The sequence below is a fragment of the Podarcis filfolensis genome, assembly GCF_964270895.1.
Source record: "Podarcis filfolensis genome assembly, chromosome: 6".
In the NCBI taxonomy this organism is placed as follows: domain Eukaryota; kingdom Metazoa; phylum Chordata; class Lepidosauria; order Squamata; family Lacertidae; genus Podarcis; species Podarcis filfolensis.
In genome coordinates this window covers 74,435,001-74,501,272 of record NC_139609.1, presented here as the reverse complement: position 1 = coordinate 74,501,272, position 66,272 = coordinate 74,435,001, and the positions used below count along the sequence as shown (strand labels likewise).

Here is a 66,272-nt window from a genome sequence, read left to right as displayed (position 1 = left end):
AGTTTTTCCAGGTCATGTGGCCAGTGTGACTAAGCAATGGAACACCGACACCAGAGCAGTGCACGGAAACACCGTTTACCTTCCTGCCAGAGCGTTACCTGTTGATCTACTTGCACTTTTTGGCATGCTTTCGAACTGCTAGGTTGGCAGGAGCTGGGACTGAGCAACGGGAGCTCACCCCGTCGTGGGGATTCGAACTGCCGACCTTTTGATTGGCAAGCCCAAGGCTCAGTGGTTTAGACCACAGCGCCACCTGCTTCCCCGGCAGTGAAAGTACCTGCTCCCATTGTGCTGGAAGGTTCTGTGTGACTGCAGAGGAGGTGCTTTGCATGCAGAAGGTCCCAGGTTCCATCCTCTGCATATCTAGTAGATGCAGCTGGGAAGGACTTCTGCCTGAAGAGCTGCTGGTCATTCAGAGTAAACAATACTGGACTAGATGGACAAATAGTGTGTTTTAGTAGAAGGCAACTTATGCTTATGTTGATGTTGGTTTTATTATTTAGATTTACATGGCACCCATCAATAGCATTTTCTAGTCATGCCAAGGCTTATTTGGGCGTAGAATAGTCAAGGAGGGTGTAGTTTGTCTGCCTAGGATTGTGTTGTTCAGTCTGTTCTGGATGGGACTTGCACACCTCCTAAAGGAGCAGGTTTGCAGTCGGGTTATCCTGTCAGTGGCCTCCCTTTCTCAATTGCCTTATTTTTCGGTGGAAAATTTTCCATTTCATAATTTCCAAATTAGGTTCCCCTGTCCTAGAGAGTAACCCGTTGCCTATGGGCCAGATTTTGTCCCAGCATGGGTTCCAGTTTGGTCTGCAATGCCATTCCCCCCCAAACCACACCCACCTGCCCCTGTACCTGATATCACATACCGTGTGGCATCATAATGGGGCAGGTAGAGACGTAGCTGGATTGAATGCACGGCTGAGTTCTACATCGTCTGTGGCACAGTGCGCCTTAGAGCAGTTTAGACTGATTCATCAGCTACTATCTGTTCTAGACAGATAGCCTAGAGCCTCAGTCGTCCTTGCTCTCGTCACCTCCATTTGACTATGGCAATGTGTTGTATGTGGGGCTGCCTTAGGAAACGGTTCTGTAAATGCAGTTAGTTGTTCAAAACACAACCTTGAAGCTGCTAACTGGGACCAGTTAGTGGATAACATGTCTCGAGTGCTGGCTTTCAGTTTGTTTCTGGGCTCAGTTTAGTTCTGGTGCTTACCTTTCAAAGCCTCTCTGGGCTTGAGACAAATCTGAAGTCCTATCTCCATGTGAACTTGTTGAGACACTGAGGTCCTGTTCAGAGACCCTCACCTGAATGCCTCTACCATTGGAGGTACAGTGAGGGGGCATTTTGGGTAGTGGCACTGTGGTCTAAACCACAGAGCCTAGGGCTTGCCGATCAGAAGGTCGGCGGTTCGAATCCCCGCGATGGGGTGAACTCCCGTTGCTCGGTCCCTGCTCCTGCCAACCTAGCAGTTCGAAAGCATGTCAAAGTGCAAGTAGATAAATAGTAACCACTCCGGCGGGAAGGTAAACGACATTTCTGTGCACTGCTCTGGTTCACCAGAAGCGGCTTAGTCATGCTGGCCACATGACCCAGAAACTGTACGCTGGCTCCCTTGGTCAGTAAAGCGAGATGAGCGCCGCAACCCCAGAGTCGTCCGCGACTGGACCTAATGGTCAGGGGTCCCTTTACATTTTTACCCTGTTTGTGAAACCATCTCTCTCCCAACTGGCATTGACTCTGATGACACTTCAGTGACAGGCAAATGTAGTCCTTATTTTCCCAGGCCTTTTAAGTTAAACTGCTAGTCCTGGCAATTGGATCTGTGATGGTCATAAATGGTTGGTTGTTGTTGTTCTGTAAAAGTTCTTCTGTTTATTCTTTGTTAGTGTAAGCATGTCACTAACTAGCTGTCTAAGCTGCATTGGGTGTCTCGGCATATAGATCTTGCAGTCTCTACAACGCTAAAACTCTCAAATATGGGGCAGAGCTGTGCCATTTCACAAATATGGGGCAGAGCACATAGCAAGCCAGGAAGTGGAATGAAAAGCAGCATAACTGTCATTCACTAGAGCGTGCCAGGCTATAATGTATGTATTTTGTCGTGTGCATACTTTTCATTGTTGTATGTCAACATGAAAGCTTTTATTATGATGCAGGAAGAACGTAATATATGAAATGATCTTCAGTGCTATGCTGATCAAAAGCTACCAGTTTGTAGACTTGAAGACTATTTGTGCAGGGGTCCTCAGCAGTTTAATAAGTGTTCATTTTTAATAGGTAAGAGTAGCTCCCTTCTATAACTTTTGTATTTCTGAAAAATGAAACTTGGGTGGAGACTAAGCAATCCCAAATGATTGGCTGAGGTTCACTGGTATGTTATTGGGATCTATGAGAAAGGAATTTGAATTCTGTGCCATAAAATTCTACAACCCCAGAAGACTGGGTCTGTGAAAAGAGTTAGTTATTGAGGTTTGGTACATTTACAGAAATGTGCAAGACTTGCCTAAACACCACATTGGTTGTATGGATTGCTTTTTGGCAGCTAGTGGGAGAGTCAGGTTGGGCTCAGAATATTAGGAGGAGAAGAGGTGGAAAAAGGAAGGCTCAATGACTAGACCATCTAAATGGGTGCTTAATGCTGCTTCAGAGTATTCCGTTTCCCAACAAATGGAAGACAAACTCCAATTGTTGAGGATTTTGTTTAATCTGCTTACAGTGATTTCCCTATGGTTGTTAGAACTGTGCACCCCTATCAAAAGTGAGATCCTGTAAACTCCATCTCTGATACCAGATCCTGCACTGGAGAATCAAATTGCATGGCCAAAAGTCAAAGCAGCCATATGCATGCACAGGGAGAAAAAACATACCGAGCCTGAGCTTTATTTTGCTGTTTCCTTCATTGTAGTTCCTACTTCCAAAGCTGCCGCTCCAGTTAAAAACCAGCTTGCCCTTTTAAGAGCAAGAACTGCAGCAGCAGAACTGCAGCAGTGCCCATGTGTGTACATAGTGACCTGGTTTGCACATACTGCTACGCCATAGTTTATTAAACTATGATTTCTTACACCATGGTTTGTTTGATCATCTGAATCTTGTTCAGCAGCTCAACTATGATGTGTGTGCTGCAACCAACTATGATCTGAAGCCATGGTTTGTTATTGGCTTACGAACCTTAGTTTTAACTATGGCTTGGTGTTGCGTGTGAACCAGGCCATTGCTTCTTTAGACCATAGGCATTATTTGATACTTCTGAGTTTCAGGATCTCAAAATGGAGTGAAGTTTCTGGAGTTTTTGCCATGATCTTGCCGGTAGGTTCCAAAACCTGACCAGGATTTTTTTTCCTTCTAATAGCAACCTTTTGCATCACAATTGACTGGCCTGTTGCTTTTTGCTATGTATATGTGGTAGGAGCTGCCAATGCAGGGTTAGGCAGATCCAAAAGTGTCCATAGGTTCATTTTGACAGATGGGCAGGTTCCCCTACCTGTAAAATTGCTTGACATTATATGCTGTTGGGGGATTTGTGCCTGCCCAAATGCAAGCACTATTGCACATGAAAAATCAGGAGTCTTCTCTAAGCTGTGTGAAGTGGATTGTTCTTTTGCCACAGGGCTTACACCCAACATTATTTAAACTTGGCGCTGAATGCAAGTCCTGCTGGGATTGGCTCTTCAAAACAAACCTTGATCAATGGCTAAGGAAAGTAGGGGATATTATGGTGATGAAGAATTGCATGTCATTTCTGCCTTTCAGAGGGAAGAATGAAAACAATCCAGATTTTTCAACAAAACTGGTTGTTGTTTTTATTTTGTATTGGAACAACAACTACAGAAGGAATGAAGTGATACATGCGGGCATTCTCACTCTGATATGACAGTATTTGTCATACGATAGGTGCTTGCTGCATGATTGAAATGATATTTTGTAATTATGAAATCAATTTAAGATAAAAGAAATATGAAGAAAAAAGCGTGCATACCTTAAACCATAAAAACAACAACGAAAAGTTTTTTCTGCCTCATAGCTTCCTCTTACTAAGTTCTTCCTCAGGCATTAAAAATGTCTTATGTGGTTTAAGTTTCAATATTGATCAAAGTTACAAGGCACGGGTTCATGTTTGGACAGGCATGCCGTAAGGCTGAAATCAATTAAACAGGAAATATAGATCATAACTCTCCTCCATGTGTTCCAAAGTCCTAGTTTTTATATGAGCTTGTGGGGCTGCTGTATGGTTCCCCAGTATGCCATGGTATTTGTACTCTTTGGGGTGCATGAATTTTTGGATAGTTCTCTCCACTCTCTGAGCCTGGTTATCTATCATGCAAACCCACCTTCCCTTTTTAAAGGAGCGACTCTGGGTGGTTGTTCAGACTGTGGTTCAAAGGCCACATTGGTGTGCTGCCCTACAACCCTGTTCTCTCATGAGTGAAGATAGCTGAGCTATATAATAATCTGGACACCATTTTTCTGTGAGGGCTCGCACTTACAGAGTACATGACCTTGTGTGATGTGAGTTCCCTGATAAGGATCCATGGGAATGACTACTTTTCCCTTCAAGCCTGAGGGACGAATGAGCTTTTTAAAGGATTCCCTCAAGAGGAATTCTGGCATCAGTCGCCTGTTTATTTGGAAAAGGCACAGGATCTTTGTACAGGAGAGATGGTATACAACCCAAAAGGAGACATTGACATAAAGTGTGGAAAATCTCTTATCTCTCCAAGCACTTTTCCCTTCCTTAAGCGTGAAACTGTCACACCTTGATTAAATTGGATAGAGCCACTAGGGAACTTGATAAATTCAAATTCGGTTTGTGGGCTGAGATTCGTCATTCCCCAGTTGGGAATTGGCTTTTAGCTGAGAGCTGTATAGCTGCCTGATGTGTACCAGTGGGCAGCATATATATCTGGCCTTTCCTGTCCCACCTTCATCTCCATCTGCTAGTAACTTGCTTATATTATAAATACAAGTTCTTTGCTTCTAAAGAGCAGTGCGCTTATTCCCCACCTAAAGACCTAATCTTCTGTTTGTCACATAACACGCTGGTGCTTTTAAAGCAGCTTAGGAGTCTCCATATGGAGGCACATTATGCGCTCCGTCATGCTGCTCTGGGCTGTGTGATCTGATTAGGTTTTCTGCACTTAGGAGAGCCAAACCTCTTTTAGCAATTGGATTGAGGAGGCGAAGGACTCAATGGCTATGGTGCTTTTCGCTTGCTGCATGTTTTGCTTAAGCGGTTTTGAAGGAACGTCGCCGCTGGACTCCTTCAAGCAGCACCCAGGGCTAAAGTCACAATAGTGCTTCCAGGCACCGAATCTGTGGTGGTATGGATCACACTCATCCATGTTGTGGTGTTTGACACTGGTAAGTGGAGGGAGATGCATGGCACGATGGGATTGAAGCTGGAAAGTTTTTACCCAACTATCAAAGGCTTGCCACTTTATTTTACTCTTCTACCTTCCCTGGCTGACAATTTTTTTTTTTAAATCCTGCTCCCCAAACTCATTTTTAAGATACCCGTTTGCACAAGGTGTTTTCTGAGGATTCCCTCCCCCTTCCACCACCTCACCCCACCCCTGCTACTCATATTGTAATCTCTTGGAAGTTAAGCCGTATCATTAAAAACCACAAACCACTGCGGTCACCAGATACCATGATGGTACTCCATTCTGTTCTCTCTCACCACTCAGTATAGTGGTACCTTGGTTCTCAAACGCCTTGGTTCTCAACATCCAAAAACCCAGAAGTGTTCTGGTTTGTGAACGTTTTTCGGAAGCTGAACGTTTGATGCAGCTGTCAGCTATTGTTTCCAGGGTGCCTGCACCAATCAGAAGCTGCACCTTTGGTTTTTCAAACATTTCTGAAGTCAAACAGAGTTCCAGAATGGATTAAGTTTGAGAACTAAGGTGCAACTGTATTTGGCTCTTTTGTTTTAGCTATTTATTTTGTGTTTTTGTTTTTGAGGCTTTTCTGGTTAATTTGTTTTTTGTGACTATGTGGAACCCAGTTCAGCTTTTGATTGATTGATTGATTGATTGATTGTGTGACTGTGGAAATGGATAAAAGCCCCCCATCCAAACAATGACTATCATCAGTGCAGGTATGAAAAAATAACCATTTTTATTTTTATCATCTAAAATACTGTCTTTTTTATTTTATAGTACAGAACGTTGATTATTGCTTTCATTTTATGGATCAGTGGTCTCATTGGATAGTAAAATTCATGTTAAATTGCTGTTTTAGGGGTTGTGTTTAAAAGTCTGGAACGGATTAATCCGTTTTGTATTACTTTCTATGGGAAAGCGCACCTTGGTTTTGGACCGCTTTGGTTTTGGAATGGACTTCCAGAACAGATTAAGTTTGAGAACCAAGGTACCACTGTATTCTTTGCCCACTGAGCATGCCCCATCTGGGGTTTGGGTGGCATCTTACCCTTTAGAATGTCCTCTTCCCCCAAAAAAGGTTTTTTTTAAAAAAAAGACTTCAAGCGTTTTATTCCCTTAAGCCTGCTGTTTTGATTACGTACTGTAAGAATGTACCCTCGGAAAGTGAGTTTGCTATTAGTATATGGACATTTGTGAGGAAGTGGTCCTGTGACTGGATTTTCCCAAGAGCACTCTGTCCTCTAAATAATAGTTTACTCAGGGCAGACCGTCCACCTCAAAATAATTGTGCAAATCAGCCCTGTAGTCTGTTGCTCGCGTTTGAACACTTCTTGCTTTGCTTCTTAGTTTGTGTCAGAAATAATAATGAAAAGGTTTCACAAACAACTGTAGTCAACCATGATTAGAAGATAATTAAATGAACAGGGAGCATCATGTACAATATTTGAGAAGTTAAAGTTGCATTGTGGAACATATTCTTCCATCTCAAAATAGTTGTGTGAAATGACTCCAAATTCTTCCTGTTGTTGTTTTTGTTCCTTTTCTAAAGTAACTGTGTAGTTTCATTGACATGATTATTTCCAGGACACCTTGCGTGGTGCGAGTGGCTTGCAAACTGAATTTTTTTATTAGAAAACAAAACATTGAGATGGGAAGGAGTTGTGCAGTGTAATGGAGATGAGTGCTGCAACCCCAGAGTCGGTCACGGAACTTTACCCCTCCGAGAGCTACAATTCCCAGCACAAACTACAGTTCCCAGTTTTTACTTTTGCAGGGTAGAGGGAGAGAAGAGAAATCTCTTTTAAATGTATGGTGTGTACACAGCCAAATTGTGAAGAAGCAGACTTCAGACAAAGGCACCGTGCCGTCTTTTTGAGTAGTGTGTGTGTGTTTATACAACCTTGTCTTTCTGGATCTTCTAGTTGTGGGCATGACTTCTGGAGCCGTACCAGAGCCTTTAAAGTGTAATATTTAAGCTTTTCACTCCCTGCCGTCTGACTACCAAAAGTAACTGTCTGTACCCTGATAGCATTTGTCGGGGCTGACCTGGTATGGACAGGTATTTCCCGTTTTGTTCCCGCCTCGCAGCCGACAAGAGATTGCCCAAAAGCAGTCAAAGTTTGGATTCTGCCGGCTTCGCCTGTCACCGGTAAAGCCTTGCATTTCCAGCTTGTGCCTTCCTTATGAGCCTTCCAAGCACGAGGTGGCTGATGACTGTTCTTGGACCGAAGTCATGGGTATGTTGGCTAGATTTTTATCTCTCCGTTCTCACCCTGCCGTATATGAGGAGAGAAGAAGGAGGAGGATTTGCTGTCTAATTAGCAGCATTCCTGAGACGTGACTGGGTGGTGCTGCAGCCCTGTTGCGTTTGCTGCAGTCAGCTGCTCGACAATCCAAAAGTGTTCCAGGAACTTACTCTGTTCTGGGACTATTTGAAGAGAGACACAGATGGACTGGTGGTTGGTGTTTCTCTCCGCCGAGAAGAGCAATTTGTACTCTGTATAAAGGAATATGGATAAATTTGGAAAGCATGGCAGGTCCGGATTTGTTAGAACTCGCATTCCTAGACCTCAGGTCCTACTGCAGCCAATCCAGCCTTCTGGTCATCCAGGTGCTTGCAGGTAATTCTCACACCTTTTGTTTTGGGATGCCTCCTTTTTGGTGATTTACACTAGCATAGAAGGTGGCATGGAGTTAGGAAGACGGTATTGTACTCTGCTGGTAGTGTAATCAAATGGAAAATCCCAAATTTAAGGGACGAATAAAACTCAGTACGCAAAGATTGTAGCAAATACCGGTAATTGATATTGCTTGTTTGTTTGTTTGTTTTGCAATAGCAGTCTAAATTGGTGCATTTTAAAAGAGCTTCTTAGTAGTCTGTTTCAGGAAATGCAAAAAGTTGTTTCAGTGTTAGAAACTGCTGCATAAACCCTTATTAAAGAAATGATAACTTGTCTTGGAAACTGTTTCTGAGTAAAGGGAAGTAAAAGGGATATCATAACTTCTAATGGACTGAAATTTCCTCAATGATAGTTTAGAGCCAAATGTGGGTGTGCGCCCAGAGTTTTTATATAAGATATACATAGGCTACATTTCTCAGCGCCTTTGTTTGCTTGTTGGTTCCAATGAAAGCAGCTGGACAAACTTCCAAGGAGATATACTTAGGATCACAGTGTCAGTATATTCATTGTGGTATTGTGGATATTTAGTCAACTATCATGCACTCTGACTTGGGAAGTACTTTCCATTTCCCATATTAATATAAGGCAGATTGATACATCAATACAAGTTTGGTAGTTTTGTTTTTGTTTTGACAGGCATTTGTTACCAGGAGTTTTTTCTTTGCTTTATATACTTCTAGTTCCAACAGGCTAGTTTTGGGATTTTTGGTGGGGAAGTCGTGACTGAAGGATGGGCTTCTGGGAAATTGTCAAGAAGCAATGGCAAATAAAATAAGAGGAGGGTCTACTTCATTTTGAAATCTTTAGATGGCGCAGTTTAAGATGACTGTGGGGTTTTTTTATTTAAAAAATCTTGAAAGTGTTTATAAGGGTCTCAATTTCAATATATCTGTTGTTGTTTTTGCCTCAGACTGCATCATGTATGGGATTTTAGTACAGTGGTACTCGGGTTAAGTACTTAATTCGTTCCAGAGGTCCGTTCTTAACCTGAAACTGTGCTTAACCTGAAGCACCACTTTAGCTAATGGGGCCTCCTGCTGCTGCCACGCTGCCGGAGCCCGACTGCTGTTCTTATCCTGAAGCAAAGTTCTTAACCCGAAACACTATTTCTGGGTTAGCGGAGTGTGTAACCTGAAGCGTATGTAACCCGAGGTACCACTGTATTAACCAAAGCCTGATGATGGAAATTCAAATATACTGCTTAAATTGAAATCATGCATGCATGCATGTACGTCACCCAGTGCTTGCATAATGAATACTCTGTTACGTATTTGCAGGCATGATTGATGGTGCCTGTGACTACGTGATGCTTGCAAAATGATATGCCAAAAATCCCAATAGTTTAATTGCTCTTCCGAATGGCCACATGTTCAATTAGTGTCCCAGTAACCACAGCATCCGTACTGGATTGCCATTAAGATGCCTAGCCTTGTTGAACCCCGCAGTTTTCAGTGCTATCCTTTCCAAGAACTGTTACTAAGACTGTGGTTATTGATCCAGATTCCCTTGCATCATCTCCCACTCCTCCTCACCCTTCCAAATTCAGGTTGATGAAGCCTGTATTTCTAGTGTCAGCACGCAGACTGAGTGCCAGCTGTGCTGCATTTTCTCGCAATTCAAAAAAACCTGACTAGGTCACATTCCACAAGGTGACCAAACTTCATGCAGAAACTATTTGGTGCATTTTTGTGGCGGGGTTTACTTGTCTTCGAGATAAGCCTTAAAATAAACACCTATCCCTTTTTCTCTTTGTCTGTGACCCTGAATTTAACCCCATCTGTACATCTTGATTCAAAGAAGATGTACTGCTAAGTGGCAGGTGCAGCGCTGAAGTCTGGATTTGGTTTTGTGAGCCAAACTGACCCCTCTCCATCTGGGGGTGGGGGGAAATGGTGACTGCAAGGAGCTTATGGATCTGTGCTTTTAATTTGCATGGCCCGCAAATCTCTTTAAGCATGCAGCTTAAGTGGATCCTTCTTGGGTTCTGTTTTGGTGGCATTGGAAATAGTTTATTCTTCTGCTGTTTACATCATTCCTTGCTAATCACTGAGCCGGAATAGTTTCTGTTTCCCAATGTTCTTCTTGAACAGCAAATGCTTCCCAAAAACGGGGGGGGGGGGAGAGAGAGAGAGAGAGAGACAGAGAATGCCCCCATTGTTATACGGTAGAAATTTGGTCTCCTCTGAAGGATGGGGTTGCAAAACCGTATTAAATTATATGATAGGTTTTGTACTGATCAAGTTAGTTGCATAACAGTCTAAACCGGCTTTCGCCAGCCAAACACCCTCCAGCTGTTTTAGACTACAAGTCCCATCAGCCCTGCATCAATGCACCAGCTGGGGCTGATGGGAACTGTAGTCCAAAACAGCTGGACGGCAGTGGGCTGGTTTAAATATGGTGGGAAACGCTTTCTGTCTAAGAATGAAAAAGGGGAATTTGTACATTCTACGTGTCATACTGTCTGGTGGAAGTATCAAAATGACTACAAGGCCTGATATTCAAAGCACATGCTGTTTAAAACCCAACTGGAAAACGGTGGTTGCCCTTCCAAACTTGTGAGGTGTGGGAAGTGAGGAAGGCCTCCTTTGGAAAGAAATTCCAGAGGGATTTGGTGGAGGGGGGGAGGAAGGAATCATAAAGGTTCCTCTTTGAAAACCTTTCAGATTCTGACTTTCTTTTCATTTCAGTGGCACCAGTAGTGTCCCATCAGGCCTCTCAGTGAATTTTAGAAACATAGAATTGTGGAGTTGGAAGGGACCACGAGGGTCATCTAGTCCAACCCCCTGCAGTTCAGGAATCTTTTGCCCAGCGTGTGGCTTGAACTCACAACCCTGGAATTAAGAGTCTCAATCTCTACCAACTGAGGAAAGGTATGCAACTTCCTTTCTCACTGGATCACTCCTACGCTTGCCAGGGAAAGTCTGCCACACATCTCAGTGTATGTATTAGTTATGCATTGGCTGACTAGCATGAGTTATAGCACCCTTCAGGGTCAGACAGGAGATTACAAGTATTGAAACAGCGTGCTCAGCTGCTTTGGAACCCTTTGTTTGTTTCATAACATTTATACAGTATGCCGTTTGATTGTAAAAAACACACACAAAGGAATAAGCAAAAAACAACAACACACAATAAAGTGATCAGTCAAGAACAGCTATATAAAACAAAAAATAAATAAATAAAATTAATGATAAGAGAAGCAGAGATTAAAACACATGCCAGAATTCTAGATATCTGAGTAAAAGGTAAAGGGACCCCTGACCATCCATTAGGTCCAGTCGTGACCGACTCTGGGGTTGCAGCACTCATCTCGCTTTATTGGCCGAGGGAGCTGGCGTACAGCTTCCGGGTCATGTGGCCAGCATGACTAACCCGCTTCTGGCGAACCAGAGCAGTGCACGGAAACACCGGTTACCTTCCCGCCAGAGCAGTACCTATTTATCTACTTGCACTTTGGCATGCTTTCGAACTGCTAGGTTGGCAGGAGCAGGGACTGAGCAACTGGAGCTCACCCCGTCACGGGGATTCGAAACGCCAACCTTCTGATATTATTATTATCATTACCTCTACCAAGTTTTAAGTACTGAGATTATTTTATGATAACTATTTCTGTAATGTATTTTTGTTTCTGTCTGTCCTTCGATGCAATGGCCTGTTGGCTATGCTAATAAAGTCTATTCTATTCAGCAAGTCCTAGGTCTGTGGTTTAACCCACAGCGCCACCCGTGTCCGTTAGATATCTGGGTAGGCTTGCCTAAACAAAAATGTTTTTACAAGGTGCCAAAAAGTGGAAGTGCCTGCCTGATGGCAATAGGCAGGGAGTTCCATACTAAAAGTTCAATTTCTTACTAATGCAGAAGGAGTATTGTGTGGCAGCTATGTAACACTGCCGTTTTTGCAGATTGAAGTGGTCAAGTGATCATGTAAGGGGTAAGGTGGTCCTGTAGGTAAACCAGTCCCAAGCTGCGACAGGGTCTCACTCCTGCCAGGATTCGTGCTGCACCATTTTGCACACTAACTGTAGCTTCTTCAGCCTGGATAGCTCATTTGGGGGGAGCATGGTGCTGATAATGCCAAGGTTTCAAGTTTGATCCACAAATGGGACAGCTGCAGATTCTTGCATTGCACAGGGTTGGACTAGAAGATGATCAACTCTGCAATTCCATGATGCTATGATTCTAGATCACGTGCAAGAGAAGCCCCAGATAGAGCATTAGAAGTCGCCGTCTCTCCCCCACCTCCTTTAGATGAGTGAGACAAAGGCCTTTATTATACATCTGTTGATTTACTGAAGTCTAGTCAAGGAATTGGCAGCTGAGCTTAAGAGGGAACCTAGATGTTTGCCTTCTACATCCCATCCAACCGTCTTACAACTTGAGCCACACTGTTTCCAAAACAGTTTTGAAGTACAGTGGCACCTCAGGATGCGAACGGGATCCGTTCCGGAGCCCCGTTCGCATCGCAAACAGAACGTAAGACGCAACAGTGCGTCTGCGCGGGTCGCATTTCGCCGCTTCCGCACATGTGCGTGACGTCATTTTGACCGTCTGCACATGCGCGAGCGGCAAAACCCAGAAGTAACGCGCTCCGTTACTTCTGGGTCGCCATTGAGCGCAACCCGAAAGCGCTCAACCTGAAGCGTATTTATCCCGAGGTATGACTGTAGATGAAAACTGCAAAAACTTCTTTAAATTGATAAAGAAAAGCTGCTGTTTGTTGTCAGGTAAAGCAAGGAAGAGGTTAGGTTAGGCAAAAAACAAACAAACACTGATCTTGGGGGAAATACAAATTGCCCCACATTGTGATTTTGTCTCAGCAGCAGAGAAAGCAGGAGAACATCATATACTTAGTAAAAGCTGTTTCATTTTTACCCCTTCATTATGGATAAATCAGTGTAACGGGAAATGGAGGACACAGCTCATTCAGCATCCAATTCCTTGGCACATCGGGGATGACTTTGCAGAGGGGCTCTCAGCTGCATGGGCCTCCTTTGAGAGAAGTTCTTCTCTGAACTGTGAGAAAGCCTGTGCATTTTGTAATTGGCTAAGTACCATATTTTTTGCTCTATAAGACTCGCTTTTTCCCTCCTAAAAAGTAAGGGGAAATGTGTGTGCTTCTTATGGAGCGAATGCAGGCTGCACAGCTATCATAGAAGCCAGAACAGCAAGAGGGATTGCTGCTTTCACTGCACAGCGATCCCTCTTGCTGTTCTGGCTTCTGAGATTCAGAATATTTTTTTTCTTGTTTTCCTCCTCCAAAAACTAATAATAATAATAATAATAAATTTTATTTATATCCCGCCCTCCCCAGCCGAAGCTGGGCTCAGGGCGGCTAACAACAATAAAACAATACAAAAGTACAACACAAACAACACTCTAAAATCATTCATTATAAAATTAATTAAATTCAAGCCACTGGCCACTATTGGGCCAGAGCTCCGCGAAGATTGCCGAGGGAGGGAGTCAGGCTGTGCCCTGGCCAAAGGCCTGGCGGAACAGCTCTGTCTTGCAGGCCCTGCGGAAAGATGTCAAGTCCTGCAGGGCCCTAGTCTCTTGTGACAGAGTGTTCCACCAGGTCGGAGCCACAGCCGAAAAAGCCCTGGCTCTAGTTGAGGCCAGCCTAACTTCTCTGTGGCCTGGGACCTTCAAGATATTTTTATTTGAAGACCGTAAGTTTCTCTGTGGGGCATACCAGGAGAGGCGGTCCCGTAGGTACGAGGGTCCAAGGCCGTATAGGGCTTTAAAGGTTAAAACCAGCACCTTAAACCTGATCCTGTACTCCACCGGGAGCCAGTGCAGTTGATATAGCACCGGATGAATGTGATCTCGCAGCGAAGACCCCGTAAGGAGTCTCGCTGCAGCATTCTGCACCCGCTGGAGTTTCTGGGTCAGTCTTAAGGGCAGCCCCACGTAGAGCGAGTTACAATAATCCAGTCTGGAGGTGACCGTCGCGTGGATCACAGTGGCTAGGTCAGGGCGAGAGAGGTAAGGAGCCAACTGCTTAGCTTGGCGGAGATGGAAAAATGCCGCCTTTGTTATAGCTGCAATCTGCGCCTCCATGGAAAGGGAGGTGTCGAAGATTACACCCAAACTCTTAACGGACGGTGCTGGCACTAACTGCGCCCCCGCAAGAGATGGGAGTTGCCCCCCCAATCCCATATCGTCCCGTCCCAGCCACAGGACCTCTGTCTTCGAAGGATTTAGCTTCAACCGGCTCCCACGTAACCATCCAGCCGCAGCTTCCAGACATCTGGTCAGTGTGTCTGGGGCCGAGTCAGGATGGCCATCCATCAACAGATAGAGTTGGGTGTCATCGGCATACTGATGGCAACCCAGCCCAAAACTCCGGACAAGCTGGGCGAGGGGGCGCATAAAGATGTTGAAAAGCATTGGGGAGAGTATCGCACCCTGAGGTACTCCACACACCAAGGAGTGGCGCGATGACAATTCCCCCCCAAGCGCCACCCTCTGTCCCCGACCAGAGAGAAACGAGCGCAGCCATTGAAGGACTGTGCCCTGGATCCCCACGTCGGCAAGGCGGTGGTCCAGAAGTTCATGATCGACCATGTCGAAAGCTGCTGACAGATCTAGAAGAATCAGCAGCCCCGACCCGCCTCGATCCAGCTGTCTACGAAGATCATCTGTTAGGGCAACCAGAGCTGTCTCGGTCCCATGACCAGCGCGGAAGCCAGACTGGAATGGATCCAGAGCCGATGTTTCATCCAGAAACCCACCAAGCTGTTCAGCAACCGCTCTCTCAATCACCTTACCCAGGAACGGAAGATTCGAAACCGGGCGGTAATTGGATAGATCTAAAGGATCTAATGATGTTTTCTTTAAGAGCGGGCGCACCACTGCCTCCTTCAGTTCCCCTGGGAATGTCCCCGTGCCAAGGGACAAATTGATGATATCCCCCAGGAGGGCCCGCACCTCGTCTGGACACGCTCTAATCAGCCAAGACGGGCACGGGTCGAGAGGACAGGTGGTGGGCTTTCCAGCTCGGAGGAGTCTGTCTACATCGGCTGGGGATATCTGGTCAAAGTGGTCCAATACTGGACCCGAGGACAGTCGAGGGGCCTCCAGTTCCTTTATTGTATCCAAATTGGCAGGGAGGTCATGGCGGAGCAACAAGACCTTCTCCGCAAAAAAGCTCGCAAATGCCTCACAGCCGTGTGTCAAATTGTTATTTAAATTTGACTGTCCTTCAAGGGACGTTAAAGACTTGATTATACTAAATAATTGCGCCGGGCGAGAGCTAGCGGATGCAATGGAGGCCGAGAAGTAAGACTTCTTAGCAGCCTTCACCGCCATCTCGTAGGTTTTCATAAAAGCCCTATAAGATGTTCTTGAGGCTCCGTCACGGGCACCCCGCCATACTCGCTCTAGCCGTCTGAGGTCCCGCTTCATTTTCCGGAGCTCCTCGGTAAACCAGGGAGCCCGGTTTCTGCGGGGTCGCAGAGGGCGCTTCGGTGCGATCTCATCGATGGCTGCCAGGAGCTGGATATTCCAGCCCTCAACAAGCTCAGTCAATGAGTCGCCAGGGGGAGCAAGGTCCCGCAAGGCTTGGCGGAATCTATCAGGGTCCATCAGCCTCTGCGGGCGAGCCCAAATCGGCTCGGCACCTAAGCAGGGTGGGGGTGGAAAGTCAATCCTGGCTTTCAGAGCGTAGTGATCAGACCATGGCACCTTCATCGAAGGAGACATGATCACATCTATACCTACACCAAAGATCAAATCCAGCGTGTGGCCTGCTTGATGTGTGGGGCCCGAAACAAACTGGGAGAGCCCTAGTGTCGCCATGGAAGACACCAGGTCCAGAGCCTGTGAGGAGGGAGTGGCATCAGCATGGATGTTGAAGTCCCCCAATACCAATAGGTTAGGGAACTCCAAGGCCCAGCCGGCCACCGCCTCCAATAGGCCTGACAGGGTGGCTGCTGGTGCGCTAGGTGGCCGGTACACCAGCCAGACAGCCAAGCTCTCCTCGGAGCCCCACACTAGGCCAACACATTCAATGCCGGGGATCGATGGTGATGGTAGAGCCCTGAAAGAACAATCTTCCCGGATTAATAATGCCACCCCTCCCCCCCGGCCCACAGTCCGTGACTGGTGGAGGACGGAGAAACCCGGGGGCGCCATCTCTCTTAAGGTAACTGTTGCCCCTTCGCGCACCCAGGTCTCCGTCACACAAGCCAGGTCAACCCCCTGCGAGATAAAGAAATCTCGCAGGGTGGCGGTTTTGTTGCCTATAGACCTGGCATTGCACAGCACCAGTGACGGAGGTGAGTAGTCCTTGCTCGCCCTACCCTCGTCCCTCGGGATGAGGCGCAGATTGGAAGGGGTACGAGCATATCCATATCTCGATCCCCTTCGCCTATAACATCTGCCCCCACCGCCATACCTCCCTCGCCCCTCCACGGTAGCAATCCCAAGCCTCATAGTAGCCTCCATTGATGGCAATTAATGTTATTCTTTCGCAGCCTAAAACAATAAAACCTTAAAACAATAAAAACAAAAAACAAAACAACCCAGAAAACAATAAAACAATACAAATAAAAACTGCAAAAATTACAAATTCATCAAAATCTAACGAATTCCCAAGCCCACCCAAACATCCATCCCACCCCCATATATAAAAATCTAAAGGGAAAGGAACATTTTAAAACATGTTAAAAAGAACTCTGCGCCCCTCGGGGTCCTCATGGGCAGTAGCAGCATCAGTGGCAACAACCGTCCCTGTGAGGCCCCACCTGGGCCAGATAGTGGCAGGAGCAGTCCTTGTGAGGCTTTAGGCCCCGCCCCAGGCCAGATGGTAAGTGGCAAGAGCAGGACCCTCAGACATTCACAGGGGAATCCTCCTGGGCAGCAGAGCAGTCCTTTTGAGGCTTCAGGCCCCACCCCAGGCCAGATGGTAAGTGGCAGGAAGGAGCAGGACCCTCAGACACTCACAGGGGAGTCCTCCTGGGCAGCCGAGCAGTCCTTTTGAGGCTTCAGGCCCCACCCCAGGCCAGATGGTAAGTGGCAGGAAGGAGCAGGACCCTCAGACACTCACAGGGGAGTCCTCCTGGGCAGCCGAGCAGTCCTTTTGAGGCTTCAGGCCCCACCCCAGGCCAGATGGTAAGTGGCAGGAAGGAGCAGGACCCTCAGACACTCACAGGGGAGTCCTCCTGGGCAGCCGAGCAGTCCTTTTGAGGCTTCAGGCCCCACCCCAGGCCAGATGGTAAGTGGCAAAAGCAGGGCCCTCAGACACTCACAGGGGGGTCCTCCTGGGCAGCCGAGCAGTCCTTTTGAGGCTTCAGGCCCCACCCCAGGCCAGATGGTAAGTGGCAAAAGCAGGGCCCTCAGACACTCACAGGGGAGTCCTCCTGGGCAGCCGAGCAGTCCTTTTGAGGCTTCAGGCCCCGCCCCAGGCCAGATGGTAAGTGGCAAGAGCAGGGCCCTCAGACACTCACAGGGGAGTCAGACACTCAGACACTAGTTGCGTCTTGTGGTCTGGTGCGTCTTATAGAGCGAAAAATACGGTAGCTTGTCAGGGTTACGATTAGCAGGTGCCAATGCCATTGTACTTGGTTTCTTTGCTTGATACATTGATTTGGAAGTGAAGGTAGTCCTGTCTTACTACCCTTTGATTTTGACTTGGCTCATAAATTTGATAAGCAGGTGCTCTCCTTTTGGTTGACCTAGTTGCCACAGATGTTGAGAAACTGAATGCCATTTGTGCCTGTAGAGGCAACAGCCACCCTAGTTCATATAGGGAAAAACAGAACTGGGAGTGGTGAGAACTGCCCTGTGGCTGTTACACAATTACTTCACCTCCCCGTTCATTGCCTAATCTTTTTATCCTTTTACGCTAACAGTTTCCATCCACGTTAACACTGAATTGGCGTTTGTGGAACACCTCAGAGCCCTGCTTTGAGCATGTCTACTTATTGGAGTTTTATTTATTTTACAAGGAAATTCACCAAGATAAAAAGAAAAATCCAGTCATAATTAATAACGCCAAACAGGGAGAAAGGGAAGAAAGAGCTTCCATTAAGCCACAGGTCATATATGGCTATATTCCTTGGCTCAAAATCAGTGGTCACACATATATTGATTAAACAATTTCATTTTCATTCTCAAAAAATTATGAAGTCATAACTATTATACAAGGATCAGCCTTGCGTTCTACAATGTTGAATAAATTGTCATTTATTTCAGTCAGGAAATGTGTGTGAGAAAGAAATTATGTTCTGTTGCTCTAATGAGATACCTTAGCTTGGCCATCAGGGTATAATCTCAACATCTATTAAAGCACTCTGTGATAGATAGAATGTTCCTTGACATCCATTTGAAAATAGGTATCTACAGTATTGGAATTTTGATCTATGAAATTCTTAACCTGTTGTGTTGCTTTGTTGAACTAGTGGCTGCATGCAAGAGCCACATAGAGTGGAATTAGACCTGAATTCAGATCTGCATTCAGATCTGTTAAAACTATTGGATGGCCATTTGCCCGTATTCTGACTGACCTCCTTTGCAGGGTTTGTGAGAATAACATGAAGGGAGGTAGAAGAGTGGAACAATACGATAATCTTTATTGTCTTTTTTTAAAAATAATATTTATTAAGAGTTTCAAGAATACAGAAAAAAAAGAAAAAAAGGAAGAAAAAATGCATAAAAACCAATACAACAACACAACAACCAAAGGAAAAAAAAAAAGAAAAAATACAAATCCCATATTACATATCTTTATCTTTCATTTGCTTGTTTCCTTGACCTCCTCACACCTCCCTTTTTGTATTCTAGCTTAATTAGTTGTTTCAGCAAATTCTTTCCATCTTTCTCAATTTTTATTGAATAGTTTATCTTAACAGTCTAACCTATTAATTATCTCAGCAGAACCTTTCCATCTTTCACCATATTCTGTTATTCAGTTTGCCTTAATTTATTTAACCTTATCTTATCGTAAAAACCTTAGAACTTAAAACTTAATACTTATTTATACATAACTCATTATATCATTTATACTAAAGCCAGATAGTTTCATTCCAACATCTTCCCTAATATTCATTAATTTTACATTAATTCCCAAAATAAAAATTTTTCTTTATAGACTTTCTTCCAATTTTCATCCAACGTCCCTTCTTCCTGGTCTCGGGTTATGTCAGTCCTTACTGTCCATTCCATCTAGTCCATCAACCTGGTAACCTTATGTCCGAGGCTCTTAAATCTCTTCCATGCCCCTTCTGCAGATCTTCTTCTTCTTGTTTATACTTGCACTTTTCCTTGTCTTTTGTTGGTCTCTTTCTTAATTTCTTTCCTCTCTCATTGAGGAGTAGGTCTCTGGGGGATTCCAGCCCATAATTATCTCCATCTCCCCTCATCAGACCAGCCCCTTCCCCACAGTCCCACTCCCCGCAGTCATCAGTGTAATCCAAAAAATATTTAGCAGCATATTTTGAAGTCCCTCCGAAGTTAAGAGCCTCCTCAGCTCCAGGCTCCCCCTGGCCCACTCCAAATTCAATCTTCAAAAACAGCGGCTTATGCTCCTGCAGGGCCTCGGATCTCTCCATTTGTATTACCTGAGGTGCAACCGCAACCTCCTCCATTACCATCTGCCCTTGCACTTGCCTAGTCGAACCTGTTTCCTGAGTTGGTCCCTGTATGATTTCTGTGTCAGTATTCCCTGTTTGTCCGCATTTACTGACTACAACAGTCATCAAATCCATCTTCTCATTCATCAAATTCACCTTCTCATGCAACTGCTCCAACAAAGCATTTGTCTTGCAAAAAGCAAGCACCAAAACTTCCTCCCAACACATTTTTATTCAAGGTCAAAAGACTGGTCCCACGATCTTAATCTCGCAGCTGTAAAGTCCCCAAGTAGACTGCAGCAACAATTTAGCAAGCTCCCTCTAGAGGAGACAATTTCTATTTGTGTCCATCTTTTTAAAGCATATCCAACAAAGGAAAGTTACTTTCATTTTTCAAATAGTTTGTTTCTTTAGAATGCAAAAGGCAACATTGGAATCAGTTTGTTTCTCCTTTTTAGCTATCTGTCAAAGTGTTCCATTCACAGTCAATGAACGTCTCCGACAATTTCTGTCTCTGACACCCCGTTCCCAGGTTTGAGACGGTGGAAACCTATCTCTCTTTACTCCCTCTCCTGCAGGCTTGAACAGTCAAAATCCCCCCCCCCTTTTCTCCTGCTTCCAAGGGGGTTTTAGTGGTTATAAATGAAGGAAATTTCGACCTTTACGAATGACTTTCCAGGCTATTAGCTTACAAGGTTTTTGCTTCAGTCTATTTACAAAAAGCGGAAGGCGGACTTCCTGTTTTAAACCTTCCCGCTTCGGTGCCAAACTAGGATGTTTCTTGATCCAATTTTCCGTTTCTACTCATGGGTACTTATTTAGAGTCCAATTGTCCACAGGAAAAAATCAGCGCTCTCCGGCGATGGCTGTGCGGCTTCCCTCCATGAAAGTAGCAATCAGTTCGCAGCACCGCGCCGCTCGCCCCACTTCGCTCCGGAGCCCCAAAATGGGGTTTCCCCGCGAGTAGGGGGTTGCTCCTGGTGCCCTGCCGAACCCCACGTTCCCAGGCTTCCTCCACCTGGGATTTCTAGCGGGTCCCCACCTTCGCCGCGGCGGGAAGACCCAGTTTCCACGGAGCCAGTTCCTCCGGTCGGAGGAACTCCGCCATTCGCCGATGGCGCTAACCCGGAAGTCGATAATCTTTATTGTCATTGTCCCATACAGAACAACAAAATTGACAAATCTACACAAAACATTCAAAACCCAACAAGCCTGCTATCCCAGCTATCCCAACCTGGTTAGCCCCCCAAAAACTCTGATACCCCATTTTAAAATACAATATACTCCCATAGAGACTCCTTATACTGTGTTTAAAACCAAAATCGCATTTGGGTAGAAACAGTTTCTCAGGGGGCTAGTCCTAGTCTTTATAACCCTGTACCTTCTTCCAGAAGGCAGAAGCTGAAAGAGATCATTTCCGGGGTGCGCACTATCCTGCACTATCTCTGCAGCTTTCTTATGGCACCTGGAAGCGTAGATTTGATCCAAGGTGGGAAGAGTGCACCCAATTATTCTCTCTGAAGTCTTTACAACCCTGGACAGCATTGTTTTTCCCCTGACTGTTCAGCTCCCAAACCACACACACAGACCATAAGTTAATACACTCTCCACAGTACAATGGTAAAATGCCATCAACAGGTCCTCTGAGCATGCTCCTCTGAGGTCTTCAGAAGGGTAGGATAAAATGCAATTTAAAAAGGAACTAACCTCCACTGGCCTCTTGTAATGTAAAACCATAAAGCAGATAAGCATCATAAAACAGCATTCCAGCAGCAAAGGGAACCATTTCTTTGAATCAGTTACCTCCCAAGACCTGAAGGAAGAGATGCATCTAAATGTGAAATCAGAAAACAAGCAATGTGTGGGGACAACAGTCAAGTCCACAAGCTTGCTTGTGTCTCAACTGGATTCTTAAGCTTTCCCTGAGCTGAGTCACACAATATACCCATATTTTTCACTCTATAAGATGCACCAGACAATAAGACGCACCTAGTTTTTGGAGGAGGAAAACAAGAAAAGAAATATTCTGAATCTCAGAAGCCAGAACAACAAGAAGGATCGCTGCGCAGCGAAAACAGCGATCCCTCTTGCTGTTCTGGCTTCTGGGATAGCTGCACAGCCTGCATTCACTCCATAAGATGCACACACATTTCCCCTTACTTTTTAGGAGGGAAAAACTGAGTCTTATAGAGCAAAAAATACGGTACTAAGCCACACTTTAGCTTGGCAGGACCAGGCAAATGTGCAGACTCCTGGAGAGGAAGTCGCATCCGCTTTGCTACTCCCTAGTGCTCCACACTAAGCAAAGCCATGGTTTGCCTTCACACAACCTTGAGTCTCCGTTCCAGTGGCATGCTAAGCCAAACTGGCAGCAAAAAGGATCTGAGAGGAGCAAATCTGCTCTGGAGCCCAAACAGGAGCCCACAATCTCACAAAACCAAGGTTTAGCTTAGCGTGCTGTGTGAACCAGGCCACTGGTACAGTGAACAAATGTTAAGAGCCCAGAAGTTCGAACCCCGCATGGGACAGGTGCATATGCCTGCATTTCAGGAAGTTGGACTAGATGAGCCATAGAGTCACTTCCAATTCTGCGATTCTGTGTATGCATAGTCCTACTAAGCCAAGATTTGGCATGTTGTGTGTTAACAGTGCCAGAGGCTGCACCAGTAGCCTCTGGGAACTGCAGATGTTTGTGGAGAGGCAACAGTCCTGGTTGCAGATAATGGGCTGTCATCTCCACACTCTGTTCTAATACAGCACCTATACTGAACAGGTCCTTAGCAGTTGCTAGCCTTTTGCATTCTTGATTTTAATACTGTTGCATGCAACTGTATCAGAAATAGAGGGTTTCCATGTAAAAAAAAGCCTGTAAAAGCATAAGAGCCTGCTAGGTCAGGCCAGTTTCCTACCTGTTGTGTGGAGATCTCCGTACCAAAGATTCAAAGCACATGGCAACCTCCCAAAGGATCCTGGGAACTGTAGTTTGTGAAGGGGGCTATAGCAATTGTAGATCTTGTAAAGAGCAAACTACAGCTCCCAGGATTCTTTGGGAGATGCCATGTGCTTTGAATCTTTCATGTGGAGATCTCTATACAACAGCCAAGTTACTGTGGCATCATCTGAAGTAAGCCCTGCTTTTTGCCTGGCTGGAATGTGCCCTGGACATCTCCTTGCTGAATAGAGGGGTGTGTGTGTGTAGAACCCTCTTGTGTTTTGCATGGGCAGGAAGTATCCTACTGTACAAAGATAGGCGTTGGATCCACTGCTGCTTCTCATTTTGGCTACTAGGTCCTGCCCAGATCCCCACAAGGGAATGTTACTCACTCCTGCCCTATCACCATATCTCCCCTTGCCTGTGGCCCTGTTGATCTGCACACCCCAACCTTCCTTCCCTCCCTCCCTCTCTCTCCACTGTCTCCAATTTTTAACTCTCCAAGGCACATATCTGCCTGCTTTCTCACTTGGCTGGTTTCCCCACCTCTTTTATGATTATTGTTGTTATTGCTGCAAAGTTTTTGCACTGCAAGGGAGTCCTTGTATCAGTTGATCAGGCCAATGTAGGCTTAAGTAATTGCTTAGTACAATCCGTTATTGCAACGAGAGTGCTCCAGGCATAAACTTGGAAGCAAATTAAAGAGGGACTTAGTTTCCCACTTCATTAACCCCCTCCCCCTTGCTCTTTTTTTTTTTATCCCTTTCATCCATCCTGTCTCTGCTAACTGATTATTTGACCTTGAGAGACTAGTTGAAGGTTGGCGGAAGAGCTGAATTTCTTGAAGCTGTCTGTCATTTCCTCTGACTTCCTCCAACTCTCGGCGCCCCTCTTTACCAAATCCTTACCTGGTTATATGTGTGGTGTGTGTACTATGTATACACAACTTTGTTGCCTGATCCACTTGAGTGGTCAAGCTTTCACCGGGCTCCTTGCTCAGCTGTGTCTGAATAAATCCTTTCTGCCTAAGCTCTGATAGCATCAGGCTAAAGGACCATTTAGTTCAGCATCCTGTTCCCTGTCAGCATCCTGTTCCTTGACCAGTCAGATGCAACAGCACTCCCCCCCAATAGTGATTCCTGGCAACTGCCATTCAAAGGTAGACTGCCTCTGACAGTGGAGGTACTTTGCTCCTAGAGATTACTCTAGTATTCAGAATTTTCTTCTTCCATTGTCGTTGGCGTGGATGTCTTTGAGATGCTGCCATCACCATTTCCGTTTTTATTGCAATCTAAGTTGGAACCATTGTAAAGTGGATCACATTATTGTTGGCTTCTGCTTGTGGCAAGCAAGTCTACCCTTTAAAGCAGTTGAGAACAATAAGAGGAAATGCTCTTTATTAACACAGCTGCTGAACTGGAAGGCTGTCTAATTCCATCCTCCATGTGGAAAGGGCGTTGAGAAACACAAGGCAGGAATCCAATAGCTTGCGGGGGCGGGGAGCATCTATTTGGGTGGAATGATTCAACCTTGGAACAACCGACTGCATAGCAACCTTGGCTTATGTTTACTGGTCAGTAACCAGTGCAAAGGGCATATTTTGGCCTTGTGTGCATCTTTTCCCCTTTTTTGGGTCTGTTTTTCGGTGATGAATATTGAAAGTTATTTGATGGGCTCTAATGTTGGGTTAACAACTGGGAATGTCCACTAGGGTTAGTGGCTTAAAATGCAGCAAATCTGTTTTCGCCTTCTGCATTTCAAGTCATATTTGCATGGTGCTGTACACATCGTAAGAGGAAGTGGGGATATCATCATCACCCAATGTGCACGGCCTGTTCAGACACTCATGCCCCGAACTCCTGTTCATGAAGCTGTCATTTGCACATGTGCACTTATGAGCATGTGTGTGATTGCTGTCTCAAATGTGCACATATGTCTTAAGTTTGATGTGAATGTGGCTTAAGTTTTCTAGTTGGATTGAAGCGGGTTAGGGGGGGGGACACATCAAAAGCAGTAGATCTCCAGTAAGTGAAGGAATGATATGGTTTGTGGTTACCATCATGTGTATATGACTTCAACTAGCAGAGTGAGTACACTGGATATAGAGTAAGTAGTAAAATGCACACACAGCCCTAGATTGCAATTCTCTGCACCCCTAGCTGGGAGTAATCTTCTTTGAACACTACATCTGACATAACATGTATGGGATTCATCTGCTTGGATGACTTAATTTCTTACAGGCACACCACAAATCAGGTTGAGAAGAAGAAGAAGAAGAAGAAGAAGAAGAAGAAGAAGAAGAAGAAGAAGAAGAAAGCAGTTTGGATAGGAAATTAACAGCTAACCACTTGTGTTCTGGGTCCTTAAGCACATATAATGAGATTCAGGGCAGAGCTATGTCTTCTTTCTTCTCTTTCTTTGGCGATCACTCGTAGCCGAGTAAGATTGTCTTCCATAAACACAGGTTTAACAATGGGTCCGTAAGTGACTGTGGAGGCCAATTCTGGATTCACACGTCCTTCCACAGTGGGGACATTGGTTTACGAGCGGGAGCTGATCACAGTGTGGATTTGCCAAGCGTGCCTTCCTCCTAGCACGTTTCTCCCTTGCGTCCTGAGTTTGAGTGTCTTCAAAGTCCATGACACCTTTGGTAAAGGCTGTTATCATAGCGTTGACAGGCCCAGGTTTTGACTTCCGAAATGTGTGCATTTGCTACAGGAAAAATGCTGCTGTGTAATACATGCTATTCCTAAAGCATCAGTGCATAGAAATGAGGGCAGTGCTATATGCGACTTGGTTGTTGGATTGGGGGCAACGCAACGCCAGCACTTAAGGGTGCAATCCAAACCCATAGTCGACTTCATGTGTGTTGGGTAGGGTGAAGTTATCCCTTCACCCAGCTCAGAACAGCTCCCTGCCTATGGAATGATGATCCCTGCTCTGCCACAGGCAGAGGTACTGCTGGGGTACTCTGTATAAAGCCTGGAAATGGAGCATCTGGAGAGAGGGCAAGGGCTGAGCCAGCCTGGGAACCACTGGTGAGTTCGTGACCTTCCTCTGCTTGACAGGAGTTTGGATTACGCAGTAAGGTTTTTTTTAAAAAATAAAAATATTGAAAATTAAAATATGAGAGTTCAAGTGAACTTGATTTAGTCATCTTCTTCTAACCCTCTTCCCCACTGTGCTATTGTAGCAGCTGCCCCCAATGATTCATTGCCAAAATAATCTACACTTTATCTAAATTGCTCCTCGCCAGAGATCACTCAGTGTTCCTTCCTTGCTGCCTTCAAAGGGAATTCGACTTAACTTCACTGACGCACACGTTGATTCAACGACCTCCATGTTTCCAGATGTTGCATATTTTTCAAAGTATTTCTTGAATCCCATACATTGTGTTTCCATAAAACATAGCAGATTCTAATCTATATCAGAAACAGCAACTTTGAAGTGTGCGTATGTGTGTGTTCAATTTTTTTTGGAAGCATAATTCTCTGAAAATGTAGCACAAAGCAGATTCTTCTGTGACTGCTACTATTAGTGAGCAAAGGCATTGAAATGCAACAAGTTTAAAGTTGCACTCCTTCTCTATGCATGGTTAGTCCTTGTAACTCATTGCCACAGGACATGGGTAGGCAAACAAAGGGCCAGGGGCCGGTTTTGGCCCAATCATCTTCTAAATCCGGCCCACGGATGGTCCAGGAATCAGTGTGTTTTTACATGAGTAGAATGTGTGCTTTTATTTAAAATGCATCTCTGGGTTATTTGTGGGGTATAGGAATTCGTTCATCCCCCCCCCAAAATATAGTCCAGCCCCCCACAAGGTCTGAGGGACAGTGAACCGGCCCCCTGCTGAAAAAGTTTGCTGACCCCTGCCATAGGATGTGGTGGTTTAAAATTTGGGTATCTTTTTAATGAGTGATAATGACCTACATCTTCCTACCAGGAGTACTTTAGTTTACATAAAATTGGAAGTGAATAACTGAGGCACAGTACTTAGCAGAAGTTTTGTCCTGCCTGGTTAGCATCCTTAAAAATCTGGTCCATTGTCCTTTATCCTGTAGCAGCCTATCGAGTACCTAGAGAAAGCCCACAAGCAGGAAATGAAGGCACTAACCCTGCTCTTGCTGCTGTTCCCCAGGAGCATGCTGGATTTTGCATATAGTTGTAGCCATTGATTTCCCTATCCTCCAAGGATTTATCTCATTGACTTTTAAAGCTATCTGTTGGCTGGCTGGTAAGATGCTCTCCCAATAACTAGCAAATAGCTGGAAGGCTCAGCCTGTCTTCCAGGCAGCGATCGCTGCTGGGGAGATAGTCTAGCACAGGTGGGGCAGCTCTGGTTCTAGGTTCAAAGTCATGCCCTGGCTCCAGTGAGCAGAGCTGGGCCAGGCCAGAGTCGAATTCCAGAAAGGCCAGAGAACGCGAGTCTGGTTCCAATATGAAAGTCAGTTGGCAGCAAAGGGTTGGGTTCTAAGATGGCCGCTATGAGTGAGGTTCCAGAAATGTGCCCAGACAAAGTCAAGTTTAGGTCTTTGATAATCAGAAGGAGCAGCATGGAGAGCTTTGAGCGTTACTGAAAGCTGAGCAAATTGAATTTGGACGTTGTTCTGACAACTAGCAGATTCAAGTGGCTGGCTCCATGAATGAGGATTTCACTGTGAATGGGGAACTGCTTACTTTAGGAACCTTTGAGTGTGGAGGTGACGGCAGCCTGCTGGTAGCTATGGTACTGGATTTCAATGATGGGTGCTACCTCCTCAGCACAATGTGTGTGTGGGGGGGGGGGTCTGTTTTGTTGTCCCTTCCCACTCAGGAGCTACCTTTGTGGCTTCTTTCACTTCAATTAAAAGTGGATGATGTGATGTGGTAATTTCTCCCATGGGTCTTTTGTTTGTTTGTTTGTTCAGGAACGGTGTGCAGCCAGAGAAACTGCAGAGCGTCGGATAAATCAAACATTTGCAAATTCTTAAGTGTACTGCAAAAGAGGCAGAAATACAAAAACGCCTTTTGCAGGTGAAGAGAAATTGGAAGACAGTTTTGGCACAGCACAAGATCTATGCAGCACATCTTATTTCAGGTGTGAGAGTGAGGCACTTCCTTGGGCCTCTTTCGCTGAGGAGGTGGGATTAGGGCCCTGGTTCATGACATCCTTCTTAGTAGAGGCATACCTTTCTTGCCCTCCCTACCTCAGCTAAGGACGATGTCATCTGGGTCTGTGCCTGTGAAAAGGATCAAGGGAAGGGAAGCTGGAGTGTTGGTGTGAGACTAAGTCAGAGAACTAGCTGTGAGCTCTGGAGAACACCTTTTAGGGCTATCTCACAGGAGAGCTGATACGGGCACAAGAGACTTCACTCTTTGTAGAAGTAAAGCTTTGTCTCCACATATGCTCAACTTGGTTATGGCTTGCTTATGTGCTATCTTTGCCTCATGGTGGTGTCTCCTGAAATACCAATCTTGACACAGTTACCAATGCCTTGCGATGCCTACATTGGATTATGATTATATTAATGTTATTTATTTATTTGAGATATTTCTACACTGCTTAATTATTCCCCCTTCTTAAAAAAAAAAAACCATCAGAAAAGGGGACAATAAGACAATAAACAATTATTGTGAAATCAAACAGAACCTTGAAATGCCTGTTGTAATGCATTATACACGGGCTGCTTGTGAAGAAAGTTCAGAAACAAAATGGGAGAGGAAGGTTATGAAGTTGGAATATTGTCAGTATTGAAAGACCTTCTTGGCTCCTGAGTGGTTTCCAGGCACAATGCACAGTACCGTTGCTTTGTTTTGTTTGCCTTTCAAACCATAAATAGCCTAGGACCCAGATTATCTGAAGCACCACCTACTCGCAGATGAACCTATCAAAGTGTAGACGTAGTCAGATGAGGTCCTGCTTTTGAGTTCCACCAGCTTCAGAAGTATGGCTTGTCAGTTTTGGTAACTCTTGCAAACACTTCTGCCTGGTGCTCACCCTACTATTCCCAAGGCACCAGGTGAAACCTGCCCTACTTTCCAAAATTTTTGGCAGGATGGAATGATGGCATTGATAGATGACTTTTCCTGTTAATGCTGAGGCTTTTCCTGCCTGATTTTGACGGCTTCATTTTGTGTTTTATTGCTGCATTGCCTTAACTGTGTATGTATGTTGCATTCGAAATTATTGATTTGGTATAAATCATTAAATAATAAAAAGTTTGGATTTGTGGGTGAGTTTAGGCAGGTTTTATGAAAGCTGAATTCAGTGGGAAATGAATTACAAATGCTTTGAAGTAAGTGACCTCAAGACGTATTGTTTCAAATGAATTAAGGAGGCAAATAGCATACAATCATTCTGGATGATTTAATCATTCTTGAGTGAGTTTGACTATATATCATTATCTTGTAGCAATTTTTTGGCCCCCAAAGGGAAGGTGGCTGTGGCAAGTTTTCCTCCTCACGTGACTGTGATTTCCCTCCCCATTGCAGCATGGAGGGGTTCCTCTTTGCCTTTCTGCAATACGAGGGGAATTTAAGATGGGTCACCTGAGCTCTGGGATGGGCTCTGTGACTGCACTGTGCTAAGAATATAAGAGCTTGCTGGATCAGGCCAATGACTCATCTAGTTCAGCCTCCTGTTCTTATAATAACCAACCAGATGTGTGTCGGAAGCAAGATATGAGTGCAACAGCGCTCTGCCCATCTCCATATCTGAGCAACTGGTATTCAGAGGCATACTGCTAATAGCCTTTATGTGTGTGGTATACAGTCATACCTCGTGTTGCGTTAGGTCAGGGGTCTGCAACCTTTAAGACAAAAAGAGCCACTTGGACCTGTTTCCGAAGGAAAAAAACCTGAGAGCCGCAAAACTCATCATTATAAAAATAACTTTTTTGTCACTTTTTTATTATTTCTTTCTTTGACCCCTCAGAATTACTCCTCCTCATAGAAATAAACGTTAAATTAACAAGTTACCTTTTTTGTGTGAGTGTGTTCTTCACTCCCCTTCAAAACAGTGACCAGCGTACATGCCCCCTTTCAATGCAGTGACCAGCGTGTATGCCCCTTACAATGTAGCGGGCGGGCGGGAAGGTGACGTCGGGACGGTGCGTGACTAACGCACGCACCGCCCCCATGCGACGTCACAGCCAGTACAGCGCCCGCCACAGTGGGGAGTGTCAGGGCGCACAATGCGCCTCCTCCCCTCACTAGTATCCGCCCCGGAGCCGCGGCAAAGGTGTAAAAGAGCCACATGCAGCTCCGGAGCCGCGGGTTGCTGACCCCTGCGTTAGGTTCATGTTGCGTCTTTTCAGCTTGCGAAGGCAGCAAACCCAGAGGTGTATATGGATTGTGTCCGCAACTAGAGGTACCACTGTACAGTGGTACCTCTGGTTATGAACTTAATTTGTTCCAGAGGTCCGTTCTTAACCTGAAACCGTTCTTCACCTGAGGTACCACTTTAGCTAACAGGGCCTCCCACTGTTGCCATGCCGTCGCCGCGCGATTTCTGTTCTCATCCTGAGGTAAAGTTCTTAACTCAAGGTACTACTTCCGGGTTAGCGGAGTCTGTAACCCGAAGTGTTTGTAACCTGAGTCTGGGATCTGTTCCGGAGCCTCGGACACTCGATGAAAGGGACGCTCGACAAATCGCCACTCTGCGCACGTGCGCAGAGTGGTTTGCGCTTCTGCACATGCGTGAGCGGGAAATCCAGAAGTAACGTGTTCTGGTACTTCCAGGTTTGCCACTGACGTTCGCTGAAATGGACAGTCTATGGGACGGACGTTTGCGGAGGTATTACTGTATGTGTGTGCATGTGTGAAGTTAAGAAGTAACAATGCCCACTGCATGCCTGCAGCCCTGGGGGTCTTGCAAAAGGGGCAATGTGATCCTTGGGCTGAAAAAGTTTACCCAACCCCTGTGGGTTGAGTATGGCAGGGTGCTTTTAGTGGGTTGTATGTGGCTTAAAGTGAAAGGAGATGAAAACAATAGCCTTTTTCAAGGTCAAAGGCCTACAGCATATATTCAGCTCCCACCTCAGTTTTATGTGGGCCCCATGTGCTACCAATTCTTAGTTCTTTCCCATCACCCTGCACCCAAATTGGCACACACAGAGACCAATGAAGTGAGGCCCTCTGTGCTCATGCCATATTTAAAAGGCTTCCAGGTCAGACTCTCATTTTCCTGGGATTGCAATGATTTTCCTCTTCAAGTTTTGGAAGCTTTGACTCTCACAGGCTTAAATCAGCTCTGAATCTTTTCCAAGAACCAGAAGCTCTGGTGCTTCCTTTGCATTCTCCGCAGAGTGTTCCCTTCTAGGTCATGTACAGGACAGTTCAAGGAAGCTTGCATTGTTGCAGCTCCACTCACGTCAAAAGGCTGGGCTCGGTTTTATCCTTCAGCCCACATTATCGCTAAACAAAAACAGAAAAATAAGACACTTTGGAATTTTATCTTTTTTCTGGATGTCATCTTTGTTGGGAGAATGATGGGGGTTTTGTGTGTGTGTGTGCACACAGTAAGCATGAATGCCAAGCAGATATCTTTCAGTCTCTGAAACATTTGCTTTCCTTTCCCCTCCTCATTAGAAACTGCGCTTGCAGAATGAGCCGCTTTCCTCGGAAAAGTTCCTCGGAGCTGCTGCAGTCAGAATGCAGGTATTCCAGGGCAGATTCCTCGAGCAACTTAGCAATGGATACTTTTTGGCTAGAGGTGGAGAGCATCAAAGAGAGTACCGAATGTGAGCCGGATGAATGCAGCCTTACAGATGCCAAACCCCCAGAAGGTAAAAAGTTTCTGTGGCTCCGCTTGAGTTGTGGGAACGAAGAATAATTTGCAAAAGTGCCTGTTTACTGGAGTCATCAGCTGAGTAAGATGCTTAAAGGGGGGGAAAGGCATATTTTATTATTTACCGTATTTTTCACTCTATAAGATGCACCAGACCATAAGATGCACCTAGTTTTTGGAGGAGGAAGAAAAATATTCTGAATCCCGGAAACCAGAACAGCAAGAGGGATTGCTGCGCAGCGATCCGTCTTGCTGTTCTGGCTTCAGCGAAAGCAACGCAAAGCCTCTTCAGGGCAGCGGGAGGAACCCTCTCCCTGCCCTGAAGAGGCTTCATGCGGCTATCCCAGAAGCCAGAACAGCAAGAGGGATAGCTGCACAGCGAAAGCAGCGATCCCTCTTGCTGTTCTGGCTTCAGCGATAGCTGCACAGCCTGCATTCGCACACACATTTCCCCTTACTTTTTAGGAGGGAAAAAATGTGTCTTATAGAGCGAAAAATACGGTATTTTTGTGCTGAATTTATATCCCCCCCTTTCCTCCAAGTTTCTTATATGGTTCCCTCCTCCCTCATTTAATTCTCCTGTGAGGTAGGTTAGGCCAAGGTTGCAGGTTCAGTCCCCTTAAAGGACAGCTGCATATTCCTGCATTGCAGGGGTTTGGAACAGGGTCCCTTCCAACTCTGTGATTCTATGAAATCCTTCTGTGTTTGAGGGACAGAAGAAGTCCCTGTAGACATGTGACTGGTTCCCAGATGATGAACTGAAATTCTGAAAACCAGTTTCTGGAAACCGCAGGAGGGGAGAGTGCTTTTGTGCTTGAATCCTGCTTGCAGGTTTCTTAGAGGCATCTGTCTGGTCAGCAACTGTGAGAACAGAATGCTAGACAGATGAGCCATTGAACTGATCTTGCGGGCTCTTTTGTGTTCTGTGTTTTTAGGGGTATGGAGTTTGGGTTCATTGTTGTGAAACTTGGGGCATGGAATTTGTTTTGAAAATAATGCTTAAAAGTACCCTTAATTCCCCACTCCCCATTTTTTAAAATAAGGTTCTTAAAAAGAAACAAACCCAGACATATTAATAATCGGTTGTGCGCACACCTTTCTCCTTCACCAAGAAGAACTGGGCTATAAATGGATGCCGAGTTTTGTGGTTCCATCCCCCAAGGGGTATGTTGCATGTCTGGCTAGACTTAAAGGGAGAGGAAATGAAAACTCCTATGGGGAAACAACTACCTCTGCCTTTAAGAGGAACTGAGTAATAATAATCATTGCTTGCTTGGAATTTCTTGCTTGTGACCAAAGCTTGTCAGAAGAAAACAACTATACAACAGAAGGTGGTATGCTGCTTTTCGTGTTAATACGGTCGTACCTTGGTTCGAGAACGGAATCCGTTCTGGAAGTCCATTCAGCTTCCGAAGACATTCAAAAACCAAAACACGGCTTCTGACTGGCTGCAGGAGCTTCCTGCACTCAATTGGAATCAGCAGAAGCCGTGTTGGACATTTGGCTTCCAAAAAATGTTAGCAAACCGGAACACTTACTTCTGGGTTTGTCGCATTCAGGAGCCAAAACGTTCGAGTCACAAGGCGTTCAAGAACCAAGGTACGACTCTATGTCTGTGTGTGTATATACACACCTTAGTTTCACAGTAAATGCTGATGCTACATAAAGCCTAATTGTTTGGACCTACTAGGTGGTGCTACAGATAATCTCTTTTCCAATAGCCTGTTTCTCTTCATCTTAGTTGGCCCTACACAGGGCCTAGTTGTTTGGGACTGCTGCAGGTAGTCCATTATCCAGTAGCCTTTTAAAATGTATTGGAGGTTTTCCAGAGCAATCATAAGTTTGAGCATGGGAGGAAGTGTCACGTGCTGCATAGATGAACAGCCACACATAGAAAATAGTTGGGGATATTATCCTCATTTTAAGAGAAATTGAATTTTATTCTCAGCAGAAAACCATTGTTTATCCATGGATAAAACGCTAGAACATACAGACAGACAGAACCAAATATATCCATAACATATATCCAACACAAAATTGGAGAAACTACAGTCATGGTGAAGGTTTGTTTTTTGCACAATTGTATTTCCAGATGAGAAAAGGCTTAACCTGTTGAAGTGTTTGCCCAGAAAATAAGACAGACGCAGGAAAAGTGCATTAAAAGGGAAGGGGAAACAGCAGGTCTTTAGGACCCTGAGGGTTCCTATTACCTGGTGTTCAGACAACTCACCAGCCAGAGTTCTGACTTTGGCTAAAAGAGCTGGCAGGTGGGATCAGCCAGTCTTGCTCATTTTACAGAAATTGCTTAGAATGGTACCTGTATATTTTACTGCATAGCTTGCTTTAGAGGAGAGCTTGAGGCTTTGTTTTTAAAAACAATGAAAGCTCAGAGTCTTGCAACTGTGGGGCCCAGGCTGGCGACCTCAGATGTGGAGCATATAATCCATTGCAGTAATCTATTTCAACTAAAGCATATGCTTCCTTAGCTAGATAATATTTCCCCAGGAAGAGTCACAGCTGGTGCACCAGACTAAACTGAGCAGAGGCACATTTGGCCACTGCTGCCACCTGGCTCTTCAGACGTAAAGCTGCACCCAGGAGCAGTCCTAAACTGCAAACCTGATTCTTCAAGGGGAGTCACCCCCATCCAAAACAGGCTGAATCCCTCTTCTGTCGCCTGATTTAGGAGCACAACTGTCCCGTCTTGATTGAGGCCTCCTTAGTCCAGCTCCAGAACTCTACATCAGCGATAGTTCATAGACTCATCATTATTTTGTGGGTTTCCTTTGGGCATTTTTTGTATTCCAGCTGTTGAACTGCCCATGATAGATGCTGTGTAACTGCTTTTGGAAACCTCAAAGGAAGGCCACCTAGGTATGTGGTTTCAGGTAGTTTGATGGAAATGCCTTGGCTTGCCTCCTTTTCTTCATGAGAAGGAGGGACCACATAACATATATCTTGCTTATGGGAGTTCTGAGGTTCAGTCCCCTATCAGTAAGAGAGGATGTTGGGTAAGGAGGACTGGCAAAGACCCCTCTGCCTGAAACCGTGAAGAACCACCACCACCTGGCATAGTCTGTTTGCACCAGATGGACCACTAGTGTAGCCCAAGACTTTATCTGCTATGCACCTTTAAAAGCTGAATGACAGGCAGAAATTCAACACACTTCCATAACTCCCTAGCTCTGTATTTGGAAAAGCTCAACATGCTGAAATTATGCCTGTCATGCATTTGTTAAACACATCATCTTGGCCAGGTTTTGGGGAGGTGACAACTGAACCTAGCTAGGATAAACATGGTAACCTGCCAGAAGGCTGGGAGCTGGGCAGTCTAGCCTACTAGGATTTACCAACTCTGTGGCTCTTCTCATTTTTTGACCTTGCCTTCCTCCTTGTTCCTTGTGCCTCTCAGAAGGGGAAGCCGAAGCCGAATGGCTCCAAGACGCAGGGCTTTCGGATCTAATTGGGGACCACGCCGCAGAGAATGGCAACAGTGTCCTGCTTTCCACGTTGACCAAGACTCAGGCGGCGGCTGTGCAGCGACGGCTTGACACTTACACCCGCTCTCGGAGAAAGAAGAACAAGCAGCCTGTCCGTGATGTCCGAGACATCTTTGGAGTGGTTGGCTCTGCGGTGTGTTTACTTCACATGCTTTGCTCTGCAATAGGCCCCCGACCCCACTTTTCCAGCTCTTGTTCCTCCGTTAATAGAATGGAGTTGAAATACAATCATGGAACTACTGTACAGTCACAGAGGTATCCTGATTCAACCTGATAAGGGCTGAACTCTGCTGCACAAATATTCATGATGTGGGCATACAGTTCTCTCTTACTTTCCTTTTTGCTTTTCTATTATACTATCACACCTGAACTGAAAGTGTTTTTAAAAAGCAACAACAGACAAGTGTGCCCTTAACTTGCAGCCTCACCCAGTGGGTGTTCAGTTGATGGAGCAACCCAGTTTTAAAACAACCGTAGAGTTTACAGTCCTAATATTAAGCAAATTTAACAGTGCCCTGGGGGAGAAATGTACTTAAACTCACAGTAGATTTGTTTTGTGTGTGTGAAAAATTTGTTGAAAAAACAACTTCTGGGCTCTAAGCTGTAACCATGAGCTGCCAGTTACAGGACATCAAGACTTGTCTGAATTTCTGCAATCTCTGTTGGTTAAATACCAAGAATTGTTTCCTTTGCCCCTAGCAGCTTTGATTTAATTTTAGAACTTTTGCACCCCACCTTGAGTAATCTATTTTTGGTTGACAAAACAACCTGGTGGCTGAGTGCCACACACCCAGATTGTTCAGTGACTCTCTAAGAATTTGGAGCATTTCAGCATCACATAGCGTGCCTTCTGTGCACTGACCCATAGCTACTGTGTTCCTGGGACGTCTGCAGGTCTTGTTGAAGGAAAAAGAGAACAGTGAAACTTCTCTGACTCAGGTTGTCTCACTTGATTTGCATTAGCACTGATCCGCTTTTTGCGCTTTGATCTATGGCTGTATGACATCAGTGTTCAATTTGAAATAGAGCTTAGCAAAGAACCTTAATTCCCAGGTGAAGCACTGAAGCAAATGCAGGAATCATGACACCACCCAGCTACGCAAAGAATGCCATTTGCTTTTAAGCATAGAAATTAGAGCTCATAATTTCCAGGTGGGAAGACAAGGCTTTCAGGTGGGATGGGTTCCCGGTCCCTCTCTTTGAAACTATACCTTGATGCTGCTGTACCATAAGATCTAGTGTACCTCCCTTAGAAAATATGAACCACTGTGTGGCAATTATAATAATGAATAGTTGGAAGCAGTTTTGAATTGGGGAAAAAGAACTGGCTGAAATTATTCCATATTGACAGGAATCCTGCCTAAGCATGGAGGTTGGATCTAGCTGTTCATAACCATTAGGCATTGGAAAATATATCCCATACGTGGATGTGCTCAAGAAAGGGGATTCATTCTTCATGTGTTGCAGTTGCCTATTCATTTTGAGTTTTACTCAAAAAGCTGGTAGAAGTTCTACTTTAAAAAGCTGTACTTAATACCTACCAACAATAGCATATTCTTGGTGGGATTATGCCACTGACCAGCAGTGAGAGTTTGGAGCATGTCAAAATTCTAACACTTATTCTGGACAACGAGTTCCTTTTAATATTCCCAGCTTCCTCTTCTCCGTGACCAGTGAGACATCCTTCTTTATTTTGGGAGGAAGGGCTGTAGCTGTGTTGGTAGAGGAAATGTTTTGAGTGTAGAAGCTCCCAGGTTCAGTCTCTGAGGTCTCCAAATCAGACAAGCTACCAATTCAGTTTAGACAGCACTGATCTGGGTGGACTAGTTTTGTCAGACTTGTCATAAGGCAACTTCCCACATTTCTGTTTTGCTGTATGTTCCCCGTGTCTAGGGTATAGTACGCCTGGTATTCTGTTAATAGATTTCATGGAATGTGGCTTCATTTATGTTCTTTGTCCTGCATGTAGGAGACTGAGCCAGAGACAAATTTGGAAATGGACAGATCACACCGCAAGTCTGCATCGTCAAACAACATCCAGAAAGGTAAGACAGTAGTTGTATTGTCATGGGTAGAGAGAAGGGAATAGATCATTTAAAAATCTTAAGTCTAGGATTCCAACATAAGACTAAAAGCTGCATAGGTCTTCCTTCCTTAACCATACAGTGAGTATGCAAAGGAACTTGTAATGATAAAAAAAACAAAAAACTGCAGTCCCGTACATGCAGGGAATAATGTCCCATTGAACTGAATGGGGCTTAATTTTGAGTAGGCATATACAGGAACAGCAGTAGGTAGGCTTAATGTTATACAGCATTTTGCAAGGCAAGTTTAGTTAATTCTTGCTTTCCCATTGTCACAGAGGGCAATGATTCATTCATTCAACATACTTAGGATAGGTGAAGCTCCATGTGAACCTTTGATATATTATAGAAACAGGAGTGTGGAATATGGAATTTTAATGGAATTTAATGGAAATTTTGTGGGAATTGTGATGTCAGTTTGCAAGTAAAAATGACCCAAAGCAGGTTAAAAAGTGAAACTCATCAAGCTGCCTTGATTGCTCAGACCAGACCTAAAACATGGGAATAGCCTGCATTGTAACATCATTTCAAAAGCAGCTAGATTTGCAAATCGAAAGACCTTGTTGTAGCTTTGTCACTTACAGAAAATTGCCTATTTGGGTAAAAAGACTTGATTTTTACTAGCAATGGATTAGCTGCATTTCAGGATATAAATTCAGATGATTTTTAACTTCTCAGTTGCCTTGCGTGCTCAGCTTTATATCTTAGCATAAGCCTGCCTTCCGCAATATGACACATTCCAGATGTTTTTGAACGACAACTCCTGTCAGTCCCATCAAGCATGGCTGTGCTGATGGGAGTTGTAGTCCAAAACATCTGAAATTCTCCAGGTTTGAGTAGGCTGGTATAAGCTCTTCAAATGGACCAGAATGTGGTCAGTGCTCAGTCTAAATGTGAAGACGGTCATGCAATTCAGGTGTCTGTTATAATTATGCATTTAAGTTCAGGTCCATCTTGTGTTGCAAATCTTGAATGCACCTTTACATCCCACCCACCTTAGCAGATCCAACGGAAACCCAGGACTTCCCATCGCCACTGAGAGGCTCTGCAAGAGAGGAGCTATTCAGCACGGAAATTGCGTATTCTGAGCAGGCAGCCATCCTGCTCAAAGGATCTTTCCCAAGGGAATCCAGGAGGATAAAGGATGAGAGCTGTTTACCTGTAAGTGCAAGACTTTGCTATATCCTAGCAGATTCCTGTGGTTGAGATTTGACAATTATGATAATAATCACCAATAATAGCGACATAATAATTTGCATTGACTCTGATATGTCACTCCAATCTCCATTCCCTTGTCTTTCTTGCTTTAGAAATTTAAGATTCCCAAGGGGAGGCTGGGAGTGACCAGGATTGGAGACTTATCTCTGCAGGATATGAAGAAGATTCCCACACTGGCACTCATTGAGCTAACTGCTCTCTGCGACGTTGTTGGCTTGGAGCTGAAGAGAAACAAAGCAGTAAAGCGGAAGGCTGCAGGTACCTGTTTTCCTGGTGCTTATTAGCATGAATTTGACATCTTGTGGTTCTTGTCACTGACTAAAATTAGGGAAGGAAAACTATTGGTAGTTCTCAGCTATCTGAGTAAAAGGGCTTATCTGCAAGCGGTCTCCTTTTGGTAGAGCTTGCAGATGTTTTATTCAGCAGATTTGGTGTATGTACGGCAAGGATGTGGGTCTTGCAGGTATTGTCGAACTCCCGTTCCCCTCATCCCTGACTATTGGCCATGCTAGCTGGGCAGGTGAAGTCCAGTAATGCCTAGAGCACCACCATGGCTTCTCCATGCCTGATCTGAGACATGTGTGCCTTGAACTGGATCGGCACGGGTTCCCCTGCTATCCCTGTAAGAAAAAGGGAGAGAGATTAGTGTGGACTAGCATTGGCTATGCACAATGTACACTCTGGCCAACCAAAATCTTGCTGAATTTTCCTTGATAAGGGCAAACCTGATGGGGTAGGGGATATAGGCTAGTATTTTGATTATAACAGTATTGTGTGAATGTGGCAGGTATCATGATAATTGGCCCTTCGTGATGTCACTTCCTGGATTTCTGTGGATGGCTGTGTGTCCTTACTTATTAATTGAGGAAACAGAAATATTTATTTATTTATAGATGAAATATTTTTTAACACTTATAACACAGTGTCTTCCATTGCAGAGCGCAAGCTTTTTGGGGTTTCACTTGGCACTTTGTTAGAAAATGATGAAAAGCTCTTCCCAAATACCAGGGTTCCATTGATTCTGCAAGCAGTAAGTTTATTTCACAACTTCATTTGTTTTTCTCCTGGTTTTTCCCCCCATAAAAAATATCATTGTCTGTTCTTTGCTTTGAGCTTCATTGCAAGCTCTTTGTTGCCTTTTGGCGATGACGTTTTGCTGTCTTGTTTTATAGTTGCTGTCATGTTTAGAAAAGAAAGGACTGGACACGGAAGGAATCCTAAGAGTTTCAGGATCACAGAGCCGCATTAAGGTAGAATTCAATGGTCAAATTAATATCCTATGAAATGTCCTGCAGTTCCTTGGAAACTTAGGTGTTCTTCATGAGAAGGTCACACTTCCCGCATAGATTTTGATCTACAGCAGGGGTCAGCAAACTTTTTCAGCAGGGGGCCGGTCCACAGTCCCTCAGACCTTGTGGGGGGCTGGACTATATTTTGGAGGGGGAAAAATGAACAAATTCCTATGCCCCACAAATAACCCAGAGATGCATTTTAAATAAAAGGATACATTCTACTCATGTAAAAACACACTGATTCCTAAACCATCCGTGAGCTGGATTTAGAAGGCAATTGGGCTGGATCCAGCCCCTGGGCCTTAGTTTGCCTACCCATGATCTACAGCTACAGTATCTACATTTCCCTGTGATATACAGACAAAGGAGAGTGCTGGGTATGATCCAGACTAAGGTGGATAAAAAAAGGATACCATGGCCTACCTCTGGACTACTAATTTATTGTGGACAACCTAACACCTTCTGGTTGCTGAGATTCTTGGAAAAAAAAAACAACCTTGGACTAGCAAGGTGATTGTGCCTGCACTTAAAGGGCAGGGACCTACAGCTTAACCTTCTCATCCTCACAGCTGGAAGGCACCTCAACCGCCATGTTTCTGGGTAATCATGGGGAAAGGTTGATGGTGGATAGAGGTCTGATGCAGTTAGGTCTTCATGCCCCAAAACAAGCATTGCAGTGGCTGTTCTTCTTTTCATGTCCAAGTGTGCATAATGGGAATCACTTGACACATATTAGTTCTGAGATCCTGAGGGTGCCCTTTATCCCTTTGTAAATGTAAAGTGGACTGGCAGACCCCAGAAGAAGTAGGTCACATGGGTCAACCCACCGCTGCTTTCAAGCACACACTCAGTTCATGTGAGGTTAGTCAACGGAGAAAACCCCACAGTGCCTGAGCAAATTGTGGTGTTGAAAGTCATGCTCTGGAACCTTCCGTAATATGCAGGAGTCTTAAGAGATTCCTCATCCGACAGGTTGGTGTGGAAAGTGTTCCCTCGGGGTAGATATTTGAAAACTACCCACATGGTGTCGTGCGTTGATGGAAGCAAAAGGTTCAGTGTGTCTTCCTGTGCTTGCTGTTGCTTGTGGAAGTTTCACTGTGAATAACTTCTTTAAAAATGTGATAGCCTGTATTTCCGGCCAGACCAGAAGGTCTGCAAACAGAAATAGTCCTCCTTTTGCTGAACTCCAAGCCATAGAGTAACCTTCCCACAAGCCTGCTGGGGTTTTGAACTACCGCTCCCATCAGCCCCCACCAGCATGGCCAGTAGTCAGGGATGATGGGATATGAAGTTCATTACATTTGAAGGGCAGCAGTTTGGGGAAGGCTGGCATGAGAGATATCATGGTCTGTCTTAATTACAGTGGTGGATTCTCCGCCCCCAAAGGTGCAATAAATCATAGGTTTTACTTGCATGTTACATTGGAATCCTAGGTGATTTTTCTCATGGAAACGTTTCCCCTGCTGGGACATCTCAGTCTTCCCAGTTCTTAAAAATGCAGTACTTTGTCACCAGGGAAAGAAATCCCACTTCTTCCCTTATCCTGCACCCCAAACTCTGGTTTATTATTAATATTCATAGCTGCTTTTTATTGCTATTCTGTTGAAACATTGCAGTCATTTCTCCCCACCCCTTCCCATGTTTACTTTTTCCAAATCTTTCTGCCTTCAGTATGTGACTTTCCCCTCTATCCCTTTTCCCCCCAGAGCCTGGAACAAAAGCTAGAAAGTGAGTTCTATACTGGTTTCTTCCAGTGGGATGAGGTCCATCAGAATGATGTCTCTGGCTTGCTGAAGAGGTTCATCCGGGAACTGCCCACCCCTCTGCTGACGGCAGAATACTTACCTGCCTTTGCAGCAGTGCAAAGTGAGTGAGGCCTTGGCCAAAGATATCAGGCCCTGCCACCTTAAGCACTGATTTCTGTCTTCTTCCTTGTTGAGTATATTAGGTGGCCGTTGTATAGCAGATACGTTGTTGGATGTCAGATAACCAAGGTCAATTTCTTGCTCAGCCATAAAACTCTCACTCAAGAAACCTTGGGCAAAGTCATGCTCTGTAAAGCTAAGCCTAAATTTTCCGCAGCTTCTTGGGGGAAGAGTGTGATACAAGTGTCACTGATGGATGGCTGTGAGCCAGGGGTAGGGTTCCTGTTGCCCTCAAGATGTTGCCAGATGGTCAACTCCCTTCACCCCAAGGATGACTGGTAGTTGTAGCCCAACAGCAACAGGTTGTCTTTCCACACAGTAAGGGGTGGGCATTTTCAGGTGATTGAATAGGAACAATGGCAGGTATGCCATCCTCTTAAAGGTGTCCGTGTGTATTAAATGTTGGAGTAATCTGACATTTCTAAGGCCATGGGAGTTGTCTTCATCTCATACTAAGCCATGCACGCTACTTAAGAAACTGCCTAGGTATTACACGCTGGTTACTGTGTATGAGAGTCTTGTGGAATGGATTATGTTCGACAACCGTGGTTTGACTGTCTATAAAATGCAGTTTTAAAGAGGCAGAGCTTCTAGGCCAATAGAAGCTCTTCCCAGTAATTTCTTCTTCCCAGTAATTTTGGATGTCGATTGTTCCTTCCATTACAGATATCCCAGATCTGAAACAGAGGCTGCAGGCTCTCAATCTGCTTATACTGATCTTGCCAGAACCCAACCGAAACACCCTGAAGGTAATATCGCCACCTCCTGGGGATCGTAGTGCCCTGACTGTAGAGTGCAAAATGATATACAAACTCATCCTTTTAGAACTGTGGTATTGCTGTATGGACAACATTCTTACCTCACAATGTTGCAAATATGTTGTCTGCAAGCACTCTCTCATATTTATAATCTCAGAACCCAGAGACAATTTGACTTCTCTCCCCCGCTGCCTACAGCTGATGTTTGATAACGGAAAGTAATTATCCTCCCCTCTTTCAGGCTTTGCTGGAGTTTCTGAGGCTGGTGGTTACCAGGGAGCGGAAAAACAAGATGAATCTTTGGAACGTTTCCACAGTCATTGCTCCAAATCTTTTCATGCACAAGGGGCTGCCGAACAAGATCCCGGAAGGGAAGGAGAAACAGCTGGCCGAGGGTGCGGCGGACGTGGTGCGGATGATGATCCATTATCAGGATTTACTCTGGACTGTAAGTTGGGGCCATATTTTCCGAGTCCTCCTTGAATTGCCATTGATAAAACTCTATATTGATTTTTAAAATAACTTTTTGGTATTTAAAATGGCAGCCGCATAGAACATAAGTGCCTCTTGGGTGAGGCCAGTGGCCCATTTCGTCCAGCTATCCTGATCTTACAGTAGCCAACCAGATTCCTATGGGAAGCCCAAAAGCAGGACCTGATTGTAACTAGAGCTGGGGAAATTGTCTGAAACCGTATCAGATCGTGATACCGGTTTCGGAGCTGGCAGTACATCACATTGGCCAGAGAGCCAGGATGTATTCCCAGCTCAAATTGCCTGCAGACAAATTGAATTCCCTCCCCCTCCATCCTGCCTACAGTTGTTGTTTGACAATGGAAATTTTTTTTTTCCATCTTCCTGTCTGCCTGCACCTTTGAGGAAGCCCCCCACCCCACTCCCTGGCTTGTGGGAGTTGGAGAGGTATGGGGACTTGGGCTGGGTGATGTATCTCAGCTTCCTCCCCTAAGATGGGGTGAAAGAAGCAGCCGAGATGCATTCCAGACATCGTGATATATCAGAATATCGTGGAATTTAGCTGCTGATATATCACATTGTTGAAAAGAAGATATCACCCAGCTCTAATTGTAACAGGACTCTTTGTGATGCCAAGCAGCTGTTATTCAGAGATGTGCTGCTTCTGGCAGCGAAGATAGAACATAGTTGTAGGTACAGAGTTTTGGAATAAAAGATCCTGAAAAGAAGATCTGGCCTGCTGTGCCAGAAACCCCTCTCTACATACCTCCTGTTTCTCCTCTCTTCAGGAGATACTTTCAGAATGACAACAGTCTCACACCTCTTTCTTTTTTTGCATTCCCTTTTAGGTTGCATCTTTCTTGGTATCTCAAGTGAGAAAACTGAACGAGAGCAGCAGCAGGAGGTACCAGTTCTGTGACAGGAGGATCAAAAACCTGTTAAGGAAGATTAATCTGGACAAGGAGAAGACTGAGAAAAACCATGGCGAAGTGAGTGAAATCCCCATTGCCCACTGCATTGTTAATGCATGGTTGATGCGTTAAGAGCATCCTTCACCAGGCTGGTGTCCTCTAGGTACTTAGGCCTACAATTCCATAAGAACTTAAGAAGAGCCTGCTGAATCTGGCCCATGAAGTCCAGCATCCTGTTCTCTCGGTGGCCACTTTGATCCCTGTAGGGGCTTGAACCAGACCCAATCATAAGAACATTCTCTACCCTGCAGTTTCCAGAAACTCCTATCCAGAAATATTGCTGCCCCCACAGCCATGCTGGCTAGAGCTGATGGGAGCTGGGAGTTGTAATCCAAAATATCTGGAGGATTCCAGGTTGCTGAAGGCTGCATTAGAAGATGGAACTGTGGCCAGCCAGGTCCACTTGCAATTGTCTTGTGGCCATGCAAACTGTAGGATAAGTCTTCCCATGCTGACTCGTTTCAGAGTTAGTGTGCATTTGTAAGCATGAGTGATTTAGCAGCATAACCTGGGAGAGCTACAGATAGAACTTTCAAGGAATTAGTGGGCCACTATCATGCTTGGCCGTTGGCTGAGTGAATAGGCCCCAAGTGAGTGGTGGTTCTCAGAGAGGCAACAACAGCAGTTGTAGGATAGGTTCAGCATCAGAGCATGGGATCCTGTGGTTTGATGCCTCTTAGATCTGTACTTAAAAACAAAGAACTCTTCTAGTCTGAGGGCACTTCTAGGTTTTGTAGGTGGGAGCCAACCATGTTCTTACAGATTCACGTGCAATTAAAAAGGGACTGACATTCTGGTATGGCATAGCGCCTTAAGAAACCCAGAATTGCTTCAGACAACACTGTATAACCTCCCTGCAAACTAAATTGGAATGAATGCTCAGTGAACAGCCAACATATGTTTATAACCACCTTGCAAACCTTGTGCAAAAAAAACACACAAAAAAAAACAGGATGAAAGTCCAGTAAACAGGTTATCTGGAAGTAACCTGGCCCCATCTGATATTTCTTGTTTGCTTTTTTAAATCAAATGATTCCCCAGAAATCTGTTTTGTATGGACCTTTTGGTTCTTGGAGGCAACCAAACTCTGAGATGCCTGGCATGCAGGTTTTTGGTTTTTTTAATTGCTGTATATGAGATTTGCTCAATGGAGAGAAAGAAATTATTTGCATGGTCAACTGGCTGATGGTGAAATTTTCTGCTTGAAACAAACACTTTCCCTTGTGTAAACACCAGGGGGCACTCATGCTTACTTTATTAACGCTAGTCAAATACTACTGCTTCTCACGCTGTGTGATGGAATCAAATTTAATCTTTATTGCTTTGCATCCATCCTGCCCTTTGCCTGCTTTTGGAGATGTGCATAAATAACCATTTTACTTGGAGGACAACAAGCATTTTCAAACAGAGTGTTTGATTATGTCTTCATGTTTTGTGCACATGCTTTGGATTTTCTTACCTCTAAGTTTCCTCCTCCCTCTCCCCGCCCGCCTAATGCTACTTCCTTCATCTTCCAGCCATCCAAAATAGTGAAAGTCCAGGCTTCCCCATTCCTAAAGGATTCCCTGGAAGTTCGCTTAACCAGTGGAACCAAAGCTGCAGATGTCCTGAGGCAGTTCCAGAAGAACCTCTGCCAAAACGGCTGGAATATTGTCAACACTGTCAAACTTATCAAATGGTAAAAGCACCTCCTCTCCTTAGCTTAGAAGGAAATGTAGCTTGTCTTTTTTCTGCGTGATTAGGCAGGAGGCTTTTTTAAAATGTCTGTTGAGATGAGCAGCATTTAATGAAGGGCACTTTCACTGTGTCACTTAAATCAGTCTTTTTTTTTTTCTACGAGTGGAATCCAACGTAGAGCTACGCCAGTGGTCTGTCAGTGCAAGAATTTCTCTGTGTCAAAGGAAACGTTCTCTCCCTCTCAGATTTTACACTGAGGTCTAGCTCTGAGGGCCTTCTGGCAGTTCCCTCACTGAGAGAAGTAAGGTTTCAGGGAATCAGGCAGAGGGCCTTCTTGGTAGTGGCGCCCGCCCTGTGGAATGCCCTCCCATTAGATATCAAGGAAATAAACAACTATCTGACTTTTAGAAGACATCTGAAGGCAGCCCTGTTTAGGGAAGTTTTTAATGTTTGATGTCGTATTGTGTTCTAATCTGTTGGAAGCCACCCAGAGTGGCTGGAGTAACCCAGTCAGATGGGCGCAGTGCCGGATTTACATGATAAGCTAAACAAGCTATAGCTTAGGGCCCCTCTCTCTTGGGCCCCCCCCCCCAAAATTAAAGGAAATAAAGCCTGGAAATACATTTCCAAAATATAAGATAAAAAACAAACAAATTTGATAAAATACAAATTTTGTTATGTGCAAATGGCTTTAGATACCTGTTAGGTCCATAAATTTCCATATAGCATATATTCAACACAAAAAACAGCGACAATTTGTTGTTGACAAAGGACAGCTGGACATATAAAGGGCCCCAATACCTTCAGTAGCTTAGGGCCTCATCAAACCTAAATCCGGCCCTGGATGGGCAGCATATAAATAATAACAAATCATTAATATAATTATCCCCACACACCCGCTAAATGTCTTTTAGGGTCCCCCTCCCCCAATGGTCTGGAGCAGATCTGGGGAGTGCATAGGATGCATGCATGCGGAGGGGCAGAAAGCCCCATTGTGCACTGATGGGGCACAGTAGTTGATAGCTGGGAACTCTGTATTCCATGCACAGCGTGCAAATGTTTCTGAATACAGGGGGAGACCATCCAGTGGTTGTGGTCTTTTTAAACCATTGCTGGCAACTCCTTAGGTCAGGTTTGGGTGCTGCTCTTGAGAGCCCCTAACTTCAGAGGAAAGCTTTTTTCGGGTTGGGGGTGAAACTGCTATTGGGAGGAGAAGCTAAAAGGGTTTATGTGAGTACGACACACCAGTCCACAGCCCAGGCAATAATAATAATAATAAATAATAATAATAATAATAATTTATTATTTATACCCCACCCATATTTATACCCCAGCCACTCTGGGTGGCTTCCAACAAAATATTAAAATACAGTAATCCATCAAACATTAAAAGCTTCCCTAAACAGGGCTGCCTTCAGATGTCTTCCAAAAGTCTGGTAGTTGTTGTTCTCTTTGACATCTGGTTGGAGGGCGTTCCACAGGGTGGGTGCCACTACTGAGAAGGCCCTCTGCCTGGTGCCCTGTGACTTGAATGTACTGGGTAAGAGAATACAGTTGTAACTTGGAAGTTGAACAGCCTAGTTCTTGAACGTTTTGGCTCCTGAATGAACTCCCGAACAATCGAAACCCAGAAGTGACTGTTCTGCTTTTAGAACGTTCTTTTGGAAGCTGAACGTCCAACGGGGCTTCCGGTTGGCTGCAGGAGCTTCCTGCAGCTAATCAGAAGCCACACTTTGGTTTTCGAACGTTTTGAAAGTCGAGCTGACTTCCAGAATAGATTCCGTTCGACTTCCAAGGTACAACTGTATACGTATCAGAACCTCAAACCCACTCAAGTCTTCGTATGCCCTAAGAGCACTTCCTTTGATAGCTGTTCCTTCCCCCAGCGAACTCCAGGACTGTAATTCTGTGAAAAGGGAGAAGGCTTAGGATTGCTAACAAGCTTTTCAGCTTCTGAACTACAGTTCCCAGGATTCTTTGGGGGAGTGGTAAGAGGAAGGGAGTGAGATGCAAAAATAGAAGTTTGTGTGTGTGTGTGTGTGTGTGTGTGTGTGAGAGAGAGAGAGAGAGAGAGAGAGAGCGTGCGCATAATGCAGAGGAAATTGTTCCACAACTTTATGAAATTAAGGGGTTATAGAAACCACAGTAACCTTCCTGAACACATTGACTGGTAGTTTTAAATGCTTGATTGGGCATGTAATAAAATCATAGTCTTCTTCTACAAGTGGAATGTGAATGCTGATTTTGTGCATAGATCCGTTCAGATATGCAGTATCTATGGCAACCAAAGGACTGATCCCACCTTGAGGAAGAAGAAAGAGACTAGAGTGAACCCACTGACACCTGTGACTCAAACAGTTGATACTCTTGAACAAGTTTCGCTGTTTAAAAATGCCAGGGGTCGGGGGTGGGGAGGGAAGAGAGCAATGAAGCATTTGGAAAAACCTTATTAAGTTTTTTTATTTGCTTTACTTATTTCAAAAATACTCAGATACAACCTGTCACATAAAACTTATCGAGGAGGTGTACAAAATAAAAAGACAAGAACACATATATATTACTTAAAAGGTAAAGGACCCCTGACAGTTAAGTCCAGTCATGAACTACTCTGGGTTTGCGGTGCTCATTTCGCTTTACTGGCCAAGGGAGCCGACGTTTGTCTGGAGAGAGTTTTTCGGGTCATGTGGCCAGCATGACTAAACCGCTTCTGGCGAACCAGAGCAGCACACGGAAACGCTATTTACCTTCCCGCAGGAGTGGTACCTATTTATCTACTTGCACTTTGACGTGCTTTCGAACTGCTAGGTTGGCAGGAGCTGGGACCGAGCAACGGGAGCTCACCCCGTCGCAGGGATTCGAACCTCCGGCCTTCTGATCAGCAAGCCCTAGGCTCAGTGGTTTAGATCACTGCGCCACCCGTGTCCAAATTACTTAAAATGATCCATTACAATTAATGTTCATGTTTTTTTAAAGGCAACTTTAAAGGGTGCTTGTCGGGATATTTCAAATCCACTATACCGTTTTAACATGAGCTGTCCATCCTCAAGTCTAGAACAGCTTTCCCCAACCTAATGCCTTCCATGGCTGATAGTCAGGGATGATGGGAAATATAGTTCTGAGCTATAGCTGGAAGGCACACCATGTTGGAGAACTCTCATTTAGAGCAATTCCAATATATATATATATATATATATATATATATATATATATATTAGCCTCTTTGTCTTGGAAATGGTTATAATTAGTGTGTTTTTTTAAATTTTGCAGTAATGGTTCGGTAGATACGATGAACCTGCTCTTCTATGAAGTCGGCGGCAACATAAGTATGTAAATTTGAACTGTTGTCATTTTATTTTTCATGGTGGGGAATGTGAGTTAGTGGGTTAAGAGGTGGGCAGCTGAAGCAAACAGTTGTCCTAGGAATGAATCAAAATGGGGAACCGCTAGGAATTAGCAGGCTTAAGCCTTGCTGGGCCACATAGGGTTGCTTAAAGGCATTTCCTTAATAATCAAGCAAATAACCAAGTAAGCTGGTTTTTTAAAAATGCTCGAAGTGGCTTTGAACAAAGAAAACAGAAATACATTTCAAACAAAGAGTACAGAAACAATTTCATAGTAACAATTTCCTAATAATTATAATAATGAAACAATAGCAGATATAATAATGTACAAAACCCACACTTCAGTGCTATAAATATAACAACATTACCTAAATGACAAGCAGTATCCAAAAGCAAAAATAAGAAGAGAGCTTCACAGTTTCACTTAGTCCTCCTGAAAACACTTCTCCCATGATGTGGTTAATGATTATGCCTCTATCTCTTTTTTAGCCTTGATTAGGAACATAGGAAACCGCCTTATAACAAGTTGGCTCATGAGTTCCTGTAGCTCTATACTGTCTTGCTTCTCCCATAGCCACAGCCTTGGATTCAAGCAGAAATCAAGCATGGCTTCTTCTCGCAGTCTTCTTCCAGCCCAGCACTTACACACCTCTGGCTCTTGTCCTTCTCACCAACACCCAGGTGTAGAGGGTAGCAGCACACCCATTTGACTTCTGGCACAAAGCCACTTTCTTTGTTACCCTAGCAACCCATACCTACAGTGGCCTTTAGCTCACCAAAAAGCTGGCCTGGCTATTCCAGCAATTGAATCCTTGGTGGATTCAGGAACAAGAAGAGACTCATACTTATAGGCAACCCACCCACCCCACAACTCACAGTACTTGTAATCCAGAAAGTGATAGGAGACAATATTTTCCAAAGTCCTGACACTGTTAGGGACTTTATTAAATAATCTGAAACTAAGTTACCCAAAGTTACCAGGCACAGGAGGAATAGTGGGATCTATATTTTTTGGGAATGGTTTCTTTAAAATAAATCTTTTCTCTCTATCCCAACAGGTGAACATTGCTTGGACCCAGACACATACCTCTTAGATCTGTACCATGTGAATCCTCATGCAGAATGGGTTATAAGACAAAACCCATCTTTTCCAAGGACACTCTAGGAAGACTGGCGAGAGGGAAATGACCTAGCTGGAAATTATGTTAAACAAATAGTCAAATGGGGCCGGGGTGGGGATGAATTTTTTATTCCTGGATTTTTATTTTTATTTTAATGGGAGGCTGTGAAAAAAGTAGCAATTCCCTTTAACTGTTCACATGAACTTGTGGCTAATTGAAGGGTTACATTGGGGTAGCAGAGCTTCTATAGGATGTGAATGCCTGTAGTAGAGGACTTCTGGAAAGAAAGTTTTAAAAAGAGACAGTCTTGTCCTTGAAGAAATTGATGGAGATCATCTGGGTTTGATTCTTTTAATGCGCAAGCTTCAGGTTCTCACATTAGTGGAAAGACACCCCAGTGAACAAATGTGCTGTCATGTAAAGCCTGCACACTTTCTAAAGAAGTAAGGCTTCTCAGATAGAAGCTGGGGTTATCTACATTTTGCTTCATTTTGTTTCTGAAGGGCTTAATAGGCAACCAAATTGCCCGGAATGTAGAGGAGAAGTTCTGCCCTCAAAATGCTAATGTCCCAAGCACAGTGTTGGTGACATATTAACTATGCACAACTGTAGGTGTGCAATGTCTTCTGGGATGCAGCCTTGACATTGCAGTTCAGTGCACAAACGTGTATTTGTGTGTGCACACACAGTTCCACATACATGTTGCTATTTGATTAGAGTAAACCATCTCAGTATTACTGTTTAATTCAACCTTTTTAATATTCAGATTGGATTTCACATCCCTGTCTGGTTGTAATAATTTTTTTCCTTTAGAGAAACTCCCCAGCAGAGACTTGTCTTCCTATATTGGGCCCCAACAAGTCTTTTCGTTATGACCAAGACAATCCAGAAACACCTGAGCCATATAATGTTCTTAGTCTTCATGTCTTCATTGTTTCTTTGGTGTTGCATTTTTAAAACGTCGTGTTTGTAGGTATATTTACCAAAAGCCTGTTGAAATGATCTAGATTGTTCTGGAGAAAGCGATGATCTGTACTTAAAGATCCTCCTTTCCTTGTTTGCTCACATTTTTTAAAAGGCCAAAATATCCACCTAAATGTGTAGAGGGTTTCTCAAAATTGGTAGTTTTGAATATCTGTATTTTGCACTTGTGACTTAAAAGAGGGCCTATTTATTTTGAAAATGTCAACTAATAGAGATGTTTAAATGGTTATTTCATGTTATCCACTTCCAAACTAGTGGACGTGAGAAAGCTAAACCCTTTCTCATCCAAACACCAGAGCTGATGTTGTCAGAAGAGCAAAATATGAACACATATGCCGGAAGATTGCCTCATTTGGACATAAAAGGGTTTAGAAGGAGGCATTTTGTCAGCATAAGAAAGGAATTCGTGCTTGAGGGTGGATGAGTAGGGCAGGGAGTCCACCTTTAATTCAAACGTGCATTACACATCTGATCTCTGTAGAAAAGCAGTTTTGGAAGGAAGGAAGCAAGTATCTGAAACCCCATTTCTTCTTTTGCAGCGGGGAGGGGAGAAGCTGCTTACGCTAGGAGGGAAACGGTTAATGCCCCTCCCTGCTGCTCAGCTGTCAATCATGCCCTCCTAAGGCTGCCTTTTGAAGAGAGGATCAAGGGCTGTTGCGTGTAACATCTGGTGAATGAGTTGCCATTCGGATAGGAAGAAAACAAATTAACCGGTGAAGTTACTTTCCACTTGCCCTGTACTTTCCTTCCTTAGCCCCATTTATAGTCTCATCTGACTGCTTACCCTCCAGTGTAAATGGGTGGCGTTGAGTGGTGATGCGTGGGTAGTTCACGAATCCCTTGGGGCTTTATTGGAGGTCGGAATGCGAAATTGCATGAAGAGGTGTCTCCTGCTAAAAATGGCAACAGCATGTAAATCTCCCCTTCCTTCCCCCTGTGTAAGGTTGAGTCGAACCTAGCCCCATGTCTTGGTATCATTACTGCCAGTGTTTTCTTTCCCCAACCTCACTGACAGTCAGTGCTGGGGGCAAGAAGTAGGGAATCATGGTGACATCACAACACAAAGCAAGTTTTATTTAACCATACAGATGGGGGCGGGGAATAGTTCACACGGAAGCTGTTTTCTTCTAAAGCTGTGTCATTCGTTCTGACCAGAGTGCAGGAGTCATGTCTTGCTCAGCATAAACATTTCCAAACTTTGCAATTCGCATCCTTTGTAGACTTTTACCAGAGAAAGGATAGGTGCAGAAGTCCATTAGAATTTTCTGGAAAAGTACTAACAGATGTAATGAGCAACAAAAGACTGGATGACTCAGATGTGTTTAGGAAAGTATCTACATGGCACAGCACAGCCTTAAAAGAATACAGAATTGTCTACAAAATCCCTTGAGTATTTTTTTTTTATAGGTATAGCACACTCTAAATCCACTGTTCAAAATCGTTTCATGCCAATGCATTGAAAGTAGTCAGTACAGAACAGTCTTCCCCAACCTGGTGCCCTCTGTATCCTCCCACCCAGCTAGCATGGGGAATTTTCCAGGAGTGTTAGGAGTTGTAGTCCAAAGCTTGGGGAAAGCTGGTATAGAACTTTAAGAGCATAGCAGGCTTGCCAAGCAGAGGGTATGCTTTGGTCCTGTATGATAAAGGGTTCAAGGTGGCAATTTTGGTAATTCCGAAAAGGTCAAGGTCGAAGAGAGGCCAATCTCTGCTTCCAAGATATGAAAATTAAGTTTTGTACTTGGGGCCAATTTGAACGAATAGCTTGGGGGATGAAATAAAATGACTCGGATTCGTCAAATGCTAACAGAGTAATGTGAAATGAGTATTGCAAAAAGCTATGTGTGCAGGAGCAAAACCTGAGAGAAACTAACATTTGAGGGGGAAAGATGGTGTAGGCCCAAATCTGTCCATAATATTGACGGTCTGTCATCACTTTCACTGTCTTTTTGTGTCTCTAGAAATTTTATTGATGGCAGTTAAAGTGGCAAGGCATAAAATGGTAAAGCTCACTTGTGTGTGTGCGTGTGTGTATTTTTTTAAAAAACGATGGTTTATATTATTTTTAATGCTGTATTTAATCAATAAAGAACTAGATACGTTTCCAAAATGTCTTCTGTTTTGTAATTTATTTTGTTGTCAGTTGCTGGATTTGTTTTTGTTGATGAGAGAGGTTCTGTGAACTAAAAAAAACAACGGGGAAAGAAATGGTTTTGTACTAGACTAAGAAGGAATGTAAACAGTATGAAAACACACTTCAATAGCTAAGAAGGCGAGTAAGCAAAGACCCAGAAAGAGATACAACATGGGATCGAGACATGGTTTTCAAATACTTTGTTGGTCTCTCAACCAGTGGCCTTAGAAGTACAGTCCAGAAAACATCCAGTTTTGTTCTAACATGAAAAGGGGTTTTGGCTCTCGATTCAACTTCCAGATTGACAAATCACCAATAAGCAGTGGTGGTGCAGAACCATCATCTAATGTCACTGCTGTTTACCTGGTTGCAAGTAGTTGAGACCAAGCAGTTTCACCAGAGGAATTGCTGGATTGGCCAGTCTCTTAACCTCTTGCCCAGCCTGGACCAGATAAGAAACAACAATGCTGGAGTTGGGAGGGAGATTCTGTTCCACCACATGCACACAGCCATTGTGCCATTGTCAATAAGAATAAGCAAAGCCATGACTCTAGAGCAATTTTTAAAAATGAATCAGATTAGCAGTGACAATGAAATACTGTGATTTCAAACAGATGACATTCTGTAATAAATAACATCCCCCAGACCCCAAAGAACAATGTATTCCCTTGCCGCTGAGAAATTTTGTACCAGGCAAGCCTTCCTGGATAGTGACATTCACGTGTCAGGGATGGGGAACATCTGACTTGGGGCTGAAAGCAATCTTCAAGCTCTCTCCCTCTGGACCTTGGTACTTTGCCCAGTCTATGCCCCCTTGCCCAGGGGCACATCCTTGAACCATGAGAATGCCTCTTGCTTGCCTAGATAGATGTCTCTCTCTGTGTGCACAGTATATGAGCACTTCATGGTTGCACTAAGGAAACAATCCCATCCACTGCCCCATTTGCTATTGACACATGGGCCCCAGAAGGTTGCCTTTGGGCTGAAAAAGGTCCTCCACCATTGACCCACTGGATGCCACAGCCAACAAAGCTCTCTAATTACTGCCTGACTATCCAGAAGGTGGGAAGACTCTAAGAAGGGCAGCAGAGGATGATCATATCGGGGAGGAGATGGTCTTTAAGACACTTGCAGCCGAAGCCATCTTCAGGTCATTTCCAGCCCTTTCCTAATTGTGCTCATAGAGTGGGACCCTAACTGTGGGCATTCAAGTGGATGAGAGTAGAAGCCCCAACATAATTTGATGGCGTGGTGGGCAGGCTTTGCATGTGGGTCCCAGAGCACCTGAACCCACACCTTTGGAGTTGTTGGTGAGGCGGTAGGGAACGGAGGCTGAAATAGCTGTGCAAGACTTAGGGGAGCTGTGGCAAATTGGTTTCTGTCAAGTGCAGGTCTGAGAATACTGTAATTAACTTAAGTGTGTATCTCCTACTGCCTTCCATTACAGCTTTTTATGCATGGATGTAAATTGAGGTGGCAGTTCTCATCTGTGCTGATGACACTGGGAAGCTGTTCTCTGGACACAAGAGGCTGCCAAAAGGGGAATAATTGGGTCTTATTTATAACAAACCAACAGAGCTGGTTGATGAGCTGGATTCCCGTTTACAAGAGACAATTAAGGATATTGCATTGTTTTTCTTTTCTCCCCCCTCTTCAAAAAAAGGGAGCAAAGTCGCAGGGGTTCTCTAATAGCCCTTCTGACTCTGCTTCATGTCCTTAGAGCACATTTGTTGTGTGTTGCATTTATTATGATCCACTTGTTATTATCCCCTAATTATTTTGCTTGGGGGAGGTCTTACTCAACAGCGAAATTTGTGACTTGATGATCACTCAGCTGCCTGCATTTAAGGTAAAATTACTGCAATTAACGAACTGATCAATCCCGGTAGCTGTTTGACTTGCTCGGGACAGAATAAAGGGGCGACAAAAACGAGAGCAGCTTTAGCGGTATCAAGGCGGGGAAGGAGGGCTGCAAATTATAGGAGTAGCTAAAGCGGACTGCATCTTAAGCTTCCCAGTAACAACCCAGAATGGAAATCTCTGCAACTCTTTCCTCTTGGCCATTCTGTCTGCAGCCAGAGCACATTGCATCCACTCTCAGAAACTGGTACAGAAAAGGATAATCAGGGAAAAGAACAAATTCACTGAAGATGTCCGAAAGCACATTTTGTAATGTTTCCATGGGTTAGTGAACTGTTTTACAAGCCAGATCAGGCCAAGACTGTGTTCCCACTGTATATTTAAAACACATTTTCCCTTTCTCAAATCCTGGGAACTGTAGAGGTAAATAACAGTTCTCAGGATATTTTTGGGGGGTCTGGGGGGATGTTATTTAAATATATGGTGTGTTTTTGTTGCCAAAAAACCCCAAAACATCCTGGGGCTTTTTTGTGGGGGTGGGGGTGGGGAGACAAGGTCCTGGATATATTCAAGTTTAAATAGCAAATTCTTTTACTATTTTTGAAATATTTATTATAGTTCATAATCATCAATGAGAGGGGAGTATTTCTGAGCAGTAATTATGTGTTGTTTGAAACATCCAGTAGAGAAGTGTGTCTTCATAAAATGTAGCCCCCTTTTATCTGGAAGATCTCACAGCATGAAGGTAATGATAGTCATCTCTTATTGTTGGCCCCTGTTATCTAACACCCACCAATCTCTCTGAAGATTGCATTTCCATTTAGATGTCATGAGTAACAGTTGCTGACAGGCCCTTCTTCCTTCATACAGCAATAATATAAATTAAGGTTAAATGCATTCTGTATTAATGCTTTGTCTCCATGAAGGATCAGAATGCTCTGCACTCCTATCTAAAGAAAAAGCAGCAAAACTTTCTATAATCCTTTTACTGTGCAAAGTTCCCCTTCTCTGGCTCAAAGGACTTCAGCTCACAAGCCCTAGTGGAATTACAGCTTTCACTCTGTCAGAGTCAACGACTGCCAAAGCAGGCTGGGCCTCTTTTCAGTAAAGCGGTTCTATCACTGGAGGCAGAGCTAGCATCTGAGGTAGTGCTGAAACATCCTACACTACAGTATTCAAGCCTTCGGCTTTGAGCAGAGCTGTCCATGGTACCATGGAAGCCTTGCCCAGATACTGCTGAGGCATTTGCTCAAAGCAGAACACAAACAGCATCACTGGGCACAGCTGGATTGCAAGGCCTGCCTTGCAGCTATTTTTGTTGTGTAAATAACTTTTTAATTATTTTTTTAAAAGAGAAAATACAATAACAAAAATTTTGATTTGCATATGTAAGAAACAACATTCTTGGAAAAATTATACAGAATATAGAAAATGTTGGATAGCATGCCAAGGGCCTTAGAACTATCTAAAGCATAATATTTCAATGCAATTGCATCCTGAAAATTGTATGCATGCATGCAAATGCAAAATTGCATATTTGCAAGGAATGCAAGTCTACCTCTCTGAGACGTTTTCTATGTTTTGCTCTTGCAGCAGATCTTCAGGCAGAGGAAGGAGCTGCAATTGCATGCTTTGTGCAACATCAAGGCCTTCTTTCCTTTCAGTTGCTTCCCTCTGAACAGCTGATATATGGTACGATACCAAGTAGATTGAATGAAGTCTGCTGAAGGCCTAATTTATAGAGCACTACCAGATTATAGGTTGCGTCTTACAGACCAGAGTTGCAAATAAAAATATCCAGGCTCTTTATCAAGGGATTTATAAATGAACTAATCCAGGGAAAAAAATATATTCATCTTTTATAAGTTGGACCACATTTCTTCTGTGCTCTGGCATCAGGTGAATCATTGACTTCAGTCTTGGAGAACAGAATTCTACTCTGTGTTGAAAATTAATTGTACACAGTTTTGGATTTAAAGCATTCATCGGGTCTGCAATTGGTGTGTATATGTTTGCTTGTTTGTTGGTTTCTGTTTGTTATTAACTTCTCTTTCTCTTCCCGGCTGTCCTCCATTTTGGAAACTAGCGGCTGCATATCTGTCAGACATTTTGCTGCTCATACTCTATCTTGTCCGTCTGTCACTTTCCATTGGGCTTTTCCTGTCCAAGCTCAGGAGGCATTTGTGTTTTGGAGGGGATGTCGCATGGCTGCTGTAACTGTCGCATACATGCGGGGAGAACCTGTGTTGAACCGTCAAAGGCAAGAGCCAACAGCATTTGAAAGCTTCATTAGCTGGCCTTTGTTCTGACTCAGTGCAGTCAGGCAGGCAAATAATGCCTTGAGTGTTATCAGCCATGTGCAGGCCTCAGTTGCCTAGCAACCCAGATTGGTCTACATCTCCAGTTTTCTGGGAGGAATGGGTGAGGGGGGAAATACTCATAATTTTCTTCAATTTAGCTGCAATGCAAATGAGAATTTATTCCTAGCTACATATTGATAGGTTTTTATAGAAAACCAAAAACCAGTTTATGCCAAGAACCCTTGGTTTTTTCTTACAACAGTTCAAGTGCACACCAGCCTACCCCCAGGTCTGTTTTGGACTCTTTGATGCTATTTTTAATCTTACGACTTAACGTGCTTACTGACTGGCTGTCTTTCTGCTTCCTGCTAGAATCTGTGTCATTCCCTTCAGACACGTTGGGAAGGTAGGGCTAGGGGATTCCTGTTGTGCAATCTGATTGCATTACTATTTTTAAATCACAAAACTGCCACAAATAGACTGCTTGTTTCTAAATATTTGTGTTCCCAGCATCAGTGCAGAACCTTTTAAACTACTTTCAGAAACCAGGTCCATGGCTTATGCAATATCCCATAGCCATTTATTTGTGATAACAAACTTATCACTTACCACACTACCAACTTGAACCAGTTTCTCACCCTGGCAAAACATGGAATTTGGCTCCTTGGAACTTGCAATATACTAGCTACTTTGCCAATGAAAGAGGATGGATAAAGGGCATGTGCTATTTTATATGTATATGGATGGATGGATGCAGTATATCTCACCATAATGGAGAAGACTGTCAGCAGGTGACCTGTGTGCCTGCTCAGTCTGCTGTCCAGGTTCTAAATGTTGATCTCTTTTTTCCCCCTTCCTTAGGGTTCTTGATCATTAGATCCAGCCAATGGTCCATCTAACCCAACATCCTGTTCTCATGGTGGCCAATCAGATGTCTGTGGGAAGCCCACATGCAAGACCCGAGTGTATGGGCAATCTCCCCTTTCTATAGTTTCCAGCAACTGGTATTCAAACACATAGCCCTTGGTGTTTATACTATTTACAGAAGCGTTCTGGGTGGCTTCCAAGATAGAAAAAAATATGACAGACTTAAAGTAATCATAAAGGAAAATGCATCAAACACAACACAACCATAGAGTTCTAAAAGGCCACTTCTGTGAAGTGCCCTGAGACCTCCAGGTATAGGGCAGTATATAAATTCAATAAATAATAATAAATAAAATAAGATACCTGGGGCTCCTTAATGGACATGGATGAAATGCTTTTCTACCCCTTTGCAACATTTTCCCAATGTTTCACGCCTGTCATTTCTGTCTCCTTTCATAACTGCCCTTCAGGCTTGCATGAGTCATTGTCGAAATTGGTTTGTTGTGCTCCTGAGGCAGCAGCTGGCCAGTGGATTTTATTTTTCTTGCTCAGGCGGCATTTACACCTATAGCCAGGGCCTGACAATCTCATTCATTCCCCTTACTATAGTGAAGGAGGAAGCAAGGTTCTGGCAAGTGAGATAAGCTTATTCCAGACTCTGGAGCTCTACAGGAGAGAGGGTGAACCCCAATTCTTCTCAGTCCAAAAATTTGGCTGAAGCTTGGGGTTTGATTTGGCTCTGCATTTCGCAGGAGCAGAATCATCGTAAATCCCTGTTCCCTCACCCCACATGTCCAAGGGGAGGCAGGGACACATAGGAGCCATCTACTAGGAGCCGGCGTCCCTTTGACCCCCTCCCAGTAAAATATTTGAGGGGCTCACCCCCCCTTATAAGGTTGATGGGCATTGCCATTCAAATTGTTTGTGTGTGTGCCACATCTTGTGATTGATTATGCAGGGTGGGGCTTAACCATGCCCCCCAATATTTTATTCAAGTTAGCACCCCTGCAATGGTAGGCTATGCCCTTCCACCCAGATCTAAGCTAGGCTGGAGCCAAATCTTCGTGCTCTCCGCTTTCTCATGCATAGAAGGACAGAAAGAAGATGGTATTTATGAAACTTACTGATGCTTTTGAATTATGGTGCTGGAGGAGACTCTTGAGAGTCCCATCGACTGCAAGAAGATCAAACCTCTTCATTCTTAAGGAAAACAGCCCTGAGTGCTTACTGGAAGGACAGATCGTGAAGCTGAGGCTCCAATACTTTGGCCACCTCATGAGAAGAGAAGACTCCCTGGAAAAGACCCTGATGTTGGGAAAGATGGAGGGTACAAGGAGAAGGGGACGACAGAGGACAAGATGGTTGGATAGTGTTCTCGAAGCTACCAGCATGAGTTTGACCAAACTGCGGGAGGCAGTGGAAGACAGGAGTGCCTGGCGTGCTCTGGTCCATGGGGTCATGAAGAGTCGGACACGACTAAACGACTAAACAACAACTTCACCTTGATTGTGCAAGTGGATTTACTGACCATGTTTAGCACCAGGGCTGGCCCACCCAACCCATGAGGCTAGCTGAGACAGCTGCCTTGGGCGAGATCTCGCTAGAAGCAGCTGTCACTACTCAGCAAGTGCCACCACCACTCAACCCAGGTAAGGGAGGCTGTGGTGGTGTGGCGACACAACACCACCACCCCTTTTCATCTCAGGCAGCAAAACGGCATGTGCCACCTCTGCACAAGACCGTCTCATGTTAGTCTGATCATCCCCAAACATAGCAATTGTTGTATTTCCAAAGGCGATTCATGAAAACCGTGCAAAATCTTTCTGCATGAGCATTATTGCCAGGGTTAAGCTAACCAGACAAGGTCATTATGCTGTTTTCTCCCACTTTAAACCCACACACAAAGAGAAACCGTATCTTTCTTGAGTTTCTCATATTGGTGGAATCCTACCTTAAAAGAGGTTAAGCCATTTCTATTTTCTCAGGCATTTTAAGTTGGGATCCTTTGACTCTCCAAATGTTGCTACCGACTATATTTGCTGGACTGGTGGGAGTTGGAATACATCAACATTCGGAAGACCGCAGGTTTTCTGCTGCCACCTCATATATTTGGTTTTATTGTATATTTTAGTGTTTTATGATATGTATAATTCATTATTTATACTTGTTCTTCACCATAAAATTTGAATGTAGGGCTGCATGCAAATGTTTTAAATAAAGTAAGTAATTGTATCAGGATTCGACACCTCTGAAAACTGCAATCTGCTAAATGGGAGTTCCTTCTTTAGTTTCAGTCTCTACTCCCAATATTTCAATATCCAGAAATGATAGATTTTCCTCCTGTCTCATTAGTGATGCAGTTTGTGGATTCATACAGATTAACGACAATTCTCTGTGTATCAGACATTTAAAAAGAGAGAAAGAGAGAACCCAGGATGTTTATGAAAAGCAATTTCCTCAATGCCAAACAGTTTAATATTAACTCCAGAGTCAATGGCATAGAGACTCATTTATTTTGAGCTGCATTTCCAAACTCTGACGGGTCAAGAATACATAAATTTCTCGGATGGCAGATTTTTTAGACAATATTGGGTTTTAAGGGAAGAAACCAATCTGATTCTCAACACAATGCCAGTTTGTTAACAGAACTGACTGGGAAAGCAAGTGTGTAATCAAGCTAAATTGGGGGTAAGCTTTTCATTTTTGTGAATGGAAATATTTGGAAATATTTCCTAGTTCTTTATTATTTTTAAAAAAATAAAATAAAGCCATGTTGTTTGCAGTCAATAAATTCTAGCCTTTAAACTCTCACAGACAAATGAAACAGAAATATTATGACGGGTTGCTGATTTGAAATGGCTGCCCCTCGAAAAATGACAACTGGAATGTTGCCCCCCCCAACTTCATAGTTTTATTTATTTATTTTTAAAAATAATTGTTTATTTATTTGTTTGTTTATTTTTAAAAGAGTTATATGCTTCAATCTCAGAAAACATCATGGTGGTGTAGAACAATATGCACACGATAATAATCAAACACCGTTTCAGGCACTACAAAATAATTATTAAAATGACTTTCAAATCAGTGTTTTTAAAGAGCTGAACATAAGAAGAGCCTGCTAGATAAGAACAATTGCTCATCTAGTCCAACATCTGGTTTTCACAGCAGCCACCTCTGGGAAGCCCACAAGCAGGAGCTGAGCACAAAAGCACCCTCTCCTCCCACAATTCCCCACAACTGGTATTCAGAAACATAATTGCCTTTGACCAAGGCTGCATGAGCCGGTCAGCATAAAAAGGTTTTCAAGACATGCTTGAAGTGGTGGCTGGTGCCCATTGGGAGCAGAGAGGCCAACTGTAGGTGGAGTCAGAGGCAATGGCAGGCAGAGACAGTTCATTCAACTTTTCCTCCAATCCTCTCCCTTGCTGAGTTCTACAAGGGCAGACCAGTGGCGTTGCAACGGTGTGTGCGCGCGCTCCAGGCACCATGTCTGGGGGGGGTGTGACAAGAAGGCACCCCACGGGGGCTTGCCCTGCCACTGTGGCGCGAGCAGCCATCGTGCTGCCGTTGCCGCATGTGGAGGATCCCAATGCAAGTGGCAAACAGCTATGTACAGCTCATGCACTGTACAAAGCGGTTTGCCGCCGGAGCCTCTCGAGCACCATACAGATGGTGGTGGGATCCCTCCAGCACCGCTACAGATGCATGTAGAGGATCCCGGCACCATCTGTATGGTGCTGGAGCGGCACCAACAGCAAACAGCTATGTACAGCACATGTGTGGCGTCGCTATGCCGCACATGCGCCGTACGTGGCGACGCCCCACCCCAGGTGTCACAACGCCTTCGTTCGCCCCTGAGGCAGACTAAAGAAGAAGAAACTAGCATACAGTGCCACCCCCTGGACTGGATGCAAGTAAGAAGGTAGGTGGAGGGCTGGCTGAAGCCCAAGTGGTCCTAATGGACCAGTCTCCACTGGACTGGACACCTGAAAGTCAAAAGTGGAGGTGCCTGCTGAATCTTTGCTGGAAGAGGGCTCCACAGCAAGGGACCAGCAACACTAATTGCCTGGTTTCTAGTGGTGGTTAGTTGAGCATCTGTGACATGGGGGACAACTAGCAGCACACTTCCAGGTGATCTAAGTGATCAAGCTGGGATAGAATAATAGAATCATAGAATTGTAGAGTTGGGAGGGACCCTGTGGGTCATCTAGTCCAACCCCCTGCAATACAGGAATCTCTGCTCAAGCATCCATGACAGATGGCCATCCAGTGGCATAGCGTGGGGGGTGCAGGGGGGACCGGCCGCACTGGGCACAACATCTGGGGGGGGCACACTCGCACTCGCAGCTCTCTGCCCCTACCTGGCTCACTCACTCTCTCTCACTACAGTGCTGGCTGTGCGAATCCGATCCGAGCAGCCGGGTCGCCGCCCACTGTGGAGGGGGTGGGTGCCAGGCGTGCGGTGCGGAGAGAGAGCGAGGGACTATCTGGGGGAGGGACAGTGCAGCGGCCGCCCAGCGCAGCGCTGAGCGCGGGAGAGAACCACACCAGACCAGACCAGGCAGCAGCAAGAAGAAGCTGGCAGCGGCGGCAGGTTAGGGGTTAGGGGGCGCAAATTACTTGCCTTGCCCCGGGTTAGGGGGCGCAAATTACTTGCCTTGCCCTGGGTTAGGGGGCGCAAATTACTTGCCTTGCCCCGGGTGCTTAAAACCCACGCTACGCCGCTGTGGCCATCCAACCTCTGCTTAAAAACCTCCAGTGAAAGAGAGTCTACAACTTTCTGAGGGAGCCCATTCCACTGTCTGACACATCTTACTGTCAGAAGATTCTTACTGATGTTGAATCAGAATCTTCTTTCTTGTGACTTTATTATTATTATAACAATTATTAAATTTGCATACTGCCCTATACCCAATACAACATAAAATCACAAAATAATAACACAAAATGTATAATAAAAACAAGAACAACCCTATTCAGTATATTATAGAGTTCTAATTCTGGAAATTAGGTGCCATTGTTTCAAGTCCTACTCTCCAGAGCAGGAGAAAACAAACTTGTTTCATCTTCCATACGGCAGTCTTTTAGATATTTGAAGATGGCTATCCTATCTCCTCTCAATCTCCTTTTTTCCAGGCTAAACATGCCTAGCTCTTTCAACTGTTCCTCATAAGGTTTGGTTTCCAGACTCTTGAACATCTTGGTTTCCCTCTTCTTGGTTATATCCTCCTCTAAGATATAAGGACTCAGGTGGTCCTTCGTGGCTTTATATAGCAGCACAAGCACCTTGTACTTGGCCCAGTAGCATAACCCTGCTCATCTGTAGCCATTAGCTGCTTTTCCAAATATGGACACTGAGGTTTGGCCACTTGTAGCAAGGGTTATGCCAAATGCATTAGATGTCAAATTCTATGGCTTATGAAATGCTCTATTGTCATTGCAAGCCTTTCAGCAGGACAGGGGGGCTGTGTGTTTAAAAATCTAGGCTAATAAAATGGAATCGTGGCTGACTTTTCAAGAAGAGGTCAGCCAAAAAAGATGAACCTTTGTTTCCTCCTGTCTGCTCCTCCTTTCATTTTAAGGCTATGAACTGAATGACTGAAGAAATTAGAACTTTTGGCATCGCTCTGTGCCCGTATGAAAGGGCTACAGCTGGCAGGCTAATGAGATGGAAAAAATAATTATTCACCTTGGATTTCCCCCTCTTGGTTTATTCCATTACTCCAGGCATGTTTCCCCTCCCCTGCCTGAAAACGGGGGTTGTTTATGGTATACATATGGCACAGTGTACTGGGAGGGTCTCCTGCAAAGTGCTGTCATGATGAAATGGGATTTCATTTCAAGGGAGCGTGTGCAGGAGAACATCTTTGTGTGTTTGTTGTCCAAATATAGCCAAGCCTCTTACAGTATTTCAGTCTTATTTGTGATGGATTAAATGGGAAATACAGATTATCCATTCATCCATCATCCCTCTCTCCAGCCTGGTCCCCTGTCAAGCAAGGATATCTCTGCATTCAAAGACACTTCTGAGTCATCACTAGATGAGCTAGGCTGCAGGGGCAATGACTATATTTAAAACGCTGGACCACAGAACATCACAGAGGGATGCCCTCCAACTGCTACATCTGAAGGAACAGGAGAGATCACTGCCGACTGCCTCCCCCCCCCCCTTTAACTACTTAAAATTTAAGGAGCCAGTTTCACCCCATACATTTGCAACACATCCAAAGTACTTTTAAAAAAAAAGTCTTCTCCCAAACAATCCTGGGAACAGAGCTACAAAGCTCAGCACACTTAACAAACTACAGTTCCTAATATTATCCCAGGGGTGGGAGTCATTTGTTTTAAATGTGCTTTGGATGGGCTTTAAATGCAAGGCTTGGGTCTGTTCTGTGTCTTTGCTTATATGTATGAGCTGTGGTTTCTGAATGCATACCGGTAATTTTCAGAATACTACATGTGCACTATTTCAATGCCACTTACAGGAACCCTGAAAAAGTAGACTGGTTAGTTTCATGAAATTGTCAATATGCAGACAGATTTTTCATTTTCATATGTAGTTAACATGTCCTGTATCATTTTAAAGATGATTTTTCCAAAGTTTCAATTCATAGAATCCTAGAATCTTAGTGTGTGAAGGGACCCCAAGGGTCATGTAGTCTAACCCCCTGCAATGCAGGAATCTCAGCTGAAAAATATCAAAGGAAGGAGAGTCCATCACCTCTTGTGAGTGTCTGTTCCACTGCCAAACAGCTCTTACTGTTAGAAAGATTTTCCAAATGTTTAGCTGGAACCTCCTTTCTTGTAACTTGAAGCCATTGCCTCGAGTCCTACCCTCCAGAGCAGGAGAAAACAAGCATGCTTCTTCCTCCTCGTGACAGCCCTTAAGATATTTGAAGATGGCTATCATATCTCCTCTCAGTCTCCTCTTTTCCAGGCTAAACATACCCAGCTCCTTAAAGCGTTCCTCATAAGGCTTAGATTCCAGACTCTTGATTATCTGACAACAGTTTTTTAAAAATTGGATTTTGCACATTATTAGAAGAACCAGTATTGGTATTGATAGTTTTGCTTTCTCATTTGGTGAAATGACAAGATTTTTTACGTTAGCAGCAAAATTAGATGAGTTTAGGACAGCAAAGCTTAGGTTGCTTGAGAGTGTTACATTAGTCACAAAAACGCATACTCCTCTCCACAAACAAATGAAAAGACAAATATATGTATTTGAACTTTATTCTCATCTTTGAGATTCTGAGCATTACGATAATGAGGTGCAATATTAACTTGAATGTGTTTTACATGCAACATTTCTTGTGACCAACATAACACCACCATAGTGCAACTTACATAACATAAATGTGTGTCATCTCTTTTTAGAACTGTCGTATTTTCTTCCCTGAAAATTTAATAATTATTAGGGTGGAAAGTTCTGAATGCCTTTTATGGGGGGGGGGGAACTTTCACCAATCTTGCCTCAGCTAGCTGAATAAATAATGCTGGCATATCTTTGGCTGAGCAATGGGCAGAGACTTAATACCAATGGAGAGTCACTACATCATAATTTGCTCTTTCCAGTCAATATTGTCACTGCATTGCACCCAAAGCCTATTATAAGGACCATACCATTGAGGTATTTCATTTTGCATTGATAAGGGGGTCAATAGGCATTTGCTATTGCTTTGAGAAGAAATATATGTGTTAATGTATTTAGTAATTGTGGCGATCACACAAGGTCCCCGGACGTTTAATGGTCTATTGATCCCTGTGCCACCACTGTGCTCGCTTCCCTGCTGCCACCAACCCGTTACTCTCGGGTAAAACACTGAGTCCAGACAGTTGTTAAAAGTGAACCAAATAAACAAGTTTATTTTATAAACATTAACAAGTTTATGGTTTCTCAGATAATATTCCTGTCGGTATCTTACTTTAGTTTCTTTACAGGCCTATACCTTCCCAATACCTTCTGACTGATTATCTCCACCTTTTGACTGACTCCTCTTAACAAATTCTCTCACTCTCTCACATCAGACTAACCCAACCCACAGACTTATCCTCTCTGTCTCTTCTAACACCAGACTGTCTTCTCAACTACTCTAACTCTAACTCTAACTCACTTCTCTTGAGTTCCCATTGGTTAGTCATTTTACAATTAGTTAACCCTTTCCTTATGAACCCAATATGATGTCACACAGCTAGGAGGGCAAACACCGCAGTAATCTATTACCTTTTAAGCTTACTTTTCACTAACTTCAGTGTGGGTGTGGTTTAGAAAAGTGCAGAATTTATATTTCTCTACTAGAACCCCCCTCCATCCTTTCTTGAAGCATGAAGAGACTTCTACCAGCTCCCCCTCAGTTGCATCATCCTGACTGCCTCCCTTGTTGGCTAAAAATACATGTTAGGGGGCTTGGGTAAACTTCCCTACTTCAGCATAG

General features: G+C 44.3%; 1 protein-coding gene across 2 annotated transcripts; it reads left to right on the top strand.

Moving 5' to 3' along the window:
- The first annotated feature begins 7,427 nt into the window (after nucleotides 1-7,427).
- ARHGAP40 (Rho GTPase activating protein 40) lies at nucleotides 7,428-52,786 on the top strand. 2 transcript variants are annotated; one of them, XM_083618669.1, is made up of 15 exons: nucleotides 7,428-8,006; nucleotides 31,139-31,335; nucleotides 34,750-34,970; nucleotides 36,807-36,882; nucleotides 37,922-38,082; nucleotides 38,232-38,397; nucleotides 39,078-39,169; nucleotides 39,312-39,389; nucleotides 41,138-41,297; nucleotides 42,023-42,105; nucleotides 42,356-42,562; nucleotides 43,434-43,574; nucleotides 45,074-45,234; nucleotides 48,501-48,556; nucleotides 49,633-52,786. In XM_083618669.1, the coding sequence occupies exons 1-15, from the start codon at nucleotides 7,897-7,899 to the stop codon at nucleotides 49,737-49,739; spliced, it is 2,016 nt and encodes a 671-aa protein (XP_083474795.1). In that variant the 5' UTR covers nucleotides 7,428-7,896; the 3' UTR covers nucleotides 49,740-52,786. The 2 variants fall into 2 exon arrangements, with proteins under 2 accessions (XP_083474795.1, XP_083474796.1); XM_083618670.1 differs by having other exon boundaries at nucleotides 7,582-8,006; nucleotides 37,925-38,082.
- The last annotated feature ends 13,486 nt before the right edge of the window (nucleotides 52,787-66,272 follow it).

Coding starts and splice junctions, on each gene's coding strand:
- ARHGAP40 (XM_083618669.1), top strand. CDS start 7,897: ATGGATAAATTTGGAAAGCATGGCAGGTCCGGATTTGTTAGAACTCGC. Junction 39,170..39,311: donor TTCCATTGATTCTGCAAGCA/GTAAGTTTATTT, acceptor CTTGTTTTATAG/TTGCTGTCATGTTTAGAAAA. Junction 43,575..45,073: donor CTGAGAAAAACCATGGCGAA/GTGAGTGAAATC, acceptor TTCATCTTCCAG/CCATCCAAAATAGTGAAAGT.